The sequence below is a fragment of the Lasioglossum baleicum genome, chromosome 17 (assembly GCF_051020765.1).
Source record: "Lasioglossum baleicum chromosome 17, iyLasBale1, whole genome shotgun sequence".
NCBI lineage: Eukaryota > Metazoa > Arthropoda > Insecta > Hymenoptera > Halictidae > Lasioglossum > Lasioglossum baleicum.
In genome coordinates, this window is record NC_134945.1 from 4,625,352 (window position 1) to 4,697,440 (window position 72,089).

Consider the following 72,089-nt stretch of genomic DNA (forward strand, 5'->3'; position numbering starts at 1 on the left):
GGGGCAGCTCTCCCTTGATGGGGCGAGACGACGTCAGGGTGTTCCGTCAGTCCGTATCGGACGAGATGTTCGCAAGCTGCTGTCCTGGCGGCGCCTCCGGTTTGCTTGCCGAGTGTCCTCGCACCAAGCTCTAATTTCTCGAAACGGCCATTCGCTTTTCCGTCGGGCGCTTCCTGACCTTGGGGCGATTGTTCATTTCCCGTGACAATTCGGACGGTCGGTGGTTCCTTCTGCGCGTTCCATATACGGCCCTGAAACTTGCCGTTCTCGGCACGCGCGACAGATGTCATTAGGAGGTCCTCGATAATATCGGGATCTCTTAAAGGAGCGCTCTCGAATCCTGTCTCGGTACGTGTCCCGTTAGAGGGCGGTCCGGTCCTTTATCGCTCTCGAAAATATGCCCGGAACAAACGGAGAAGGGACGTCGCAAACGTTGCAACGTCACAACCTCTAAAGGAAAATCATCGTCACCGTATTTAAAGACGCGAACATTCGCAACAACTATTTCACTTCAAAATTGCCGAATCTGCAAATCAACTGATCATAATCATTTGCTTGTCCGAAATTCACAAATATGCCGATCAATGAACGATGGACAACTATACGAAATGCCAAATTATGCCCGAATTGTCTTCAATCCGATCATACAATCGAGGCATGCCAGGCTGGTCGATGTCGCGTATGTAAAGGAAAACATAATACTAAACTGCATCAAGACACGAAACTACCAATTAACAAATCTGAAAAATGACTAGTACAGACTATCACCAACCGACAGACGCTACAACACCATACCCTTTTTTCAAACGGTCTAATAAACGGTCTATTGACGACAGCAACACTTTACGTGTTAGATCGTAATCAACAACCACAATTATGTCGTGCATTAATTGACACTTGTTCCAACGCCAATCTTATAACAGAAGAATTAGCAAGTCCTTTACAATTACCTACGACTCAACAAATTGCTAAAATCGAAGCGTTGAATCAATTAAATACGATGACGAACAAACTTGTTACGGCAACTATTAAATCACGATTATCGAATTTCACACGCACATTAACTTTTTGTACGATACAACAAATAACAGGTCTGGTACCTGATTGCCAGATAGATCGAACAACGTTTCACATTCCGGCAAATTTACGCTTAGCAGATCCAGAATTTCATCGCCCCAACAATATCGATATGCTTCTCGGATCCGGTATAGCATTGTCTTGTCTAAGTATTGGTCAAATTAATCTTTCAAAACAACGTGATATCGATTTAATTTTACAAAAAAGTCAATTTGGATGGATTTTGGGAGGCGGTATTCAAACAACGCCACGACTAACTCACAAGAGCTTTACTACGACCGTGCACTTTGATATACAGAAATTTTGGGAGGTTGAGGAAGGTCCAGAAAAACAATTTCGTTCTTCCGAAGATCAGACATGTGAAAATTATTTTGCCACAACCGTGCAACGTGACAAATCTGGACGATATATTGTAGCATTGCCATTTAATGAAAAGAAAGATCAACTCGGTGAATCGCGATCACGTGCTCTGAATCGGTTATTTTCTCTCGAACGAAAAATGGAACGCGATCCAGAATTAAAACAACGATATACAGAGGTATTGAATGAATATATCACGCTCGGACATATGAATCAAGTAGAGAACACCGAAACGCCAGGTTTCTATTTACCGCATCATGCAGTCATAAAACTATCAAGTTCGACTACGAAGGTCCGTGTTGTCCTTGACGGTTCCGCGAAATCAAGCTCAAACATATCATTGAATGACACTTTAATGACCGGCCCAACAATACAGGATGATTTATTCGCGCTTCTATTACGTTTTAGAATGCACACTTATGTTATCACCGGAGATATTGAGAAAATGTATCGTCAATTTCTTGTTCGACCCGAAGATCGTGCTTATCAAAGAATTTTGTGGCGAGTTTCCAACGGTCAGATAGCTACTTTCGAATTAAATACGATTACTTTCGGACTTTCGTCAGCACCGTATCTAGCCATACGATGCCTGCATCAACTCGCAAACGATGAACAATTTGATATGCCTGAGGTTTCCGCGCTTCTTAAAAGAGATTTATACGTAGACGATCTACTTACTGGCGCTGAGTCAATCACAGAGCTAAAAATTATACAACGTCAAATGTCTGCATTATTGAAAAGAGGTGGTCTTAACATCCGACAATGGGCATCGAATGAACCAACTCTTCTCGCTGAAATACACAAAGATCTAATACATCCAAAAATCTTTGGGGATTTGGGATCGATGAAAACTCTGGGAATATCATGGGACATACGAAACGATACCATTCGATATTCAGTTCAGCCCGTGACATCTAATAAAATCACCAAACGGAATATTCTTTCGACTATTGCCAAGATATTTGATCCATTAGGTTTACTCGGACCTATTACCATCGTCGCAAAAATCTTGATGCAACAGCTCTGGGCACTAAAGATTGATTGGGATGAATCACTCCCAGCCAATCTTCATACTGAATGGATCACCTTCAAAAATGATTTACAGTTATTAAATGATATCGAATTTAATCGCCACACAAAACTCAAAGACGCACAACGTATCGAACTCCACGGTTTCTGCGATGCAAGCGAACGAGCATATGGCGCTTGTCTATACATACGATCAGTGACATCTTCGAATTCCATCGACACCAATTTACTTTGTGCAAAATCGCGCGTTGCACCATTAAGTCAAATCACCCTTGCACGTTTGGAATTATGCGGTGCCGCGTTATTGGCTACCTTATATCAAACAGTTCAAGCTGCCTTTATACATCACATAGATGAAACATTTTTCTGGACCGATTCTACCATCGTATTGAATTGGATTTCCAAACAACCTTCTACGCTAAAAACTTTCGTTGCGAATCGCGTGGCCGAAATACAACGAAAAACTGATATAAACTCATGGCGTCATATTAAATCTTCTGAAAACCCAGCCGATCTCATTTCACGAGGAATGATATCTGCAGAATTCACACACAGCTATATTTGGCGTCATGGACCAAGGTGGTTCGCCAGAGAACAATCGACGTGGCCGATCTCTCGATTCGTCATTTGTAACGATATACCGGAATTGCGAAATATGACTTGTTTAATCAGTAAAAACGCACAAAACGATGAAATTCTTTTGCGCTATTCATGCATTCAAAAACTCAGGCGAATTATCGCATATTGTTTGCGTTTCCAACCGAAACATCGTTGCACGGGACATTTATCTATCCAAGAGATCCACGAAGCAAATCGTCGCATAATAAAACTTTTACAATCCACTTCTTTCGCAATTGACATTCAAGAAATAAAATCAGGAACACTATCGAATAAAAATAAACTCCAACCACTGCGTCCATTCCTCGATCAACAAGGAATCCTCCGTGTTGGAGGACGATTACAAAATTCTATGTTACCATATGACCAGAAACATCCAATTTTAGTACCTCGAGGACACCACATTACAAAACTTATTATTCGCGACTCCCATTTAAAAAACCATCACACTGGAATCACAGCCACTTTATATGATGTGCGACAAATATATTGGCCTATAGATGGGAAGAACACAACACGTCAAGTTGTTCGCCAATGTGTACGATGTTTTCGAACCAATCCACCAGAAGTTAAATATGTCATGGGAAATTTACCTGCGGCGCGCGTTACCGAAAGTCGACCATTTATCAATTGTGGCGTAGATTACTGCGGTCCCTTTTTTATCAAAGAACGTCGTTACAGAAATAGAACACGAATCAAGGTTTATGTTGCGGTTTTTACCTGTTTCGCGACTAAGGCCGTACATTTAGAACTGGCCACTGATCTATCAACTGAAGCTTTTCTTGCTACTTTCAAACGATTTATCGCTCGACGAGGACTTTGTCGAAATATCTATTCCGACAATGGCTCAAATTTCATTGGAGCAGATAACGAATTAATAGAATTATACAAAACATTACCAACGGATGCGAAAATACAACAATTTCTCTTACCTAAGGGTATTACTTGGCATTTCACTCCAGCGTTATCACCTCATTTCGGCGGTTTGTGGGAAGCGGCCGTCAAATCTTTTAAACATCATATCAAACGAGTAGTTGGTGAAGAATTATTTACTTACGACCAATTTAATACATTTGTAATTGAAATAGAAGCGATTTTAAATTCTCGTCCTCTCACTCCCCTGTCGTCTGATCCAAATGATATTTCTGTTTTAACACCGGGCCATTTCTTAATTGGTGATTCTTTGACGTGTTTGGCCGAGACTGATTTCAGCAATACACCATTGAATCATTTGTCGACATGGCAACACATCCAAAAAGTCAAGCGAGATTTCTGGACAAGGTGGCATAAAGAATATATTCACCATCTTACTATCCGTCATAAGTGGACCAAAGGATCTCACAATATTTCCACGGGAACAATTGTATTGTTGAGAGATGACAAACTTCCACCATTATGTTGGTTGTTGGGTCGTGTCGAACAAGTACATCCAGGAACCGATGACATCATTCGAGCAGTAACCGTTCGAACTGCTACCGGAGTTTATAAACGCAACGTAAAAAAACTCGCACCTTTACCAAACTTTGAATGATCACCGCATGATGATACGCACCCAGTTTAAAACAATAAGTAAGTCTTTTCTAATTTTTCATTTTTTAAAATTGATCGATCGAATCGATCAACGGGGGGAGCATGTCTCGATCACAAGAGACCGTTTACTGGAGTAATATCGATTACTTCATTCTTTGACTCTCTCCTTTCACCTGAAGGCTGCTCAAGTCGGCCGTGGAGGATGACGAGTCATCAAGGGTGTGTTTGAATGGATTTTGCAAACATTCGGCAATGCCCAATCAACACATCGCCTTGCATTTTCATGAAACATCATTAAAATCAGCCATAAACTGATTAGAAACCTTCTTCACGATGAAGAAGGTTTCAGCACAAATCAAAAACAAATAACAAATGTTTCCCCCCATAAAAAACAGTTACGATCGATTTAACAAAACGAATCGTGTCGCTTTCGTAATCAAGCATTCATAACGAACAGAACGAATAATCTTTTCCACGACACAAAAAAAGGTAAACGTCACGTATTACCAAGCGTACAAATTTTCTATTAGAATTAATCATCTAAAATTAATTTAGCAGATGATAATCTGAACGAAACAGATTACTTAAGTGAACGTCGTACATATATAATTAGGTTTACGTGAATGCATTAAACAATCTACGAATTAAAAATATCGAAACATTAAAAAATTTTATATTTACATAAACAATTAAAAACATTAAAAAGATTTTTTAACAAGTCAACGAATAATTAGATAATCGTTTAATAAAATTATTAACGAATGAAAATTCTATACTTTAAATTAAGGAGCAATATGACTCTGAATTTCGACAGCTCCGGAAAGCAGACAAGAAACCGCTGAAACGCTTTCGATGCGGGCAGGCGAGCATCGACGGTTACTGTACGAATATAATCCGGCAACATTGCACTTTTAAAGCTGACAACGCTGTAAAATCTAGCGTCCTGAGCCAAACACCTTTCGCGTTGTAACGTCATGTAGTTCACTAGCTGACCGTTCCATTTCGATAGAGTCCGCTGTCGTGCTAGGGCATTTTCTACAGGGTCGGTAATTCAGGATCCCGGCACGACTGAACAATAGCATGCACAGTCTGTACAAATCTTAAGTCTGTGCTATTAAAGACTGCCAGCCCCTGTGTTATTCCGCGGGACCAGTAAGTGGGCGCGAGTGGGCGCGGGGATAACGTGAAAGTTACAGTGATCTGATATACCACATCGCTAAAAGTTCTAAATAGTGCTAAAGTAGTGCCAAAACATCGTCTGAAATATGGCGGAGAAAGTAACATTTAATAATAATCGATATGGTTTCATGATAATTCGCATTCACACCGATGCATCGCGACGAGAATCTCCTCAGTGGTCTTCTTTACCGACAAAATGCCGTCGTTGGCCTTCTGTTTCTCTGGATGGAGCTAAAATATATCCTAGAGGGCGTAAGAAATACCGAAAAATTCGAGTCCCGCCAACTCCCATAAGGCTGGCAGTCTTTAATAGTATCTCGTCGGTGCTGCCAGCCTTACGGGAGTTGGCGGGACTCGAATTTTTCGGTGTTCTCTTGCGCCCTCTAGGATATATTCTGACTGGAGTGAGAAACAGGAGGCCACCGACGGCCCTTCGTCGGTGCAGAAGACACTGTATTGGTATCGTGTTAGCAACGCGCCCGCGCGCTACACTCACCAGCGTACCTTTACTATATCCGTGTGCGCTGCTTGTGCGCTTGTGCCGGCCGCAATCTATTTTTAGCACTTGCCATGTTGCCATGTTGTATTGCTTTACGGCTTACGGAAACGAAACTGAAATTCGACTGTCGAGCCGTCGAGCGTATGAATCTCAATCTGGAGCTAGCCTTCGAGTCCCCGTGCAGCGAGGATTTATTTTTATTTTTATTTTTCATTACTTTTTTAATTACATTTTTTAACCTTCCAAAAAATTAAAAATGTTAAAACTATGTTCAAAATATGTATTCATTATAAATAGAAACATTTTGTTACTGTCATAATTGCATTAATAAAAATTGGTATATGAGAACACGTTGATGGTATTTATTTGGACTGATTGGAGAATACGAAAATGCAGGAAGTATTTTTTAGTTTATGAAACAATTTGTAGATTTATTAGTTGTCAAACAAATAATAAAATAAATTGTATAATATATATAATTGATTTTATACACACAATTTGATCTTCTGTCTTCCTATAATAAAAAAATACAGTCATAACTATAATTATAATAGAATTTCATAAAATATTGAGGTTATTGCAAACTCATCTTTTTTCGCGATGATGCTCTAATTTTATTGCTTCTCTCGAATGTCCATTTCCTTCCGAGACAGTGGCGTTTCTAGGTGTAAATAAAAAATGTTGATATAAAATGTATCATAATTAGACTACAATTATTCTAATAACGTGGAATGTAGTACGTATTAAGTTTTAATTACCAGGATTTTCTTCTTCGACGTTAAGCACCCTTTACTGTTTCTCGTAATTTACGTACGTATATGTACATTAGGGTGGACCTTATTTTTCGACCATGAAATTTTTTGGCCCCGTAAACCAGAATTGTAACAAATGTTGGGAAAATGATCTGGAAAAATTTTGGGGCCGATTGGATCATGGGAAAATGAGGCGCAGCAAATTTGAAAATTTTGAATATTTTAAATCTTGACATAAATAGACGTTATGATATATCGTTGAATTTGTCTTTTTTCTCTCTAAGAATCCATATATAGCATAAACAGTTGTTGATAGAAAAAACATCCGTGACCTTGAAAGCTTGAAATAATGACTTTGAAAAAATTTTTTTCTCTGATACTATATCCACCTCCTTATATGTATACTACAACTTTTGTTTGAAGAGTTTTTTCATATATACATGACTGACAGACATACGGAAGCATACAACTGCGCATATAGCTATTTTCATAGCTACACATGCTGCCGAATAATGCAAATTACGCTTCGTAAACGAAAAAATAGGACTTTTGAGGCAGATAGCGCCTTAGATCCATGTTTTATCTGGTGTTTTTTTTTGACTAGTGAAAAACCCCGTGTTTGTATTATCGAGAAATGAGTAAATGAATATCTTGCAATCCTGGAAGTCTCTCTACTCCCTTATACAGGGTGAGTCACCAAACGTTACCACCTCAAATATCTTTGTTGTTTCTAAAGATACGTAAAATATGGTAAGGACAATGTTGAATGGTACAATGGTGCTGACACGATGCAAAAAAAAAATTTTGTTTTTATGTCATTTTTTCAGAGATATGAAGGTGACCTTCATTTTTTTAAATGGAATGAGGTATTTTTTAATACATCAATCGATGCAGCTGGACATTCGTTATAATAAAGTACTAACCTATGTATGTCGAAAAGTTATTAGTTCAGGAGATATTTCAATTTAAATAACTCTAAAACACCATTACTGTCGTGATAAGACGTTACATAAGTAAGTAAACACTGACGTCGTAGTACGACAGTAATGGTATTTTAGAGATATTTAAATTGAAATATCTCCTGAACTAATAACTTTTCGACATACATAGGTTAGTACTTTATTATAACGAATGTCCAGCTGCATCGATTGATGTATTAAAAAATACCTCATTCCATTAAAAAAAATGAAGGTCACCTTCATATCTCTGGAAAAATGACATAAAAACAAAATTTTTTTTTTTGCATCGTGTCAGCCCCATTGTACCATTCAACTTTGTCCTTACCATATTTTACGTATCTTTAGAAACAACAAAGATATTTGAGGTGGTAACGTTTGGTGACTCACCCTGTATATGTATATATAAATAAATTCATTAATACGCTCCAATCTACAAAAGAAAAACAGTTATAATATCGGAAAAAGAAGTTATTATGAATAATAAGTAGTCTGACTGAAACATAGACTGAAGGTGGTCAATGATACCGCTGAACGGGGCGTTAAAGTAATGGAGGATCATAATAAAATTTTATATAGAAACAAAGAGGAGAAAAAATATATACTATACAAACTGTGATGGAATATCGACAGCAGTATCCTGACGCCACAAAACAGATTTGTCAAAGGATTTTTAAATATTTTTTAATATAGAGAGAAACACCTGATCAATCCCTGCATGATTAATTGCTTTTTTAAGAGGCATTGAAGACTGCTTATTAACTGAGAGTTATTAAATTTTTCATTTTCCTCAGAGTCAGTAAGTTCTTTATTTTTCTCGGAGTCATTAAGTTTTCCATTTTTCTCGGAGTTATTCAATTTTTCATTTTCCTCAGTGTCGTCAAGTTTTTTCATATAGTCCAGTCGGCAGGTCGAAAAAAAGGCGTCTACCTGGAAAGTATTCCGAACTTAATGAAATTTTGACACGTCATTTAGAGGTACTCTGGGGTGTCGAATCTCAGTTTTCGACCTCGAGGACCCTGTGCTAACTTGGGGAGGGGGAAAAACCACGATTTTTATTACCTTGTTTTGGTTTTTCGCCTATTACTCAAAAACTGTGGGTCCTCAGAACTTTCGTTTTTCATTTTTGGAAAGAGCATTAAATTTCCTTCAAATTTCACTGTTCAATCTTTTTTTTGACCCAACAGGCACCGATAGACAGGCGTTAAAAATTAGGAAATGTTTGTCAAAATGACATTTTGAGCCACGCATTGTGACATTTAGCAGGCAATTTCAAGTTTTTGGCTCATAACCTTAGTTTTTCAACATATCTATATATAATCTTCATACTACGGATACCCCTTACATTTTCACTATTAACTGGGGAGGATAGCACAATTTATTTACTTCAACCGAGTGGATTCAAGCCTTTTTATATTTTTGTTGGTGTTATGTTTAATAGCAATATAGATATTAATAATAAAAAAAAACATCCCCGATCGGACCCCGCCGTCGTTTTTTTCAGTTTTTGAGTAATAGGCGAAAAACCAAAACAAGGTAATAAGAATCGTGGTTTTTCTCCCAAGTAAGCACAGGGTCCTCGAGGTTGAAAACTCAGATTCGACACCCCAGAGTACCCCTAAATGACGTGTCAAAATTTCATTAAGTTGGAAATACTTTCCAGATAAAAGTACCTGGCGACTGGACTATACGCGCTGCCGTAAAAAAAGTTCTGGTATGTTGATAGTCTAAAAATATGATCACAATGCTATTTTTCAATTTCTCTAAAAAACCTGCATTTGTCGAATTTTTGCGTGTTTTTCACTTTGTGTAATTAACATTTTGAACCAAAAAATCGGGAAAAAATCTCAAATATCAAATTCAATTAAATGCAATTATATGATTAAATTAATGCAAGTAAATGGGGAAAATTGACCGAAAATTGAATGGCATAACGGCTGTTTAAATAATTCGAAGGACTACCTCGTCCGGCTGGGCCCTTCATTCCAAATTGTAATATTCCAATATCATTTTAAATATATTCAAGTACTATTTAAAACTATTAATGAGTTTTAACAACAAAATATTTTAAATAAAAAACTAAATTTTGACATATAAGATAAGATTATAGCAAGCTTGCTATAAATGTCGAAAACTCGAGTCTGGCCAGAGACATTCAATTTTCAGGAAACACTATTCTATGATGACGAACGGAGAAAAGGGAAGTGAAGCTCGGGGGCTTCGGTCGCCGTGGAGTGGAGTGAAACATTGTAACATGATACGGGTCGGGTCGGGTATATCGGTGTGAGACTACTAATCAAACAACAAAGCTTAATTATTTATCATTACTTTTTTATAGGATTTTCCTTAACATATTTGGTGAATTTTGTTTCTTCTTATGAAAATGGTACCAAAATTATATAATTCCGATGATATTTGCTTATGCAATGAGCGACGGTACGCAAGTTTCCGACACAAAGAAGGACAGCGTCGGGAAAAAAGAGACGCGGAGAGTCCTTATTCTTTTAAGATTTCGACTTCGACTTCGTCTGCTAGCTCTTCGCCTCGTCGCACAATGTACTCATAAATGAATCATGTTTCAGGAAGTGCTTCAGTTCAGAATGAAATAGAATAATGTTACACGCACTTTTTAAATAGCGTCATATATGGTGCAAGAAATATTCGTATATATGAGTCAAATAGAATTATTTTTTTAGATATCTTCGTACGAAATATTGCCTCTAAATAACATTGTATGGATAGGAGCCGTCGGAAATTAGTTAATACTTTTATCTTGTTACTACCTGTACTTTAACAATTGCAGTCAATAATGCTGTCGAGCATTACAAATATGGGTTAAATAAGTGTGGGTTTGAATTTGGAAAAGAAACAATCGTATGATCGATGTGTACGATCCGCGGAAGGTGATCGGCGTCCGTTACGTGTTTCGGCCGCGGAACCGTCGATCGCGAGTTGTCACCTAACGGTCGAAACAAAGAGCGGTGACAACAACCTAAGCTAAAGTGTGTTGTTAAACGTATGTGTATGTATGTTTGGATGTGTAAGTGAGAGAGTATCGAGAGCGTGAGCGAGTTTATTCAAAAGTAGAGCGATTGCGACCATTGCGAGCGAAAGTGCGACGAGAGCGGTTTAATTTGTCTAGAGCGATTGTAATTTTGTCAGTGTTACGTTTTTGTTCTTCTTCCGTGTCGTGTTCTTATTTGTAATTATACAATAAATTTCACCATTTATCCCACAAAATTGGGGGCTCGTCCGGGATATTAATACAATCAGAACACTGTTCGCGGGTGAAGGCTCTAACATTCGAGCACGTGAAGTTTGTGAAGTGAGAAAAGCGAACTCAGGTGTAGAAAAGGTCATCATGTCGGCAATTAAAACTTTGAACGATTTTTCGATTGTCGAATTGAAGGAAATGCTGCGTGAACGAGGCTTATCCACATCGGGAGTAAAAGTGGACTTATACAATAGGTTGCTGGACGCAGATCCATCCAGCGTCGAGGAGAGAACGACGGATCCCCTCGACGTCTTGGAGACGGGAATGCCCTTGGGGAAAACGGATGATCCCAATGCACTGCGCGAGGAAATTAACCAAAATGCGCTACTACAAGCTCAGTTACAACTCATGGAACATGAGAAGAGGATTGCAGAACGAGAGAGAATATTACTGGAACGTGAGCTCGCGATCGCACAACGTGAAATTGAAGTTCTAAGACTTTCCCAGCGGCAGGGCGGCAATCCCCAAACCTCAGGAACGGCTACCAACGGACAATCGAATCACCACGTGACCTCTACTAGAGGTTTAACGGTCAAACAAATAATCGAACTGTTAGACTATTTCGATGGGAGTGATGATGTATGCGAAGATTGGATAGCAAAAATTAGATACCTGCGAGGCGCCCACCAGTTAACCGACGAGATGGTGCGAGTAATGATGGTCCAGCGGATGAAGGGAAAAGCAGCAGATTGGTTCCACTCGAAAAAGGAAAACCTGTTCACTCCCATAGACCAGCTGCTTATTCATATAGAGAAAATGTTCCAATATCATACGAGCAAACTGGAACGGCGAAAACAGTTCGAGGAACGGCAGTGGAAACGAGACGAAAAATTCGCAGACTACCTGCATCACAAGGTGATCCTTGCGAATCGAATAAAAATCGACGAGGACGAGCTTATCGATTATATCATTGCGGGGATTCCGGATCCATCTTTGAGGGACCAGGCTAGGATACATGGGCATGCAACGAAGGAGTCATTACTGACAGCATTCGAGAAAGTAACCCTGCGAGGAAAACCATCGACGATCGGGAGCGGCCTTACCGAGAGACCTGGGATGAGCAGAAAAATTGCAGGCGATACAACGGAGGTAACGAAACAGCGTAGTAGTTGTTACTTCTGCGGCGGACGCGGGCACGCAAGCTCTGAATGCCGTAACAAAAGCAGAGGTAGGAAATGTTTCGAATGCCAAAATTTCGGTCATATTTCTGCGGAATGTCCCACTAAGAGCGACGGTGGTACCAAAAGGGCCAATTGTATTTCTAGAAACGGTGCGAATAAATATTATAAAGCAGTCCGAGTCGGCGATCGTACTATTTCGGCCTTGATCGACACAGGTAGCGACATTACGTTGATGCCAATTAGGCAGTATCGGGCGATCGGATCGCCAAAATTAGAACATACTGAAACCAGATTTCGCGGAATTGGTTCTCCGGAGAATGAAACGTTCGGCAGACTCGCGACCGAGATAGAATTGGACGGAAATCTTTATCCGATTACAGTTTACATGGTCAAGGATGAGTTAATTCAGTGGAACCTTTTGATCGGTATCGATTTCTTAAATACGGTTTGCGTGCGAATTGATCAGGGTCGCGTTTCAATTAGTCCTCCTGTAAAAGTTGCATACGCGGGGAAAGACGACAAGTCTGAGGCACCCGAAGTTTTTAATATCGACTGTATCTCCAGTCCCGACGAAATCGATCTCTCGACCATTACTTCTCCGCAATATCGATCATCGGTTGAGCAGTTAATTAGCGATTACAAACCGAACAGAATACATGATTCACCAATAACTATGAAGACCGTTCTTAAAGATTGTGAACCGGTTTATCAGCGAGCGCGGCGTTTGTCTCCCTTCGATCGAGAAAGGGTTAACCAGCACATTAGCAATTGGTTGAGCGACGGTGTTATACGGTCGTCCCTATCAGACTACGCCAGTCCAGTTGTTCTTGTGAAGAAAAAAGATGGAGATACTAGGCTGTGCGTAGACTATCGAAAATTAAACGAAAAAATTGTGAAAGACCGGTATCCATTACCGCTGATCGAGGATCAAATCGACGCGTTACAAACCGCCACGATCTTTACCACGCTCGATTTAAAAAATGGGTTCTTCCACGTACCGTTGGACCCCGAGAGTCGAAAATACACGGCATTTATCGTTCCCGATGGTCAATACGAATTCTTGGACACCCCCTTCGGTTTATGCAATTCGCCCGCGGTGTTCCAAAAGTTTATCAATGGTATTTTTAGACCGTTAATTGATGAAAAAATAGTCTTGACATATATGGATGATTTAGTAGTGCCTGCAACAACTTATGAAGCAGCTATCGAACGACTAGAACGGGTCTTGCGAACTAGTGAAAAGCACGGTTTGAACATTAATTGGCGAAAATGTAGTTTTTTGCAAACGCGGATTGAGTTTCTAGGGCATATTGTAGAGGGGGGAACAGTGCGTCCGAGGGAGAGAAAAACCGATGCAGTTATAAAATTCCCGCGGCCTCGAAATACTAGAGACGTGCAGAGTTTTCTTGGGCTGACGGGGTATTTTCGAAAATTCGTTTGCGGCTATTCTCAGATTGCGCGACAGAGAGCGGTTTAATTTGTCTAGAGCGATTGTAATTTTGTCAGTGTTACGTTTTTGTTCTTCTTCCGTGCCGTGTTCTTATTTGTAATTATACAATAAATTTCACCTCCTTTAAAAATACCTCCTTTAATTTAATAAATTTCACCATTTATCCCACATAAGTAAAAAAATTAATTTTCTGTTTCCTACTAAGGATCTTAATAAGAACGATTGAATTTTGTCATTACATAACATAACAGAATATTTTTTAAGAATCATTATTTTATATATAACGCAATAATGTTCAAATTACTATTTAAATTCCAATATACATTTGTAGAATATTACGTAGTAATTACTTTCATTTTTCCTTCATCTATAAACTATCGATTATATTGTAAACAATTATTACAATGGTGATAATAACGGAAATAAGAATACAATAAGAGAATTATACATATACATATAGTATTATAAGGCAATTACAGAATGGGTAATGTCAGCAATCTACTATATCATTCTTCTTCCACTTGACGAATATCTCGTCGATTGTGGAACTTTTACCGCTGTGGTATATCAGATCACAGTAACTTTCACGTTATCCCCGCGCCCACTCGCGCCCACTTACCGGTCCCGCTGAATAACACAGGGGCTGGCAGTCTTTAATAGTATCTCGTCGGTGCCTCTACTATATCCGTGTGCGCTGCTTGTGCGCTTGCGCCAGCCACAATCTATTTTTAGCACTTTCCGTATTGTATTGCTTTACCGAAACGAAACTGAAATTCGGCTGTCGAGCCGTCGCACAGTGGTCCCAAATCCCCAAAAGCTGGCCAAAACCCCTAAACGTACTTCAATTTCTCAAAAATTGGTATCCCATGGTTTTCGGGTCCGCTGATTACAAATCTGAACTTAAAATTCGAAACAACAAAATGGCGGATCCAATATGGTGAACGCATACATTAAAAAATTGTTAGATCTGTTCAAAAATTAGTATACTATGGTTTTCGAACTATACGAACTATACGACGGGTATAGTTTACAGTAATTCTCTTTACTAAGTTTTCTTAATTCTAAATAATCATTTTTTGTCAGCTTTTGTTGGACAATAAGCCCTACTGCCGCATCACCAGATATCGTTCTTTCATGTTGGTATGTTTTAGACTTTATATATTCGTCAGCTTTCAATGAAGTTGCTGATATATCTTTTAAAACTTTTGATGCAGCCAAATTTCCGGATGCTCGGAAACTCATTTGAGTTGCATACGATAATGCATCACCTGAAAAAATTTGTCCGAATATCTGCTGTCTTTCTTCGCTTTGACCTTTCGCTGGAGGTTTCAAATTCGAAAGAAGGACGGCCAATGTTGTTCGCATGATTGTCGCTGTCTGCAGGTATACGGAATGCAACAGATACATTAAGCCACGTAGCAAACTTTCTAAAAAACAAAACTTCCGTTCTCTTTACACTTTGCCATTTTGTCTTAATTTTAGAAATTAAAATCCCTAATGCTTTCTTTGTTTCATGATTTACATCAATTAATTTCCCGTGCTGTTCGCATATCTGGTCCTGAAAGTATTCAGATATTATAGTAATATTACTATTCAAATAACACCTAATTATTTGAAAAATCTGTTTCCTCGTCAATCGGATTTCGCTATCACGAGACCCTGAAAGTAAATAATAGAAATCAATATTTGAAACATTTTGTATAAGAATTAATTAAAAAGCTAATTAATTACTTCTATAAATTAATTTACTTAGACCTGTCTGTCTCTTGAAGGTCGCTTCCTCTCTAGCTCTCTTATTAAAACGTTTATATCTCGGTAACAAATTAACGCAAAATAATGTTGAAACAGGTGTGTTTCGTCGTCGTTCGGCTTCCTCGCGCCCGGGCTCCTTGATGTTGAACAGCTCGCCGATCCAGGGTCCTAAACGACAAATGGAGTAACGACGCGAGGAACGGAGTCGGTACGGGTGAAATAACTGAGACGAGTCGGTTGCGGGCAAATAAATTATGCTCGTTGCCTTTCAGACGCGTAAGCTACGGTGCCTCAGGATACAGTGCGCGATGGTAATGCTACGGTGCCCGTGAGTTTAGAACGTGTGACCGTGAGAGTGCTACCTGTAAGTGGCGTAGGACGCAGGCAGGATGGACAGGAGTAGAGTTAGATCACGACTGCCGTCGTGATCTCCCTACCTAGGCCGGGTTGTCGTGGTCCTTCGATGTCCGTGACGCACGGGTCATCGAAGTTCCTCCGGACAGTCGTTCAGGGAGTTCGGTCAAGGTGACGCACCTTGTCTGGCTCGACTGGCCTTGTGGGCGACTCGCCTCACGAGGGTGGCTTTCTAGGCGGTTCTTAGGCGACGTCGAAGGGTGACGCACCACTTCTTGTTCGTCGGCTCTCGGAGGCGACGCGCCTATCGAAAGTGTCCGGTGACTCACCGGGTATGTTCGAGGTGGAGTACAACTCGCACCAGCGGAGTGACAGGATAACTGGACAGGTGGTTCTCCGACGAAGTCAAAGGGCGACGCACCACTTCTTGTTCGTCGGCTCTCGGAGGCGACGCGCCTATCGAAAGTGTCCGGTGACGCACCGGGTGTTTCGAGATGGAGCACAGCTCGCACCAGCGGAAGTACAGGATAACTGGACAGGAGGTTCTCCGACGAAGTCAAAGGGTGACGCACCGCTGCTTGTTCGTCGGCTCTCGGAGGCGACGCGCCTAGCGAAAGTGACCGGTGACGCACCGGTTGTTTCGAGGTAGAGCACGGCTCGTTCCAGCGGAACCAGGATGCCGATAACGGCGGAGACGTGGACAACGGTTACAGGTAGTATACTCGGAGCACTGGAATATCGCACGAGGTGATTCCCGGATGGCTACTGGTAGACTCAGGTGATTCTAGTCTGTTCGCGACGACTTTTATAGGGATGGTTTGGTGGTAAGGGATGGTGGTGCGGTGCGGTATTTTGATGGTGACGTATACCTTCTTCTGAACAGTATTTTGGAAGTTTGATTTGGATTCCCGTTGGAATACGGGCCTGGGTGCGGGGTACGTGCGGTACAGGCGGTGTTGTTGTTGTGACAGGAGGCCGGTGGTACGTTACTAGACTCGCGTCGTCGTGTATAACCGGTGGAGGTGTGACAGGGGTTTGTTCGTAACAGGCCTACGTTATGCAGGTCTGTTACAATGTTATTATATGGTTTTGAAATTGTCTGAATGTCAGCTTTAAGAATATATGAAAAAAAACCTTTTTTTTCAAAAATTTACCCGTGACCTTCGCAGGACGTTTCAAGGTCACTAATAAGTCAAACGCATACCATCGTCAAATGTGTTCCTTCAAACCGTAAAATTTTTATTTGAAACATTTTTTAGTATCATTCATACTTTCCGAGATATTTTGGTGAAAGCTAATAAAATGCTCACACTGAGTTAAATAAAATGGTGGTACGTGAGAAATGGCAGTTCTCGGCAGTTAAGATTTTAGATTTTGCAAGATAATAGTATAATCTAAGACCCTAAGTAAGTTATTTGCTGGAGGTGTGTGGAGGTTTTAACTTATCACTACATCTTTAAAATGTATGCGTCAAATTTTACGTTCCCCTTCCGTATAACTTTTAACCGGTTAACATTAACAATTCAGCACTAAAAACGATTGAACTTACCTCCACAAACTGTATCCATTATGTAGTATAAAAATCAGTAGCTTCCAATATAACTTATACACTTTGCACTTATATTTCGTACGTACGCTCACGCGCGTGAAAAATGCCTGTCTAACGAAAGCGAAGTTTCGACTACGACTGCAACTCAGGTAAAAAAATGCAAGCATTTTCCCGTTTACCCCACTACGGAGTCACTATTAGAGTACCCATCCCAATGGGTAAAAACGTCCTAGCTCATAATTCATTTTTGGGGTTTTGGCTACGTTTCCGGGCTTTGGGACCACTGTGCGTCGAGCGTATGAATCGCAATCTGGAGCTAGCCTTCGAGTTTTTTATTTTTTTATTTTTATTTTTCATTACTTTTTTAATTACATTTTTTAACCTTCCAAAAAATTAAAAATGTAAAAACTATGTTCAAAATATGTATTCATATTAAATAGAAACGTTTTGTTACTGACATAATTGCATTAATAAAAATTAGTATATGAGAACAGATTGATGGTATTTATTTTGACTGATTGGAGAATACGAAAATGCAGGAAGTATTTTTTAGTTTATGAAACAATTTGTCGATTTATTAGTTGTCAAACAAATAATAAAATAAATTGTATAATATATATAAATTGATTTTACTAGCATACACAAGTTTATTTATTAAAAAATACAGTCATAACTATAATTATAATAGAATTTCATAAAATATTGAGGTTATTGCAAACTCATCTTCTTTCGCAATGATGCTCTAATTTCATTGCTTCTCTCGAATGTCCATTTCCTTCCAAGACAGTGGCGTTTCTAGGTGTAAATAAAAAATGTTGATATAAAATGTATCATAATTAAACTACAATTATTCTAATAACGTGGAATGTAGTACATAGTACATACGTGATATATCTGTAGAAACAGTTGACGAGCGGTCGCATCATGCTAACGCATGCGCACAGTACGAGCGTGCACGTATAGGCAAAATTTAATGTAGTAGTATCTGCAGTTTTTCGCAAATATCTCAAAAACTAAGGCTGAGCGGTGGTTACATGTATATGAAAAAGTTGTTGAATGTTGAAGAATGTTGAGTTTTACAGCATATTAAAAAATCATCGAAATCGGTGAGGTGGGACCTTTTATGCATCTTTTTGTTACCTGTAAACCGAAAATATGTTTTCGCAACATCGTTGAATCGATGATCAAAATGTATTAGCGCACGACAGTCGTTGTTCACGCTCACGCCTTAAGTAACACAGGCGTTACTCAAATACGTTCTCTGTTTACATATATTTTGTATCGCTCTCTATTTCGCAATAAACGCATCGCTCTTCTAGTATCTTTTTTATTTCGCGCGCTATATTCGCTAATTTATTCAGTATCTCTTTCCTTTTGCGCTACCCGCTTCCAGAATCAAATCTAATAGACGTCCCTATTTTAAGTGCAATGAACGAATCCGAATTTTTTTCCATGTAATACTATTAAATACACGGGTATCCCGCGACTTTATTATTGTCTCACTTCTAACATCAACAGTCGAAAAGAATTCGATCGAAAAATAATAACGTCTTACAATCAGTTGTCGGACTCGAACGTGCCGAACGGATCCGTACCCAGGGAACCTTAAATTTTTAATATACGGTTCACGTACCGCGTATATTTATATACACGTGAAATAGGAATCTCTAAATGTATAACAGAATCATACCAGTGACTACAATTAATTGAAATCCAATATACGGGGTGTTTCTTTTATCTCGAAAAATTTAAATATCCCTCATGAAGATGAAAAACGTCACAACTCAAAATTTAATTTTCGTTTTATTGCATTAAAATACTCGCCAGATGAATAAATACATTTTTCGGAGGAAATTTAACTATGGAATGGAAAATAAAAGAAAGCCAAAACAAAACAATTAAGCGAAAATCAAAAAATCATTTATTACACACAGTCACACACATAAAAACAAATATTATAATACATAAACAATATAATACAATGCCAATAAATACATAACAATTAACTAGGACTAGATGAAAGCCGGTGGAGGAAGTTTTGAACTTTTTGGCACACAGTGATGACAGTGATGACGGCGATGACAATGATAACGGCGACGACGGCGATGACAGCGATGACGACGATTACAGAGATGACGGCGATGTCGGCGATGACAGCGATGACTCTGCAAATAATAAAACGCATTTGATTATATTATTTGACGACTTTTTTTACTCTATTTAAATATAATCTATTTAAATTTATTTAAAGAATAATACAGATTATTTATATGTTTAAACAATTTTATTTACTCAGAAAATTCTGTTTATAAAGAGATGTTTTTTACAAAAATAGTTTGGGAAATGTATACTTTGGCTAAAAAATTATTTTTATTTAATTAATTTGTTTAAATAATTTTACTGTTTTGCAAGATTCTGTTTAAAAACGGTGTTCCCTAACAAAAAATTATTTGTTTAAAACTTAATTTGTTTAAAAACGATTGTTACAAAATTTAACACATTCAAAGACTGTACTTGTTTAAATAGTAGATGCATAGTCGGTAAAAATTGAATGTATAAAATATTTGATTATGTAATACATTCATTCGAAAAATACATTGTAGTATTTGATTGAGTTGTAAATGAGTAATTAAACTTACATTAGCGAATCTCGATCATTTCCATCGTTGACTCAGCTTCTCCTGACTCGCGTTTCAGCTACTCGGTCCACCGAAACGCGAGCTCGGAGAGGCGTGGAAATTTGGCGACGACGGTGGAGGACCAGGTGATTTTCTTGGTGGAGGCAGCAGATTTTGATGATTTCCATTGCTGACTTCGCTTCTCCTGATTCGCGTTTCAGCTACTCGGTCCACCGAAACGCGAGCTCGGAGAGCTTGGGTGTAGCTTACTTATGTAGAATGTTCTTCAGCTTTTGAGATTTCGTCGGTTTATGTAGAGACTTTTCTTCTTCATTCCTTTTCCTGGCTTGGTCATGCAGTTTGACTTTGTACAAATGCTTCAAAGCTGCTACTCTATGGGCGTAGCAGCTGTTGTCTTCATTAAACCAACCCGGATGTTCAATTTTGCTCCTCTGAATGGCCGTCCTGCATAATTTTTCAAGTACATTTTCCTGGTGTCAAAACTCCCCCCAGTAGTTTTGGAATATTTTTAACTGCGTTGTAATTATCTTTACAAACGCCTCCGTGGGTCGTGAGAGTTTTCTCACGTCAGGGGCATATTCGTCGTCGTCGTCGTCGTCGTCATCTGAATATTCCCTGGTTGCAATATACTTCTCTGCAGGTTCCATCACGTCCAATGGCGTTTTTAACATACTATTGCGACATTCGGTACAATCATATTTTCGCATTATATGGTGTACAATATAACCTGTGAAATAGGTGATGGACGTTTCTTCGTAGAATGACGGTCCATCGTTCCTCTCAGTAGAAGTCGCCGCCTCTATACAGTTTTCGTTCAAATGTCTTGCGCATTGTAACGCTCCGTCGCACAGTGGTCCCAAAGCCCGGAAACGTAGCCAAAACCCCAAAAATGAATTATGAGCTAGGACGTTTTTACCCATTGGGATGGGTACTCTAATAGTGACTCCGTAGTGGGGTAAACGGGAAAATGCTTGCATTTTTTTACCTGAGTTGCAGTCGTAGTCGAAATTTCGCTTTCGTTAGACAGGCATTTTTCACGCGCGTGAGCGTACGTACGAAATATAAGTGCAAAGTGTATAAGTTATATTGGAAGCTACTGATTTTTATACTACATAATGGATACAATTTGTGGAGGTAAGTTCAATCGTTTTTAGTGCTGAATTGTTAATGTTAACCGGTTAAAAGTTACACGGAAGGGGAACGTAAAATTTGACGCATACATTTTAAAGATGTAGTGATAAGTTAAAACCTCCACACACCTCCAGCAAATAACTTACATAGGGTCTTAGATTATACTATTATCTTGCAAAATCTAAAATCTTAACTGCCGAGAACTGCCATTTCTCACGTACCACCATTTTATTTAACTCAGTGTGAGCATTTTATTAGCTTTCACCAAAATATCTCGAAAAGTATGAATGATACTAAAAAATGTTTCAAATAAAAATTTTACGGTTTGAAGGAACACATTTGACGATGGTATGCGTTTGACTTATTAGTGACCTTGAAACGTCCTGCGAAGGTCACGGGTCAATTTTTGAAAAAAAAGGTTATTTTTTCATATATTCTTATAGCTGACATTCAGACAATTTCAAAACAAAATATAATAACATTATTTTGCGTTAATTTGTTACCGAGATATAAACGTTTTAATAAGAGAGCTAGAGAGGAAGCGACCTTCAAGAGACAGACAGGTCTAAGTAAATTAATTTATAGAAGTAATTAATTAGCTTTTTAATTAATTCTTATACAAAATGTTTCAAATATTGATTTCTATTATTTACTTTCAGGGTCTCGTGATAGCGAAATCCGATTGACGAGGAAACAGATTTTTCAAATAATTAGGTGTTATTTGAATAGTAATATTACTATAATATCTGAATACTTTCAGGACCAGATATGCGAACAGCACGGGAAATTAATTGATGTAAATCATGAAACAAAGAAAGCATTAGGGATTTTAATTTCTAAAATTAAGACAAAATGGCAAAGTGTAAAGAGAACGGAAGTTTTGTTTTTTAGAAAGTTTGCTACGTGGCTTAATGTATCTGTTGCATTCCGTATACCTGCAGACAGCGACAATCATGCGAACAACATTGGCCGTCCTTCTTTCGAATTTGAAACCTCCAGCGAAAGGTCAAAGCGAAGAAAGACAGCAGATATTCGGACAAATTTTTTCAGGTGATGCATTATCGTATGCAACTCAAATGAGTTTCCGAGCATCCGGAAATTTGGCTGCATCAAAAGTTTTAAAAGATATATCAGCAACTTCATTGAAAGCTGACGAATATATAAAGTCTAAAACATACCAACATGAAAGAACGATATCTGGTGATGCGGCAGTAGGGCTTATTGTCCAACAAAAGCTGACAAAAAATGATTATTTAGAATTAAGAAAACTTAGTAAAGAGAATTACTGTAAACTATACCCGTCGTATAGTTCGTATAGTTCGAAAACCATAGTATACTAATTTTTGAACAGAACTAACAATTTTTTAACGTATGCGTTCACCATATTGGATCCGCCATTTTGTTGTTTCGAATTTTAAGTTCAGATTTGTAATCAGCGGATCCGAAAACCATGGGATACCAATTTTTGAGAAATTGAAGTACGTTTAGGGGTTTTGGCCAGCTTTTGGGGATTTGGGACCACTGTGCGTCGCTTCTTCGTCTGCCGGTAAATTCTCACTTGGTGTGAAATTACATTGGGCAGGTATGTAGGTTTCACCTCCAATTAGTGCTGAAGATTCTTCGTCCTCTTCTCGTGTATTGGTTCGCTCTCCAATTTTGATTAATTACGAGCACATAATGTGCCGCAAATTCAACCGGACCATACGCGGCAATGGGTTGAAATTGAATCCTCCTCGTTGTCGGACCTTTGAGAACAAATGTTCCACTGAATCTTGGTTTACCAAACCTATGGCAAACTTGAAATTACGTGTGTTTTCGTCATCGGTGATCGATTCATACACTTGAAAAAAAGCCCCGAGAGATTGCGTGAAACCCTTAAAGCAGGGCGGTCTCTTCATTAAACTTGCATTTTGTCCATATGGGCTAATACTCCACTTTTTCGTCCACCCCATCGCATCTTGTACCGTCTGGTGGACGACGTCATTCCGGCTGCAAATGGGCTTCTTCTTTCTGCAATTGCTGTTGACATCATAGCAATTGCAGTAATCTATTAACTTATCCATTTTTCTGATAAACTCTGCCGTATTTTTCCAGGTTGTGCTGCGGTCTTTCAGCCCTTTCGGATCGTTCCCGCAACTTCGATTGCTGCAGCGAATCTTCTTCCAAACATTTGGAATGCACGCTTAACGTTCATACTTTGGAACGCATTTGGGTGCAAATGGGTCTCGGTTATGTGAGGCAGCAATCGTGACGAGTTCATAGCCCTGTCGTAATTCCACGTTTCATCCATGTCGGAAAACGAAATGATACTTTCGTTTCCAACGTATATATTTCCGTGTTTTCGTAGTTGTGCCACTAACCGTTTAATTAGATGAGGGAAATCGAATGCCGCATAATATTTTGTTCCCTCATAATGTAAGAACGGTGGTCCTCTGTTACTTTCAATACTCTGTACACTTTTTGGTTCGTGGTGCACTGATCACATGTCAAAATCTTTACATGTGCTCCACTCTCTTTCAGTCGTCGCAAGCATGTGTATAAAAGGTGTATGAGGTTCTTCTGTCCATTGATACTGTCGACACAAAAGACGAACACGTAGAGTGCTACCCTAACATTCCCAGATCGACAAGTCCTTCCACTTTATCTAGGGAAGCTGAATATTCTTCCCATGTCCTAATGGACGTCTCATCCCACTTCAGTGCGCACAATCTCTGATCCAATGGCAACTCAGATAAACGTCTTTTTATGTTATCAAAGACGTGGTCTTCAAATCCAGTGTCCAGATTGTTAATTGCAATCCATCTTCGCACTGTGCTTTCTGCAGGTAGATGACATCCATTTTTCCTAAGTTTGTTGTAAGCGGACGGAGAATAATAAAATATAATTTTCGACAAATCTTGTTCCTCCGTCATGTACGGCACGTTGTCTTTCTTTAGCTGCAATTTAACCATTGTTCGTGAAACTTTGTTCAGACATTTTTGTCTATCTAAAAATTCATCCACCGTTTCTGCTGCTTTAGGAACACGAACTTTGGCTGCCACAGCTCTTTGAAGTTTTTGCTCATGGCATTTTAATGTCAGCTTCAAATCTGCTATCTCCCTTCGCAATGTGCGATTTATCTTCTCCAATCGAGTTGCGTGGGAGATTTTTTTAGTTTTTGTCCTTCGTGCTGGGTAGCTTGTGTAACTGGGTAGCGGTTCAGTTGCTACCCATTCCATCCTATCGTCCTCAGTTTCTGAGAAATATAATTGCGTCTTTGCATAAACCCGCGACGGCATGTTAATAGAATAATCCTCTTGAGGTATCGCGATATCTTCCGTCCCGCTCGCGTTTCCATTCTCTTGCTCCGCGGCGTATCCCTCGATGGTTTCATTCTCCTCTTCTTCGACGGTATATCCCTCGATGATTTGATTCTCCTCTTCTTCGACGGTATATCTCTCGGTGATTTGATTCTCCCCTTCTTCGACGGTATATCCCTCGATGGTTTCATTCTCCTCTTCTTCGACGGTATATCCCTCGATGATTTGATTCTCCTCTTCTTCGACAGTATATTCCTCGATGATTTGATGAAGTTCCGCGATGTCTTGATGGAATTCCTCTTTTTCTCGACATTGTCCCTCATTTTCCCATGGTTTGGGTAGAGAACTCGCTTTTAGTCTGCGTCGTGCATTTGGGCACAATCTATTGTCGGGCTTGAACATTTCGGGCGAGAAATGTTCAGCACATATACCTGTAATGTAAAATTGTTTAACCTTTGCCAACCGGATACATGGTCCAAACGAATAAAAAATCTATGAGTTCAAAGAATTGCATTGATGACGAAGAAATATTTTTTGTACCCTACACATGCTTTAATTTATTCTTAATCAATAAAAAAATGTATTCTTAATAAAAAAATTTATTCGGAAAACTCACTTTTAATGACAAGAATACTAACTTCTACTAATCCGCCGTGCGACGATTTATAATGGACATGAATGTGGCAAAGTGCAAATCTATTAATTTTTAAATAAGAATGTGTAAATCTGTAATTTGTACTTACCCAAACGTCTTATCGTTGATGCGGCATACGATTTTAAATTTGGATTACCTATAAAAAGAGTAATCACAGTTGAAGCATATTTATTTTTATTATATGTAAAGGATCTCGATCCTTGGTGTTCGGCTTCCTCGCAGCGGTGCTCCTCGGTGCTGAATTGCTCGCCGATCCAGGGTTCTAGACGGCGAGGAGAGTAAACGGTGCGAGGAACGGAATCGGTACAGGGTTAAATAATTAACGAGTCAAATGTTCGGAATACAGTTGTACTCGCTGCCTTTACGCCGCGTCGTGTACGGTGCCTCAGGATGCAGTGCCTCAGGGTACGGTGCGCGGTTTTAGTGATACGGCGCCCGTGATATCAAACGTTCGACCGCGGCAGTGCTACCTGTAAACGCTGTAGGACGAACTCGGAAAGGACAGGAGTAGAGTTAGAGGAGTAGAGTTAGAGTCCCTACCTAGGCCGGGTTTTCGCGGATCTTTGATGTCGGTGACGCACCGATCATCACAGTCCTTCCGGTCAGCCGTTTGGAGAGTCCGATCAAGGTGACTCACCTTGTCTCGCTCAACCGGCCTCGTGGACGACACGTCTCACCGTGCTTTGCGACTTTCTAGGCGGTTCTTAGGCGACGTCGAGGGGTGACGCACCACGTCTAGTTCGGCCGATTTCGTGGACGACGCGTCTCACGGAATTTACCGGTGACGCACCGGGTGTGTTCGAGGTGGAGCACGGTTCGCACCAGCGGAGATACAGGATGACTGGACAGGTGGTTCTCCGACGAAGTCACAGGGTGACGCACCACTTCTTGTTCGTCGGCTCTCGGAGGCGACGCGCCTAGCGAAAGTGACCGGTGACGCACCGGGTGTTTCGAGGTAGAGCACGGCTCTCACCAGCGGAACCAGGATGCCGGTAACCAGGAGGTTCGTTCGGCGAACGACTCGAAGTCGACTGCGGAGACGTGGACAACGGTTACAGGTAGTAGACTCACAGCACTGGAATATCGCACGTTGTGGTTCCTGGATGACTACTGGTAGACTCAGGTGGTTGTGATCTGTTCGCGGCGGCTTTTATAGGGATGGTTTGGTGGTAAGGGGTGGTGGTGCGGTGCGGTATTTTGGTGATGACGTATAACTTCTTATACTCGTTATTTTGGAAATTTGATTTCGGATTCCCGTTGGAATACGGATCTAGGTGCGGGGTACGTGCGGTACAGGCGGTGTTGTTGTGTTGACAGGAAGCCGGTCGTACGTTACTCGATTCGCGTCGTCGTGTATAACCGGTGGAGGTTTGACAGGGGTTTGTTCGTAACAGTTCTACTTTACGTAGGTCTGTTATATACAGGGTGTTTACCTACAGGTGGGAGAAAATTTAAGGGGTGGTTCTCGACGATAATATAAGACGAAAATGAAGAATAAAAAAATTGCGATTTCGGCTTCGTTATTTAATTATTAACAATTAAAGATCCGCCTAAAATGCTGCAACACTTCTAACAAAAGTATACGTTGCGTACGTCAGACAGGCGCGCGACAGTCTCGTATCAAGTGACAAACGCATGCATACCTTGGTTCTCATTTGGGGCCCCAGCGAGGTGAAAATGTTTAAAAAATCGGTGGACGACATTGAACCTACCTACTCGTTAAAATCCACAAGGGCATTTCTAATATCCGCCCTATGGAATTATCGAGTAGAAGGGGTCAATGCCCTTTCACTTTTAAATTCTTCTCACACATATTCATAAATCCTTATCCTGCACTATAATTGTTCATAACACCGTACCTAATATACTGGAATAAACGCTCTAGCACTATTTACAATATCATACACACGCACTACAAGTTTACAGAGTCATGCGATTTCTGCGAACGGAAATCTTCGACGCGTGCGAGAAGAATCGTCCGTACAAGCTAGTATCCGTATGCACACTGATTCAAGACAGCTAATGTGGTCAATGTACACACATGAGATATTTCGCGGTCACAGACAGAATGAGAAAGAATCACGAAATTCGTGAAAACAGGATAGACAATGTATTGGTATAGCAACGCGCGATGTTTGGACGGTAGTTTGCTGTAGACCTTCATTTGTTTTATCGATCTGGCATCGACCTCATCAGCTGTCTTGAATCAGTGTGCATACAGATGCTAGCTTGTACGGACGATTCTTCTCGCACGCGTCGAAGATTTCCGTTCGCAGAAATCGCATGACTCTGTAAACTTGTAGTGCGTGTGTATGATATTGTAAATAGTGCTAGAGCGTTTATTCCAGTATATTAGGTACGGTGTTATGAACAATTATAGTGCAGGATAAGGATTTATGAATATGTGTGAGAAGAATTTAAAAGTGAAAGGGCATTGACCCCTTCTACTCGATAATTCCATAGGGCGGATATTAGAAATGCCCTTGTGGATTTTAACGAGTAGGTAGGTTCAATGTCGTCCACCGATTTTTTAAACATTTTCACCTCGCTGGGGCCCCAAATGAGAACCAAGGTATGCATGCGTTTGTCACTTGATACGAGACTGTCGCGCGCCTGTCTGAAGTACGCAACGTATACTTTTGTTAGAAGTGTTGCAGCATTTTAGGCGGATTTTTAATTGTTAATAACTAAACAACGAAGCCGAAATCGCAATTTTTTTATTCTTCATTTTCGTCTTATATTATCGTCGAGAACCACCCCTTAAATTTTCTCCCACCTGTAGGTAAACACCCTGTATATGTATATACGATCACTTAACAAAATATGAATATTTTAAACATACAACGATCAAACAATATTTCCAGTAAATATTAAAACCAGGGACTTAATACTAAAATGAATGCCATACTATTCTAATTGTAAGCATAACACCGTATTTTTTTAAGCGATACAATCTCAAAGGAAAGAAAACTCTCGTAACAAAATTTTAAACATCTTGTTTTACATAATACAAAAAATGTGACAAATGTATTGATAAAGGTTGTATATGAAGAAAGTTGTCAATAAAAATGTTAGCATTCAAAATCTGACCGAGGAATCCATCTCTGAGTAACAGCCCTCTAGCTTGCCCGTGAGGATAGTTACAGGGCAAATTAGATTTTACGCTTTTCTACGCATTTTCCGCTCTCAAATGCGTTCTACAATTCTGAAAAAAATGTGACATATTTTGGATCCAAATGCCCATTTTAGAGAATTTTTCCAGATTTTTTTGTTGCAAACTATGGTCGTAAAAAATGAAAAACCTCAAAAGAATTGGAAATATGCAAATTTTCTCGAAAATATGAATTCATGCTATTCTACTGTTTGGTTCCTTGGTAAAGTACTATAACAGGCAGTGCCGCGGGTGTATATTACGTAATTTTTATCGTTATTACATTGAAAAAAGCAATTGTTTGTCCTAAGAAATGCGATTTAAGAGGAAGAAAAATTGTATTGCAATTGCACCATTTGTAATAAAAATGAATTTATATCTATCATTAATGAGTACAGTGATGAAAATTAAGCTGCTACTTTTTTCTATTCTACCTGTATTTACAAATTATGAAAGGCTTAGAATCTAGATTAATGAATTTTAATATGGTAGGGATGCAAAACTGTTAAGCGCGATCAACGGTTAGTATGTCCCGAGAGGCAAAAACGCCATTCGTTTTTACCGAGTAGGACACCCGCGGATCGCCAAAACAATAAACAGCTAACCTGTGAATGCCCTAGCGCAGGCATGGTCAATTCGTAGCTCGATCGTAGGCATTCTCAACGCATACTCCCACTTCTCCCGCCCCACCGTGGTGCGGATCGAGAAATTCAGTGACTTTTTGTCCAAAAACGAACTTTCTTGTATCGATATCTAATCAATAAACATTGCTTCCCAAATGTAAATAGACCTCGGAAATGAAGAATGAAATGAAGAAATAAAATTGTAATAAACAGTTTTGGGCAAATTTTATTTTGAATAACGAATAAATCGCAGGATTTATTCGAGAATAACGAATAACGATTTTCTTCATTATAGTTACTATAATACTTTAGAAAGCTTTATTCATCTCTACTCATAATTTCATCTATTTTTATAATTATGTAAGTATTGATTTCATGAAATTTCTTTTTTAAGTAGAATAATATGAAGCGTTACTGCCACATATTGTAATTAAATTTATATAAACAACTGCCTTTGGCAACGGTCCCTAGATTTCGATCACATTTTATTTGCAATAAAAAATAAGAAAAATTACATAAAATATGAGGATTTATTCGTGAATGTAATAATGATGTTATTCGGTAAACTGTAAACTGCTCGATGGTTGGTAGGTGGATTTCAATGAAAACAACGTAATAGGATCAACCGAAATTTTATTTGTCCATCCGTGACGAGTACTGATTCAAGACTGACTCCCCAAGACCTCCTCCAAAGTCCTGTCCCTTCTCGGGGTTTTGTTTTTGTTTTCAATCGCGATACCAACTCTCTCGATTTCGCCGGCAGCCCGTCGGCTCTGGAAGACCTTGTGTCTTCCTGTGAATGATGCCACCATCGTTATCTCAGGTACCTAGCCCTGCGTGGTTGGGCGGCCGCGGCCTAGGAAAGACCCTGTGTCTTCCCTTCCACTTTATGACCCTCATATACTCAGGTACCTGGCCCTGCTTGGTCTAGCGGCCGCGGCCTAGGGATGACCTTGTGTCTTCCCCCGCACAATGGGCTACACCGTTAAGAGTTGGTGCGCATTATTATTCCAATAGCTCAATAACCTTCTTCTTCCACCTCGAACCAGCCTTCGCCGCTCTTCTTACACACATATCTCTCACATAAATTTACTTTTACGGAGAATTACAAACAATTTTACAACATATGGTACCTCGCCACAATAATCTCGCATACATCCATTTATCGCCGCCTTAGCGCTACAAAATAGTAATACGCTCCCAATCCTATCCGCAACAGTAAACAATTATTCAGTAGTAGGATCGAAAAAATCTGTAACGTTATTCATTATTCGATATAATTTCGGGACACACACATATTTACTGCCACGATTCTTGGCTACACTCTTGTCAAATTGCGCGTCTTCGAAGTTTGAAACGTACGAGAAAAAACTGTAAGCAGGCCATGGGCCGAGTTCGGCGAAGACGCTTTGTTTGCGTTTTTTTCCGCGAGAACGAATCCGGCGTTTGAGCCTGAGTGTGTGTGTTGTGTTTGCGGCCCAGTGCTGCCAGCTGAGGGGAATCACGCCAATATGAGGTACCCCCTCTCTGATGACCAGAGTAATATGTGACACGTTGCGCATGTGCGACGGGGATTGAAGTAGGATATATAGGCGGGTTCTAAGCCACTTCCCAATTCAGGCGGTTCTGAGGAACTTTCCAATTCACGGGAGAGCGGTACCGCATTGCACAAGCATTACGTCATCTAGGCCAAGGACAAAGCTGTTAGACACCGCCCCCTTCTTTCTGACGTCATCTAGGCCAAGGACAAAGCTGTTAGGCACCGCCCCCTTCTTTCTGACGTCATCTAGGCCAAGGACAGAGCTGCTGAGTCATCACTTAATGGCATTGCACAAGCATTACGTCATCTAGGCCAAGGACAAAGCTGTTAGGCACCGCCCCCTTCTTTCTGACGTCATCTAGGCCAAGGACAGAGCTGCTGAGTCATCACGTAATGGCATTGCACAAGCATTACGTCATCTAGGCCAAGGACAAAGCTGTTAGGCACCGCCCCCTTCTTTCTGACGTCATCTAGGCCAAGGACAGAGCTGCTGAGTCATCACTTAATGGTATTGCACAAGCATTACGTCATCTAGGCCAAGGACAAAGCTGTTAGGCACCGCCCCATTCTTTCTGACGTCATCTAGGCCAAGGACAGAGCTGCTGAGTCATCACTTAATGGTATTGCACAAGCATTACGTCATCTAGGCCAAGGACAAAGCTGTTAGGCACCGCCCCCTTTCTAAGAAAATGTAAAAAGGTGGGGGCCAATGCATCCTATAAGAACATTGTATTCCAAGCGTTGCGCGTCAGATCGAGACAATCAACACGAAAAAAGCATGATGTATTACAACAATCATCCGCTCACTGAATGTGATCATTCAAGCATCGAGGAGTCACACAAAAAGAGGAGACTAAATAATATGTAAGTAGAAAGATGAAAAACTTGTGAAAAAAAAAATTTTGAAAAACATCTAATTCTTTAAAAAAAAAAAATCTGTTGCAGGAGTTTTGACAACAGCGACTCCATTTCACAATCATCGAGTAGTTTGCACAGAATCTTGAGTCGAAGATATTCCATAGCTGGCAATTATTTTAAATATCTCGAAATTGGTGTACACGTTGGCGATGATATTTGTGTGGAACTAACTATGGGGGATAACCGTGGTAACGAGATCACATTTTCCCTGGATGCATGGACAGAGTTGTTGCGCACGAAGGAGTGTATTTCCAATTTACTTTCTATGCAGAAACAGTGTAAAAAAATGAGTGATGATTTAACATTGCAAATAGTTTATCTCAATGGTATGAATCTAGTGAAATTGTCGAATCAGTTCACAGCTCTATACATCACGGAAAAAACTATGCGTAACTTATACAATCTCGAATTCTGCATACACAACATGTATTCATGGCTGATCGGCAATGTTCCCACGATTACCGATAAATTTATGAATTTTGTCATTGTGGTGAGGGATACCAACGCGAAGAATATCGTGAAAGCGATTGTTGAGAGCGAATTTTTTGATCAAAGTTCATTGATTGATTGTGAACTGGTGGCTTCATGCACTAATATCATTGCAGTCGAGGCACAAAAAACGGATAGGTTAAAATATTAATGTTGTGTGAAAATTGTCTTTTGTAACAATACATTATTTTAAAAATAAAATTATTCAAGAATACCTCTTTTATATTTTTTTTATTACAACATTACATACAATTCCTACAGAGAAATGAAGCAGAATTATCGCAATATAATAAGTATAGTCGTTTTACAAAAATTAATTATCATAACTAAAAAATACAAGTAGAAAAAATATAATTAAAGTATATTCGTTTTAGATATCCACGAATTATGTGACGCATCCATTCCCAGCCATTTCACATATACTTTATTTCCTTTTCTGCGTAATATTTTTTCAACTAAGTATATGTCAGGATATTTTGCCGCACGTATCTCATGTTCATAAAATCCTCCGGCGATAGGTTTGTTCGTAGAGTCGACTAAGAGATAGGTGACAGGATTCGTTCGTTTTACCGCGATAATCTTGAATATTTCAGTTGACCAGTTTGGCGTGTATCCTTTGTTGAATAAGGTTTTAAACTTGCTGACACGCACACGATCATCGACCTTGAATTTGGCAGGACCAGCAATCTTCACGTTGCTGTACACGGTGGACAGAAGGTGTCCAGCATTTTTACGGCTCACGTCGACAGGTCGCATGCGGATTGTACGATGTTTTCGATTATAGTAGCCCTCAGTCAATGTGGGAAGCGCATCGATCCAGCGATATTTTCCACTCAACGAGAAAAATTTCCACATGCTATTCTTCAGCGTGCGATTGAAACGTTCCACGACGGAAGCTTTCATAGTGCTAAATGTAGAATAATGATGTATGTTACGACTCTTTAGATAATCTTGAAACGTTGTATTGTAGAATTCTTTCCCCATGTCGGTCTGCAAGTTATTCGGGACTCTACCATCTTTCTTCAACGCTGACGCGAAAGCTTTGCACACGTCGCTCGCATTTTTACTCTTCAAAGGAACCGTCCATGCATATTTGCTAAATACATCGATTATCGTGAGAATATATCGATGCCCTCCATTGTCTCGTGCATATTTTTGAACTTCAACGATATCGGCTTGCCAAAGATCATCGAATCCTCGCACGATTACACGTCTACGCGGGTAAAAACGTCTCGCCGGAGCATGCAGTTCTTCCACCACGTTTTCTTTACTCATCATCGTTCTTGTAGCGCTCTCTCATTAACCGATTATTCACTTTTCAATCCAACTATTGAAGCGATGACTGATTCAGCTATCCAACTCGTTGAAAGCTACGCGTATCGTCTCTTGCTGTCGCTACTCAACTCGCTTTTCAATAGAGTCTTTACCTCATATATACTTTTCTTAAAAATCTTCAGTTATATTTCCATCCCCTCATTTTTTCTCTCAAGGTTGATGATTTTTATGATAACTTGATGACTCGATAAATGCTACTTAATATTGATAATACAGGTACAGGTACAGACAGGTACAGATACAGCTACAGACAGGTACAGACAGGTACAGACAGGTACAGGAACAGCTACAGACAGGTATAGGAACAGCTACAGACAGGTATAGACAGGTACATGAACAGCTACAGACAGGTACAGGAACAGCTACAGACAGGTACATGAACAGCTACAGACAGGTATAGGCGGGTACAGGAACAGCTACAGACAGGTATAGACAGGTACATGAACAGCTACAGACAGGTACAGGAACAGCTACAGACAGGTATGGACAGGTACAGACAGGTACAGGAACAACTACAGACAGGTATAGGAACAGCTACAGACAGGTACAGGAACAGCTACAGACAGGTACAGGAACAGGTACAGATACATCTTGTACAGTATGTTCATGTATGATGATTGCTATCCATGGATTCCCCTCAAGGACCGTCGACACGTTTCTTGTCAATATTTCAAACTCGTCTTCTTTTTACTTTCTCCTTCAAGGTGTCATTGATATCAGTTGATTTCATATTTTCATTTACATCATATCGAATGCCTTGTATCATAGCCAGTATTTCAGACTTTATCGTTTCTTTAATGGTTTTCAGGTCTTTGATCAATTTTTCATTCTGTTCAGCTAATATTTCAGACTTTATCGTCTCTTTAGCGGTTTTCAGTTCTTTGACCAGTTTCTTCACAATCTCGGACTCAAGCTTCACGTTAAGCGTGTCCACGTATACTTTGGTTGCAACATGATCGTTTGCTTCAGGATTCGCCACGCGTCCGATCCTCATACCTTTCGCATTATATAATTTAGCGTCATCATTTAAACATATAGCATTATCATGCACATAACTTTTAAAAACGCCGGGATAGAAAATCGAAGAAACATTTGACTCGGGTTTGTTCGCTTCGCGAAACACCATACCAAATTTGTCGATAGACATTGTTTCAAGCTAGTCTTTTTCTTCACTTATCGTCAACTCATACAACTGTTTGACCTGCTCTTCAATCCACAATATTCGTTGAAATATCTCATCCAGTTTTATCCATAGACTTTGAAATCTCAAGTTCCAGCTTTCACCGTTGTCCTCCCCCGAGGATATTGTTTGATTCGTTTTAAAACAATTAAGACGAATGCGCATTCTATCGAGCTGTACCAATTGACATTTCATTCATCACTAACTCAATGAATGCACGCGCTTTAATTTATAATTATACCGGCTTCACGAAGTTCTTCGATTATTGACATTATTTCATTGTTATGGTTGGAATGTCCGGCATTCTTCGAAGCGGTTAACAATTTCACACGATCGACGAGTTCGTTTGGATCATCCCAATGCACGTAATCAATCGGATTGTTAGTCACACGCATAGAAGTTGGAAGTTGTATCCCCTTCCCACCACGTGACGAAAACATCGGTCCTATAATTTTCTTATACTTATAACCTTTGTTTCCCTTTAGCTGATTCCCACGTCGATGCGCTTGCGTGAGAATGAGAATTCTTTTGTACACATTCTTATCATTCTCGGTGTACAACTGCTTGTCGGGTACTCTGTTGAATATTAATTCATAAAGACCATGAGTCCCCTCATACCTTACTCCGTTAATGATGATATCGTCATTGCTGTTCACTTCAAACGCTGAATTTCCCAACATCAGTTTATTGTCCTGGAAATATACCCCGAACACGTTGTCGGAATTTTTCATTGATCCGGTAAAAAATTTTTCTAAATATTCACGCGCCAAAGGTCCGAAATTCTCGGTTAGATGTTGATTTTCCTCTCGATGAGTTTCTGGATTTTCAAAAATATTACGCATTGAAGATTCCAAAGATACCGTGCTCGGTGATTCGAAAGTATCCTGTTGCGACATCGTTGACTCGATCTCATCGTCAGCGAGCGTTACTTCAACATTCTTTTTCTTCTTTATTCTTCTTCTTTTTTTCATAGATGATGATGGCGTCGTTCCCCTAATATCTGAGAATCTTCTTTTTTTTTGTATGGGAGACGGTGGCGGTGTTTCCTTAATATCCGAGAACGTGGTGTCACTATCCGGTTCAACAGTACATGTATTTTGAACTAGCTGTTTCAACGGTTCGACGATCGGCTGTAAAGTTGTTCGCAAATTCGTCTCGGCCATCATTTTCCCAACTTTCAACGCTAAATACTTTTTACGTATGGTATCACTGGTCTTCGCTATTTCATTCACGACTGAAGCTCGCAGCTTTTCGTTCTTTTCCTTTTGAGCTGACATATTGGAAGCGCAAGAGAGATTTACAGCCCACGATACAGCACCAACCACCCTTACCGAGCAACTGTACTCGTTACAGTATGACAAACTCGTTAAATCCACGTCTGTAACGACCGCGATTTGTAGGACTGTCTTTATCGATTACGAGAAATCCATACTTCTTTCGCCAACAATTTACACATAACGCGCTAAACGTTTCAAACGACATATCGGTATTTACATGATCCTGATGAATGTGACGCAAGTTCATGGTATCCTGTTTGAACAAAACCAGTAGATTGGCATTGTCACGAATTAAATGTTTAGGTATTCTCGCATACGACTGACCCAAGTAGAAGCAATCGACGTGTGAATGTCTACCCATCGCAAAATACTCTCTCATGATATCCTGCTCGTCACACGCCACATCGTCGAAGATAAATATCGAATCGGGCCGTACCTCTGCGGGGGGTATTACGTCAGCGTTGTCTGCGAACGCGAAGTAGCCTACATCCTTCCCCACGGATGAGAACAGTTTGCTCAAGTATTGATATTTTGGCTGATTCAGCGATTTTGAGTATACATAAACGTTTGCAAATCGTAGTCCGTTCGCACTCTCCAGCAGGCTGATCATAACGTTTGTTTTACCGCATCCTGACGGACCGCTTATGACACATCGTACATTGCCTGGTAACAATGATCCATGTTTTCGCATCGTCTCGTCACAATCGTCGAACGCGCGACACGTTCCAAACACGAATATCCAAAGATTGCCTTACAAAATGCATGATTTGATTGATTCGATGAGGGAGGGGAGGTAGTATTTATATGAGAGCTCGAACACCGTAGGTATCAGTTACTCCCCTCCCCCGAACGTGTTCTTTTTAAAAGAGATAGTAGGCAAAATAGCTTATGAATCATCATTCACTTGGTTCGCATACGGGCAAGGGGTTTTTAAACAGAGCTATAAACGCGCTACCGTTTGAATTGCATATACCTGGATATCAATTCTGCGGTCCTGGTACGAAACTGACTGCGCGATTAGCTCGTGGGGATCGAGGAATCAATCCGTTGGATACAGCCTGTCGAGAGCACGATATAGCGTATTCGCGATACAAAGATCTTGAAAATCGTCACAAGGCCGATCACGTTTTGGCTGATCGAGCACTGCATCGGATAACGTCCGGAGACGCAACTTTGGGAGAGAAGGTGTCCGCGACTGCAGTGTTGGCAGCCATGAAAGCTAAAACGAAATTGGGCATGGGTTTGATAAAGAAAAAAGGTGAAAAGAAAAAAAAAACAACTAAACGAATTCTCCCGATCGCCAAACGTGGTGGTTTTCTACCGTTGCTGTTACCCGCTTTGTCGGCTATAGGCGCATTGACGGGTGGTGCCGCGGGGGTAGTCAAAGCTATAAACGCTGCAAAAGCTGCTAAGAAACAATTACAAGAAGCGGAACGACACAATCGAGCCATGGAGGGTCGTGGGATACATCTCGCACGGTATAAGCATGGAAAAGGTTTGAAGGAAAAAAAACAACGAAGAAGGACAACACGACGACAGATATCGAATTGATGGTCATGTGTAAAGGATTACCGTATTTTCGTGGAGTTTTTATGCGTGACGATTTACCGCTGCGTGCGTGGGTAAACGAGCGAGGTATAGTCAATCTAGATAATAGTCGTGGACCGGGAACGCACTGGGTCGCCTATATAAAACACGGCTCGCGTGTCAAATACTTTGATAGTTTTGGAAATCTTCAACCGCCGATTGAGTTGATTCACTATTTCGGCGCGAACGTGGCGATCTTATATAACCACGAACGTTTTCAAAACTACGACGAAAGCGTGTGTGGTCAATTGTGTGCGAAATTTCTCCGAGAATAAAAGACCCTGGAAAGAGTCTCTCTACACGATGTATGCGAAAAAGTCATTTACGTTTACATTGTCGGGAAGAAGCAGCATACTATCATCAAAGTACTTTCCCCCCATAGATCTGAGCAATGGCGAATATGAGCTGGGATTGCTCGATTTGCAAACTTTGTAACGGATATAGGTCGGGAGATAATGCCGGCTCAGTCGGTCGTCGAGAGTTCTTCGGCCACGAATGAGATACACCAGGTGTGGTCAAATAAACAATGTTTATTATCGTCCTCCTTACTTCTAACAACCAAGGGGCCCACGCTGGGCTATCGTACAGTTAACGCGGCGAGATTCGGATGACCCGAAGGTCCGACGCTCGGAACTTACTTCTAGTGAACACGCTGGCCCACGCTGGGCTATCGTACAGTTAACGCGGCGAGATTCGGATGACCCGAAGGTCCGACGCTCGGAACTTACTTCTAGTGAACACGCTGGCCCACGCTGGGCTATCGTACAGTTAACGCGGCGAGATTCGGATGACCCGAAGGTCCGACGCTCGGAACTTTCTTCTAGTGAAAACGCTGGCCCACGCTGGGCTATCGTACAGTTAACGCGGCGGCAACGCGGACGGTGGTCGCGGTGACCCTAAGCTAATCGCGGCGGCTGGTCCGGTGACCCTATTCCAGATACGGCTCCGCGGAGCAGAGAGAGAGCGACGATGCTGGTGACGGTAATCGGAAGATCGAGAGGGATGGATCTACCTCTAGTCAAAGGCGTCAGCCACAAGCCTCGAGGTAGCGGGAGGTGCGCTCCAAGGGCGTCGGCCACGAGGAGAGTACACCCTGCGAGGGCGTCAGCCACAAGAGGGGTACTAGCGGTGAGGGAGGTCCCTGGGCGTCAGCCACGGGGACTGGCGGTGTGAGCGTGAAAAGGCGTCGGCCACAGACACGGTTCACTCGGTCGGAGGATATCCAAGGGCGTCAGCCACGAGGATCGGAGTGCAAGAGTATAGGGGCGTCGGCCACGAATACGTCTCGCCAGGTCGGAAGGATTCCCAAGGGCGTCGGCCACAAGGGATCTCGGAACGGAGTCGGCGGTAAGCGGACAGGAAGCCTGATTCTCGGTCGCTGTGTCAGAAAGCGTTCGTGGAGTAGCCACTAGTAGCGATCGTTCCACTAGATCGGAGAACCCGACTGATCCTCTCTGGGTCCGCGGCGCGTATTTATATCCCCGCGCGTACAGTTTCTCCCGCGAGAAAGCGCGAGTCCGCGGTGGCCATCTCGCGGCCGTCGCCGCGGTTCTCGCTAGAGCCCGCGGGTGCTCGCGGTGGCCCTCTCGCGGTCGCGGCTGCGGGTTCCCTGGTCGGCGTTGCGGTACTTGCGAGAAGCCGCGTGCGCTCGCGGCGGCCATCTCGCGGGATTCGCGGGCCGGAGAGAGAAGAGTCTCGCGCCTCTGTTATATTCGTTACAACTTATTATACGATACCGAACATCAGCGCCAACATTGGAAACAATAGATTCTACTTCGGTGAAAAAGATGAGGAGATCATCATCCCCGACGGTTCATACGAATTGGATGCAATCAACGCGTACTTGAGGCGTGAAATATGCGCGCGATATCCTCCAAAAAATGTCGATGAGACTGCCGCCTCAGAATATCCGCTGGTCTTACGGGCGAACAACAACACCATGAAAAGTGAAATTAAAAGCAACTATCAAATAAACTTTGCAAAGCCTGGCAACGTGGGATCCATCCTAGGATTTTCCATAGATCGTGTTTTACCACCAAACGTGTGGCATACATCGAACACACCAGTGAATATCATCAGCGTGAATATCGTACGAGTGGAATGTAACATAACCACCGGATCGTACGACAATGGTAAACTCGTTCACACGATACATGAGTTCGCGCCTCAGGTACCACCAGGATATAAATTGTCGGAAACGCCTGCGCGAGTCATTTACCTTCCAATCGTTGCACGAGTAATTGACGATTTAACCATTCGCATAGTTGATCAATCCGGACGTTTGATTGATTTTCGAGGTGAAGAAATCACGGTGCGACTACACGCGCGACGAAGCAATGCTAATTCATAATACGGTATTCCATACATTGAACAACAGCATCGGTAACAACAGCAAGAAACTAACCGCAGAAAAAAGGTTGACGATTCGTAAGAAATTAACTGTGAAAAACGCAAAGTATCTACAATCTTTGGGCTTTATTGTTAAAAAGTGAAAGATCATGTTTGATGACATTTTGAACATCTCCGAAGCGCCAATCTTCGACAATCGCATAACGAAGATTGAGCTGCACACATACAATCCGTATGCTAACACAACGTTTGAAAACAGCGATGAGATAAGGATACCCATTCAACAACAAGACCTATACACGCTCCCATGTAAAAGCTTCCTGTACGTTGAGGGAAAACTTAGTTTACCAGGAAAACTCGAATTACCGGTTGAAGGAGAATCCCACATCGATACGGTAACTCTCGAGAACAATACTGTTGCGTTTATGTTTGAGGAAATACGCTATGAATTGAATGGAGTGGAAATTGATCGGTCCAGAAATCCTGGCGCGACTACAACTTTGAAGAATTATGTGAGTCTGTCTAGAACGAGAAGCAGCGCATTGTCCAACGCTGGTTGGCTGTATGGTGATGATGGACAGAAGCAGACTGCAACGGCCACGGCTGCAATATATTTCAACTTTTGCGTACCTATGAGTGTTTTATTAGGCTTCTGCGAAGACTACAAACGCATCGTGATAAATGCTCGGCACGAATTAATTTTGATTCGCTCGCGTACCGACGCGAATGCGTTGTACAGTCCTTCCAACAACGCGAAACCTATTCTGAATCTATACAAAATTCAATGGCGAATGCCTCACGTCACATTGGATGAAGTACATAAGCTGTCCATGCTACAGATTTTAGACAGCGACAGACCAATCGACATGACCTTTCGATCGTGGGATCTGTACGAATATCCTCTACTACACACAACTACGAAGCATACATGGGCGATAAAAACGGCTCTACAAATGGAAAAACCGCGATACGTGATATTCGCTTTGCAAACCAATCGAAAGAACAACTTAATGAAAACGGCTACACGATTCGATCATTGCGCATTGACAAATATTCGACTTTACTTGAACTCGGAAACCTATCCATACGATGATCTAAATATCGATTTCGAGAAAGGTAAATACGCGTTGCTCTATGACATGTATGCAAAATTCCAAGAATCATACTATGGAAACGGTGAAGCGCTACTCGATGTCACGGATTTCTTGCAATACGGTCCACTCGTCGTTCTCGATTGTTCTCGACAAAACGAAGTGTTAAAAAATGCTACGGTTGACGTGCGAATTGAATTTGAATGTCGAACCGACGTCCCCCCATCGACAACAGCCTACTGCTTAATAATACATGACCGTATCATGGAATACAATCCACTAACGAACATTGTTCAAAAAATTACTTAAAAAACGCTTGTACAAAAAATATATACTTTATCAAATAAAAAATTATGTGAATGATTTTTTATTTTTTAAACAATCCTCATCCTTGCAATAGCGCTGTACCACCCCTCGAGAGAGTTTCTACTCCACTTTTTCAGAGTGGTATAGAGTTTCCCCCTTATCTTTTTACCGCATGTAGGATTGTACCCTCGAACGTGCTTCATGATTCTTATTCATATCATTGCAAGAGGTGCGTTTCATAATCTGTAACAGCATTATTTCGCTGCTGATGCCGAGTTGTCAAGCTGGGGAAACATCTGAACACAATCCTACATCACCGAGAGAATTTCTACTTCACTTTTTTTTTCAGAGTGGTATAGAGTTTCCCCCTTATCTTTTTGCCGCATGTGGAATTGTGCCCCAGATGTTTTACGGTTCTTATCCATATCATTGTAAGAGGAGCGTTTTATAATCTGTAACAGCATCCTTTCGCGGTTGATGTTGACTTGTAAAGTCTGAGGAATTTTGTCTTTCCTCTATGAGACTTTTCTAATCTAGCAAGCTGTAGTAGTGGCGTTCTTTAACGGTTTGGAGTTACCAGGCCAAAACATTTGGTCACATCAGTTCTCTCGATTAGCACTGATTGAATTTCGCGAGTTCAGATTTCATTATCTACTGCAACGAAACGTCTTTTCTAATCTCACGAGATTTCATTGCATCTTTTCCGGAGGGGGTACTTGTATAAAACAATGGGTGTTGGCAATGTCCAAGCACATTTCAAGATGTTATACCTAATTATTGAGGCTGAAGTTTCACTCAGTGGGTATTTGGAGTTGATGGTAAGTACAAAGAAATAAATAATATTTTATTAAAGATATTTTAATTAATAAATATTATTACAGATTTTCAACACGGAGGAGGAGCGAACAGCGTTCATCAGGGGATGGCAGTATGCCGTGAGGCATAGTGCTGATGAATGGGACGCGTTTGCCACAATTGATATTCCATTAGATATGGTGCGTAAGTTACCAATTTTTATATTTATTAATAATTAACACTTAAAAATAATTTTTATATTTATTAATAAAAAAAAAATGATTAATATTAAAAAACTTTTTTTCTTTTCAGGACATCAATGAGCAATAATTTGTATCATAAAAAAAGGAATCCCTCAACCCAGTCAATATTTTGAAGTAATGTTTTAAAACTTTCAAAAATGTAAAAAATTTTTTATAATAAAAATCATTTTTTTTTTTTAATTATGATTTATTTAAAAACAATCCCTCATACTTCTCAATCTACTACTCAATCCTACTTAATGTAATAAAATTTTTTTTATAATAAAAAGCATTTTGAATTAAGATGTATTTTTTTATTTACAAAACAATCCTCCTACTTCCCAATCTGAAGCGCATAGAATATAATGTTTTCATAGGATGCGTCTCCATACTTTTTTTCTTTTTATAGATAAAATTTCTCAATCGATACTGTAATGCCCCCAAGGAAGAGTATTGATCAAATTATTACAAATATATCGCTTATCGTCGTACGGGCTCAATGCTAATTTTATTTCCGACATCGAATACACCTGATGTCGTACAGACGCTATACAATTACTGCTAACACTCTTTTCGGTATGATTATTAAGACATTCGACATAGTCTTCGAAACTTATATCTCGAGCGGTAACGTTTGTCCTAATGCCTTTGATCTTTTTGGTTTCGCAATCATCATGCACGCGAATCGCATACATTTTCGAACGAAGTCCTACGAACTCTGTCATGATTTTACCGCCATTCTCATCCTTCATCAATCCGAGCTGTTTCTTGTTTGCAATCGGAACACCGTAAACGTTGTTCACTGTATAATTACTGGTGTCATATCGATGGATATCACGTTTCAGCAGCGTCTCGTACGCGTCATCGCAAGTGATTTCATATATCAGACTATCCGTGTCCGTGTATAAAATCTTACAATTTTGCTGGAATTTTGGATACATGTACTCGTAATGAAAAGTGTATAAATGAAATTTTGATATATCCAATATGGACATGCCTACGTAGATGGGCTTGTAAAATTTAACGAGCAGCTTTTTCATCTGAATTGCGACGAAGTCTTTAGAAAACACTGTATAACTGTGAAAATTTGGTCTAGCTATCAATCGTTCAACTCCGTGTCTACCATTCCATCGAGAAAGTAATTTCACGATCGCATGATTTCGAACGTTCTCCATCGTTTTTCCAAACACAGCATTCTTCATTAATTTGAACAAATTCTTTGAAAAATCGTTGGTTGCGTTAGTGCGTAATTTTGTATTCAAGTCGATATATTCGTGCAACCATCGCGACTGTTGAAACTCTAGAATTCGATGAATTTTCTTCAATTTCAGATTATGTTTTAAACTTTGCTGGAGGTATCGATAATGTATAACGTATCGCTCCTTATTGCGAAGTGTTGCCAGCAACTTTCTTTGACTCGAGCTGGTTGCTGCATCGTGACTTGGACAAAATGGAAGATCTGCGTGAGCATCGTGAATTTCGCGTGGATACTCTAAATCAACCTCCAAAATGTATCCTACAGGGCTATCGATTGGAATGGATTCAACGTTGAAATTATCAATATCCTCCACCCATCGAAAGTCTCTGTGCGGTAGAGGTTGCGACATGGCCCAACCATACAAATTATTCACGTCAAAATACATTAAGTAGGTGGATGGTTTACTCGAATCGTGCGTAGACAAATATTTGTTGTTTGCATATGCATATCTGTGAGAACATTGGCTCAATCCACCACGTATTCCTCGCTCCACGAACAAAAGCATATCGACGTCGGTGAAAAACTCCAATTCAATCTTCGTCATTTTCAACATCACATCCCACGCGAAACCGGGGAGCGTGAAATAATGTGCTGGATCAAGCTTATAATTCTCGAGACAGTCATCGCGAAAATTTTCGAAAACATCTGCCAACAACAATACATCCAATTTTAGATATAAATCACTGTACTCTCCTAGCGTTTGTATAGTGAAACGCGACCAAACAGTATTTGCATGAAGGTAATCGACGTCGGATATCTCGCTACCATTTAACCGATTGTAAAATGCTTCGCGCGGCGGTAAACATGTATCATTTAATTTATCGTACGATGCCAGATAGTCGTATGGAAACACGCCTTTTCTGGTCAACAGGTTGAAATCATCGTTAGAAAGATGTGTAAATTCACCTCGTACGATGCATAATTTATTTTTGTCTAAATACGATGACAGCTTGTCCAGACTTGAGTTCAAGAACTTGAATGAGTCGATGAAGCGAAATTTTAAGAACTTTACATACTTTCGTTCTTCACCCGGCTGTCTCCCGATGGAAACGTTTTTCGTGAATGAGATATACTTCTCTTTCGTCAATGGTAATACGTCTATCCGTCCCTCAAACGAATTTGCTAATTCTTTTATGATGAAATGTGCATCGTAGCCTGATAAATTATGGAAAACCACTGGTATCACGTACGAAGATTGATAGCTTAAATTGCATTCGGTATCAGCTGGACCACGATATGCGCCCGTGAAATGACAATGATCACGCACTCGTATATCGTTTTCCTCAAACGTTTTCTCACAGACATGACAATGTGTGGCTGTACGAAAATTTAATTTTTCTGCTTCAGTTAGTGGATTCATTGGCACCGTTTTATCAAATAGCGGCTGTAATTTCTGACTCAGCTCGTACAACCTGTTTGCAAACCATGCAGCGCATCCCGCTTTATCACGATAAACCTGATACTCGCACAGCGATTCATCGTAGCGACAATGTATATAGTATCCTATACTAAACGCGTGGTGTTGTTGATATTGTACGCGTGCTGCACGGTCTTCTCCCTCCTGTTCCTCAGGCAGCAGCAGACACTCCAAGTCAGCATAGATAATGAATGGTGTCTGTTCTTTGTTTACAAAATTTTTAAAGTGCAACCACTTATCTTCGCTCGTTGGAAGCGTCAGAGCACAATCATTCATTCGTTCACAGTCGATTGTATGAATGTTTAATCTCTCCAGCGTAGGGAAATATTGTAGGCACCTGTGGGAAGAAAACTTTTCTTGCTTCAAAGAATTTAAAAAAACAAAAAACCGTGCAACTTACCGATCACAAATATGTTTATGATTTTTCTTCTTGCTAAGCTGTGATGAAACCAATCTTGACAAATTTCGTATACATGTGAAATGGCCGTGCGTCTTTGCAGCATTCTGGATAAACAGCAAATTGACATGTCTTCTCCGTTTCTTCTCAGTCAAATGAAGTGTTACACATTTCTTGCGCACCCATTCGAACACGTTTATGGAAACATCGTTTTTTCGTTCAAATTTTCGAATGTCTTTGAACAGCATAGGCGATTGAAAACCTTCGGTTTGAAGCACTGTTTTGTAGTGTGGATATGATGATGAACGCGATGGATGTGCCTTGGCCGGATAGAGACCCACCACGACCGCCCAAAAAAAGCATGCCTCATCCTTGTTATTCACGTCCACGACCGCTCTTTTCAGTTGTATCGTTCGAGGCAAGTAGGTTTCAGTGGTGCAGCCGGCTTGCAATGGCTGATATTTGCTAAAGTTCACAATCAAATGGAGTATCTTCGACAGTGCCCACCCGCTGTCTCGCTCTTGAAACTCTTCCAACGATGTCAAAATCGTTGGCACAACGTCTCTCTGATACCACTGTCGTAGATTGCTTGTCCGAAACAATGCAACGTTTCGCGTGCCGAAACTTTTCACGGAAACCTCGTTGGTGTGCTGCATGAATTCCGCCTCCAACGTCACGCTAGCTTTCAGCGATGAATGTACGTTTAAAAATTCTGTAACGCGCCCTGTAACCATTCGTTTCGCATGTTGTAAAAATTGTTTAGGATCGATATGTTCCACGTTGATAACGATGCCAGTCGATATGCGACTTTTAAACGCCGACTCGACATTTTCCCAACGGAGCGTCGAGGCTCTCGCACCGCCGCGATCATATAAACCTCTACCGGTGTGTGGTGAGGAAATACGTTTGTGCAATGAAACGTTCAAAGTTTTCATACGACACATAGTTGATGTTAAACTAGATTTCATGCTCCCCGACAATTCATCCTTTGCACTGGATAGATAATTGATGCAGCATTGCAGAGACTCGATGTACGAGCGATGCCATTCGTGATACTCGTCCATAGTTTTCAGCAGCATTGACATGCTTGTCAAACACCTCAACATTTTTTTCCACGTTTCAATCATCTTGCTACCGCACAGTTGTCGACAAAAATAATCTTTTCAACTTTAATTTGCTAATTTCCAGTTCTCAAAATATAATTGCACTTTGCAATGTAACGGTGGCACCGTTTTTAACTATGAATATTAAATAACTTTTTTTGTCACGGCAAACGTTTGCAACGATGGAACGTTTGCAAAGACTACAATTCACATTCCATCGTGTCCTATTTATTCATTGCTACCCTTAGAGATAAGGGTGATGTCTAGATGACGTAAGAAAGAAGGGGGCGGTGCCTAACAGCTTTGTCCTTGGCCTAGATGACGTTAGAAAGAAGGGGGGTATGACTCAGCAGCTCTGTCCTTGGCCTAGATGACGTAAGAAAGAAGGGGGCGGTGCCTAACAGCTCTGTCCTTGGCCTAGATGATGTAACGCTTGTGCAATACCAAAGGAGTATCACCTTTCAGAGGGATTGTCCCCCCTCCACGCGAAAAAATATGATGCAATAAAATATGATGTAATATATGCTTGCGCAATACCGCTCTGCGGTACCACCCCTTAAGTGATGACTCAGCAGCTCTGTCCTTGGTCTAGATGACGTAAGAAAGAAGGGGGCGGTGCCTAACAGCTTTGTCCTTGGCCTAGATGACGTAATGCTTGTGCAATACCATTAAGTGATGACTCAGCAGCTCTGTCCTTGGCCTAGATGACGTCAGAAAGAATGGGGCGGTGCCTAACAGCTTTGTCCTTGGCCTAGATGACGTAATGCTTGTGCAATACCATTAAGTGATGACTCAGCAGCTCTGTCCTTGGCCTAGATGACGTCAGAAAGAAGGGGGCGGTGCCTAACAGCTTTGTCCTTGGCCTAGATGACGTAATGCTTGTGCAATGCCATTAAGTGATGACTCAGCAGCTCTGTCCTTGGCCTAGATGACGTCAGAAAGAAGGGGGCGGTGCCTAACAGCTTTGTCCTTGGCCTAGATGACGTAATGCTTGTGCAATGCGGTACCGCTCTCCCGTGAATTGGAAAGTTCCTCAGAACCGCCTGAATTGGGAAGTGGCTTAGAACCCGCCAATATATCCTACTGATTGAGTGAGGCAAATGGGAGACACGTTGCGCGTGCGCGATGAGGATGCAACAATGACATGACATTTCGCAGGTTTTAGGTTATTGCCGTGTAAAATTCACCCATTTACTTATTTCACATACTATGTAATTATTGATCCCTTTATGTCTATGTTGTGAGTTGTATTTCTTTAAAATGTAACGTTACAAATAAAACATAATTTGTCAATTTATCGTGTAGAAGAAAAATGAGTGAATTTATTATCCCAGTCTCTTTTATGCAACTATTTTTGAGGAGCGTATGAGGGTTAACAGTGTTCAAATACATACAGGGTGTTTACCTACAGGTGGGAGAAAATTTAAGGGATGGTTCTCGACGATAATATAAGACGAAAATGAAGAATAAAACTAGAGGGTTATTGTTGCTCGCTCGCTTCGCGAGCTCGCGGATAGGACTGCTCTTGCGAAAGGGTTAGTGGTCCGCATGGCTAGTAGTACCTATAGCTATTAATATTTTTTTTTATTTGGTGTGTGACTCTTCACGAGCCACACAAAGAACTTCCCGATTCGGTAGTTGCAGTATATTATTATCATTATTAAGTGTACGTTTTAAGAAGATTATACGTTTTCAGGGAAATTCAATAGTTTTCTACTTATCAAAATATTTGCTATATGGCGTCGCATTAAACCAACATGGTATGCTCGTTGCTCGCTTGGTTCCTTATTAATACTAATGTTGCAAAATAAATTGTCTTAATTAGTTTTTCGCAAACGATACAACTCCTCATTATCCGGGTTTGCAGTATTGATCTTGGTTTTCTTCGATACTGTTAATTTAAATTGTCCCAAAATATACAGGGTGAGTCACCAAACGTTACCACCTCAAATATCTTTGTTGTTTCTAAAGATACGTAAAATATGGTAAGGACAAAGTTGAATGGTACAATGGTGCTGACACGATGCAAAAAAAAAATTTTGTTTTTATGTAATTTTTTCTAGAGATATGAAGGTGACCTTCATTTTCTTAAATGGAATGAGGTATTTTTTAATACATCAATCGATGCAGCTGGACATTCGTTATAATAAAGTACTAACCTATGTATGTCGAAAAGTTATTAGTTCAGGAGATATTTCAATTTAAATAACTCTAAAATACCATTACTGTCGTACTACGACGTCAGTGTTTACTTACTTATGTAACGTCTTATCACGACAGTAATGGTGTTTTAGAGTTATTTAAATTGAAATATCTCCTGAACTAATAACTTTTCGACATACATAGGTTAGTACTTTATTATAACGAATGTCCAGCTGCATCGATTGATGTATTAAAAAATACCTCATTCCATTTAAAAAAATGAAGGTCACCTTCATATCTCTAGAAAAAATTACATAAAAACAAAATTTTTTTTTTTGCATCGTGTCAGCACCATTGTACCATTCAACTTTGTCCTTACCATATTTTACGTATCTTTAGAAACAACAAAGATATTTGAGGTGGTAACGTTTGGTGACTCACCCTGTATAAACCGCGCTCAATTTTGAAACTCTGCTCAGTGCTACATACAACATTTGTAAAGTTCGCCTTTCTGATTTTTTAAAATTCAAACATACTTTCTCGTATGTTTGTCCCTGACTTTTATGAATCGTAATCGCTTCAGCAGGAACCACTGGAAATTGACTACGTGTGATTTGATATTTTTCCTCACTCGACATATTTACATGATTCGAGATTTTTAGTATTAGTGTTAAATTTTGATGAATATTTGCATTTTTTATATAATCACGATAACGAGTTCTTACTTTCACTCCTACTCTGGCCAATTGAAAATCTAACCACAATATAGACGGAATTTTAGTATTTTCTTGAAAAGTAATAAATTTTAATATTCCGCATGTGTGTGCTCCATTAACCAATCCGTTTTCAACATCAATGTTATTAATAATTATCATATAGTTTATATTAATTTTCAATTTAATCTCAGTTAATAATTCGTTTTGAACTGATTGTTTTTTTAAAGATTGTAATATAAATTTTTTTTTGTACTTTCATCGATATTCTTTGAAAATGTATTCTCGGGAGTAGAGATGATTAACTCACTCTTGCATTGGGATAATTTTCGATTATTGTAAGCGGAAACATTAGCGTAAGGTACAAAAAAAAAATTTTTTTTAAATTAAAAAAATTTTTTTAAATTTTGTGACGTTGCAACCTTTGCGACGTCCCTTCTCCGTTAATTCCGCGCATATTTGAGAGCGATAAGGGACCGGACCGCCCTCTAACGGGACACGTTACCGATACAGGATTCGAGAGCGCTCCTCTAAGAGATTCCGATATTATCGAGGACCTCCTAATGACATCTGTCGCGCGTGCCGAGAACGGCAAGTTTCAGGGCCGTATATGGAACGCGCAGAAGGAACCACCGATCGTCCGAATTGTCACGGGAAATGAACAATCGCCCCAAGGCCAGGAAGCTCCCGACGGAAAAGCGAATGGCCGTTTCGAGAAATTAGAGCTTGGTGCGAGGACACTCGGCCAACAAACCGGAGGCGCCGCCAGGACAGAAGCTCTCTTAAACATCTCGTCCAAGGTGACGCACTGGAAGACCTGACGCCGTCTCGCCCCGGCAAGGGAGAGCTACCCCGGGGTCGGTGCCCTCGTAGCCAAGAAGAGGAAGCCCCTCCGCTGGTCAAGTCGAGCGATAGGCTCCTTGACCAATTTCGTGATTGCCCGGGGCCCTAGGGCGCGAAGAGGGAACGCTCCTGTGCCGCAGAGTTACGCCGTGGAAACACGCCATAGGCAATTCGGAAAAGCGGTCGAGTGGGGGGAACCGAGTTCGATCCGCTAGATTGCCGAAAATCGATGGATCACTGTCGCGCTGGCTCTCGTTATCGCATGTCGTGCGTTCTGCACTCGCGTTGCGAACTAATTGTAACTTAGCGTCGGGAAACCGAGAAGTGCCCGTTGGAGGTTTTCGCGGTGTCTAGGATGAAGTCCACCTACGCTCCGGCCGTGCCTCACGCTCTATCGAGAGCAGTTCCGAAAAAGGGCATCGAAAACGAGAAACGGTAAGCCGCACTTGTGATCCATTCGGTATTTCGTTGCGCGACGGCTCGACCTTCGTCGCGAGAGGACGAATGCTTCCCATTCCGTCCTCGATAATTCGCTCGCGTTCGTTTCGGGAATGCTTTGAGATTTCGAGATTATTTTGAGAGTTTTCGTCTCTAAATTACGTGCGAAAGAGTGTCCTAAGAGGAGTCGCGTTTCGTGAGAGTAAATCTTTTCGGTCTCTTCGTGTTTCTCGAATCCTGTGTCTCTCGCCGAACATCGTAGGGTTTTCGTCGGCGTTCGATCCCGTAATTGTTAGCGTACGCGTCGGGGCGAATCACGGGCGGAAGTCACCGCGACAGTCTCGCAGTTCGCCGGTCATCTGCGCCTCGCGTTTCCGAAGTTCGTTGCGAACGAAATCACGGTAATTGTCAGCGGTATCGTGCGAGCAAAATCGGTAAGACAACCGCGCGGCGAACGACCATCTTCTCGCTATCTTGTATGAAGAGCGCGGGCTCTCGGGTCGCGGTCACGTGGCCGCAGATTTTGTAATTTAACGACTGCTACAATAAATAGCTCGAGACCATATCGTAGTCGAATTACTCGATTCCCTGTGAGATCCGTCCTGCCGAGAGGGCTGTCCTAGTCATCCCGTGCTCGAGCCATCTGGCCCAGTCGCGACGTCGTTTTCGATCCGCGTATCTCGAAGATTCGACTCTCGACCTCGGCTTCTCCGAGCTCGAGCCTTGTTCCGCGTTTCGTGTGGCATCCTTGCGGTGCCTGGCGCCCGAACCTTTCGTTTGTCGTGAGGAAATCGTCGAATCCTCGAGTCTCGTTTGTCTCGGGCGGACCGCGTGTACTCGGCTTGCACGCGGCCTGGTCTCAGCGCCTGCAAGGCCCGAAGTTGACCGGCTTCCGCGAGTCAAACCGCTCGTCGGAAAAAGGTTAACGTGACAAATTGGCGCCCGAACAGGGACCTCTCTCTCGAAAGGGTTTTCCCTGAACACGGAGAGAGGCACGGGTTGACGAAAGACTCTCACAGGGCCGATCGCGGTTCGATCTTCCGGCACGCCGTGATCGCTCGAGCGGGATTATAAAAATCGACGGGAATTGCGAGACACAGGATAAGCGATTAAGGGAAAATTAAAACGAAGCGCGAGATTGCTCTCACGAACGTAGCGAACGGAGGCCACGGACAACCACGTTCCGTTGCTTTGTGTGCTTTCCGTGCGTTCTTCGTAAAAGAGGAAGATTCCGGCGAGCCAGCATGATAGTAGCGGTTGTGGTGTTGTATTGTTTGAGATTATCTAAGATGGTAGAATTGGTTATATTCAATTCAGGAAGTACGTCTTCCGGTTTCGGAAACATTTTCTCGGGAATTTCAAACGTTGGTGACCGTTGGTAATTTCAACCGAGTAATCGTTACCCTGTTCCTCATCGGAAGGTCAGATTGATTTTGGAAATATTTTTTTTCGGAGGTAATTCCGTTTGTGTTCGAACGGGAGCGCGATCGCTCTCCGAAATGGTAGCCGTATTGTTGGCATTCCTCGACTTCTGTATTGTATGGTACGAATCAAAGTCGCGAACGATAAATACCGCGTAGGTAAAATATTTACGGTTGACAACGACGGTTTGGCCTTTCCAGTAACAGTTTTCGTACAGTAGCGAAACATTGGGGGGAAGGTAGCGCTCGGACGCCCGGCGTAAACACCGCGCGGTCGAGAGACCTTGGGGTCGAGAAGTCTCGTAGTAACGTCTCGTTAGCGAAGACAAATTCGAAATTCAGGCCGACATAACGGGTGTCGCAGAAATTGATAAGTCGACGCAGTCGGAGGAGGACGGGTCGAATAACAGCGCCTACGAAACGGACCCGGGGGTGGAGGACGATGGATCCGGCCTAACAACCGACCCTGACCCCTCCTACCGATCCAAACGTAGAGACCTTGCAAGTATCGACGGGACTAACACCCCCGAAATTAAGAAGACCAGATACGGTAACGACGGAAAACGATCCTCCTCCGGACTATTATTTCGGACCAACATCGGCGTACCAGGGCATGCGGAAATGGCGTGCGTTTTCGGCCACTTGGTCAATCAGGTGTTACGGCGCATTTCGTTGCGCATACAATACCGCGTACCATACAATACTGCAAGCTTCGCTCGCGTTTTGAACTTCGGACGAGAACCGAGCCCGGCACGGGGCCGCTATGCGAATCGAGACCCGCCAGTTGACCTTACGGTAACACCTCTCGGGGGGTGAAAAACGAAACGGTACGACCTCCGTCAAAAGGAGACACGCTTATTAGAGGGGGATTTCGTTCTTAGGCGGCAAAGCGTAGTAAATCCGCCGCACGAAAAACCGCGGCGGGAAAAGTGTCGTCGATCGGATACCAGTCGAGTGCCCCGGAGGGGAAGGACGTCGAAGGTAACTGTCACCGATACCGCCGCAGAAGGTGACGACCGATTGCTAAACCCCGCTACCACCAAGGGGGGAGACAGGGTAGGAACCAGCGGAGCTGCCCGTCGACCGCCTAACCCCGCTTCCGCCGCAGGAGAGGACGGCTGACCAGCCGACTCGCTATCGCCGCGAGAAGAACCGGCAAGCGACCCCCGACGAGGGCAGTGACGCTCAGGGTCTATCGTAGACCCTTGACGAGTACACCCTCGTGACCGGAATACACGAGCATTCGAGTCCCGTTTGCGAGAACTGAAAAGGTCAACTGACGCTCGCGCCTCTCGTCCGAAACCCAGACCGGGTCTGAACAATTTGATTTTTCGATTGCAGGAGTTGGGTATTTGTAGGGCGTGTTTGTCACTTCGTGGTGAAGGCTCCGTTTTGTAAAGGACATCTCTTAGGGAGGAACGCTCTCTCACCTGTCGAGCCGCGGATCACGGGGGCGACGAAACCGTGTCGGTCCGGTCCATTTTAAGGGGGGGGGGAGTTGTGACGTTGCAACCTTTGCGACGTCCCTTCTCCGTTAATTCCGCGCATATTTGAGAGCGATAAGGGACCGGACCGCCCTCTAACGGTACACGTTACCGATACAGGATTCGAGAGCGCTCCTCTAAGAGATTCCGATATTATCGAGGACCTCCTAATGACATCTGTCGCGCGTGCCGAGAACGGCAAGTTTCAGGGCCGTATATGGAACGCGCAGAAGGAACCACCGATCGTCCGAATTGTCACGGGAAATGAACAATCGCCCCAAGGCCAGGAAGCTCCCGACGGAAAAGCGAATGGCCGTTTCGAGAAATTAGAGCTTGGTGCGAGGACACTCGGCCAACAAACCGGAGGCGCCGCCAGGACAGAAGCTCTCTTAAACATCTCGTCCAAGGTGACGCACTGGAAGACCTGACGCCGTCTCGCCCCGGCAAGGGAGAGCTACCCCGGGGTCGGTGCCCTCGTAGCCAAGAAGAGGAAGCCCCTCCGCTGGTCAAGTCGAGCGATAGGCTCCTTGACCAATTTCGTGATTGCCCGGGGCCCTAGGGCGCGAAGAGGGAACGCTCCTGTGCCGCAGAGTTACGCCGTGGAAACACGCCATAGGCAATTCGGAAAAGCGGTCGAGTGGGGGGAACCGAGTTCGATCCGCTAGATTGCCGAAAATCGATGGATCACTGTCGCGCTGGCTCTCGTTATCGCATGTCGTGCGTTCTGCACTCGCGTTGCGAACTAATTGTAACTTAGCGTCGGGAAACCGAGAAGTGCCCGTTGGAGGTTTTCGCGGTGTCTAGGATGAAGTCCACCTACGCTCCGGCCGTGCCTCACGCTCTATCGAGAGCAGTTCCGAAAAAGGGCATCGAAAACGAGAAACGGTAAGCCGCACTTGTGATCCATTCGGTATTTCGTTGCGCGACGGCTCGACCTTCGTCGCGAGAGGACGAATGCTTCCCATTCCGTCCTCGATAATTCGCTCGCGTTCGTTTCGGGAATGCTTTGAGATTTCGAGATTATTTTGAGAGTTTTCGTCTCTAAATTACGTGCGAAAGAGTGTCCTAAGAGGAGTCGCGTTTCGTGAGAGTAAATCTTTTCGGTCTCTTCGTGTTTCTCGAATCCTGTGTCTCTCGCCGAACATCGTAGGGTTTTCGTCGGCGTTCGATCCCGTAATTGTTAGCGTACGCGTCGGGGCGAATCACGGGCGGAAGTCACCGCGACAGTCTCGCAGTTCGCCGGTCATCTGCGCCTCGCGTTTCCGAAGTTCGTTGCGAACGAAATCACGGTAATTGTCAGCGGTATCGTGCGAGCAAAATCGGTAAGACAACCGCGCGGCGAACGACCATCTTCTCGCTATCTTGTATGAAGAGCGCGGGCTCTCGGGTCGCGGTCACGTGGCCGCAGATTTTGTAATTTAACGACTGCTACAATAAATAGCTCGAGACCATATCGTAGTCGAATTACTCGATTCCCTGTGAGATCCGTCCTGCCGAGAGGGCTGTCCTAGTCATCCCGTGCTCGAGCCATCTGGCCCAGTCGCGACGTCGTTTTCGATCCGCGTATCTCGAAGATTCGACTCTCGACCTCGGCTTCTCCGAGCTCGAGCCTTGTTCCGCGTTTCGTGTGGCATCCTTGCGGTGCCTGGCGCCCGAACCTTTCGTTTGTCGTGAGGAAATCGTCGAATCCTCGAGTCTCGTTTGTCTCGGGCGGACCGCGTGTACTCGGCTTGCACGCGGCCTGGTCTCAGCGCCTGCAAGGCCCGAAGTTGACCGGCTTCCGCGAGTCAAACCGCTCGTCGGAAAAAGGTTAACGTGACAAATTGCGGTTGAAAAGAAAGATGAAAAAAAAAATTTTTTGTGTAATTACGTTTGTTTCTTCGGTGGAAACTTTCCGTTCTCTCCTATAAATTGCATTGTAGAATCAACTCCTTTCGAAAAAAACTATGTTTGAGATCAGACGGGACAATAAACTTCACCGAATTTGGACGAGCACACTTTATTCCGTCTGGCGGTAGTCTCAACAAAACTTTATACAAATTATGTACAACGTTCAGCACAATTGTATGATTGACTGAAGCAATAAAGAATCGAATAAAGTAGTTCCGAAAGAACGTGATTGTTCACAGCGGCGGTGCTGAGAACGTAGTTAGAAACGAATGCCGTTAACCGAAAAAGACTGGTCTGACGACGCGCGACTTTCGTACCGAAGCTAATCAGCGATTGATTCGACGATCGATCAGAAGAGCGGATTCTTCTCTCCGTCGGAACGATGACTTGCGTATCGAACTGCTCGACCAATGGAGTTCACTCAACCAAGTCGATAATCGATCCGACGGTGACAGCCTATAGCGTGGCGCGCTGCTGATCGATCCTCGATCTCGCGACGACGAGCGGAGCAGCCAATCACTGGGCTGCGCGGTGGATCGTGCGTCACGATCTTGCGACACTCGCAGCCAATCCCAAACATTCCGCCCGCCTCGTCATTCATTGACGAAATTGAGAAGAATGAATGGGTTGGCAACGTGCGACGTAGTAAATGGACGATGAGACGCGAGTGAAAAAATGGAAATTTACAGTGCTCATGATTGCCGAGATGGAGACAATTAAAATGAAGTGAATAATGAGGTGAGTGAAACTACCCTAAGTAAATGATATCGCTAGTTAATTGGTGACGCGAATTGTACAATGCTTAACCTAAAAATGGAAACGCGCTCGAAATTTCACAGAAGCGAAGTGGAAGAATCACGTGATACACCTGCCTCGGGTTGCCTTCCAGCATCTGTCTCAGCATCGTCCGGCGCTAGTAAGGGAATTAGCTTGTGCACAGGCCTAAGAAATTGCGACTTGGCAGTACGAACAGTTGCGATTCGAATAGAAGCGTCTGGTCCCGGGTGTACGTCTACTACGCGAGCGAGAGGCGTTTGAGTAGGAGGAAGAAGTTCACTTTTTATAAGGCAGAGGATTCCGGCCTTGATTAGTGCCTTGTCACTTTGCCATTTGCCTCGAGTTTGCAGTGAATTTAAGTACTCCCGTGACCAGCGCTTCCAGAAATGTTGTTGCATTTGTTGCAATAATTGCCAACGAGACAAGCGTGCTGCTGGAATGTCCTCGAGGCTGGGCTCCGGGATTGCGGTGAGAGGTTCTCCGATCAAGAAGTGACCAGGCGTTAGAGCAACTGGATCCTCAGGGTCGTCTGAAAGAGGCAACAAAGGTCTGGAATTGAGACAAGCTTCGATACCCGTCAGAAGCGTGGTCAGCTCCTCGAAGGTCAATCTCTGCTCGCCAATGATTCTGCGGAGGTGATACTTAACGGACTTAACAGCTGCCTCCCAGAGTCCGCCGAAGTGAGGAGCGGAAGGAGGATTGAATCTCCAGATAATTCCTTCTCTGGAAGCTGCGGCGAATGGGCCTCCTCCCTGTTTCTCCGATTCGCGTAGAAGGGCACGCAGTTCGTGGTTAGCGCCTACAAAGTTCCGTCCACAATCGCTGTAAAGTTCGGAGCAGCGACCACGCCGTGCCATGAAGCGTCGTAGAGCGGCCAAGAAGGTATCGGTGGACCCATCCGATGCAGCCTCCAGATGTACGGCTTTAGTGACGAGGTAAATGAATACGGCGATGTATCCCTTCGAGGTGAGCTGACCACGGCCCCTATTGGATCTGAGCAGTATTGGTCCAGCGTAGTCAATTCCAGATCTGTAAAAAGGACGACAAGGAGTTAGATTTCCCATTTTTGGTTGTGCAGTTTGACCCTTCCAACGTCTACAAGTGGTGCAATGTCTGATACAGGACTTGACCATATGACGACCCTTGAGGACCCAGCACTCTTGACGCAGAGTAGAGAGAGTCAGTTGAGTTCCCCCGTGGAGGCACCGCTTGTGCGCAGCGTCTACCCACAGCCTTGCCAAGGCAGAGTCGTCTGGAAGTATAGCGGGATGCTTCCTGTCGTAGGTGAGGTTGGTGACCTGGAGGCGGCCGCCAACGCGCAGTACTCCTTCAGGATCTAGGAAAGGACTGAGCTTTGCTAGCCGGCTCTTGGATGGCACCGGTTGGTTTTTCCGGAGAGCCCTGATGTCCTCCATGAAGTGTGCAGCTTGCTCCAGCTGCAATAGAGTGAGTTTACAAGCTTGTATCTCGGAGGCAGTGAGAATTGATTCCGTTTTTCGTTGTCCAGGTCTCCAACGACGACACCAAGCCAGAACTCGTAGTAGGCGAGTCAGGTTAGAAAACCGCTCGATCAAGGAGCATACAGATCCCTCTGGTCGGCGAGCCACGTGATGAATGAGTGGTTCAGTGACTTCGTGGTGAACTTCACTGCCCACAGCCTCCGGAAGGTGTCCGGATGAAGAAAGCCACTCGGGTCCTCGCCACCAAAGCTCGAAGTTTACCATCTCGGTTGGATACAGGCCCCTGGATGCACAGTCTGCAGGGTTCTCGGCACTTCGTACATGATGCCACTTGGCTAGAGGCACCATCCTCTGGATTTCGGCGACTCGGTTGGCCACGTACGTCGGCCAACGAGATGGATGCCCCTGAATCCAGCTGAGTGTCACCGAGGAGTCGGACCAAAGATGTAGGCCGATATCCCGCAAGTCGAGCACCTTGGTGATGTGGTAGACGAGTTTGGCCAACAAGAACGCTGCACAGAGCTCAAGTCTCGGTAGTGAGACCCTCTTCAACGGAGCCACCTTGGATTTGGCGGCGATGAGTGAGACGGTAGCAACTCCTATTTCACCGAGGACTCGAGAGTACACCACAGCCGCATATGCTCGCTCGGAAGCATCAGCAAATCCGTGGATCTCGATAGTTTGCTTGGAGCCACTGACACCCAGCCAGCGTGGGACTCGAATAGGTTGGAGCGTGGGCAGCTGCTGTTGGAACTTCTGCCAGATGAGTTCCTCCCTTTCTGGTAGAGGTGCGTCCCAGTCAATCTTGAGGAGCCACAGAGACTGCATGAGAACCTTTGCGACTATAGTGACGGGAGCCAACCAGCCAAGGGGATCGAAGAGTTGTGCCGTCCCGCTGAGCACCGCTCGCTTAGTGTAGCCAGTGTTCCGGATCGAAGTGGCAGCGGAGACCTGAAAACAGTCAGAGGACGGGAGCCATTGTATACCTAGGACGCTGTGCAATGTGGGAGAGTCCCATTCGACGATTCCCTTCCGCTCGTCGATGGAGAGTCGTTCCAGAAGTTCCCGAGAGTTGGAGGCCCACTTCCTGAGTGGGAATCCACCCGCCATGAGAAGCTCTCGGACCTCAAGTAGTTTCAGACGAGCCTCTAGAAGGGAGTCAGCTCCGGTGAGGACATCGTCCATGTATATGTCCCTCAGTACGGTGTGGGAGCCTCGTGGATACCGTAGCTCTTCCAGTTGGGCGAGTTGATGAAGACATCGGATTGCCAGGTAAGGTGCACAAGCAAGTCCGTAGGTAACAGTGTTGAGCTCGTAATCTAGTATGTTTTCCCTCTTTTCAGATCTCCACACGATCTGCTGCCACCTTCGGTCTTCAGGATGGACGAGAATCTGCCGATACATTTTCTCGATATCGGCTGAGAACACGAATCGGTGTCGCCGCCATCTCAGAAGTACGTCAGCAAGATTAGGCAGTAGATTAGGACCCCGAAGAAGGAAGTCATTGAGTGACTTCCCATTAGCAGAAGGCATTGAGCCGTTGAAGACTACTCGAAGTTTGGTAGTCTTGCTGCTCTCCCGCAGCACTCCGTGATGAGGAAGGTAATAGGAGTTACTGCCGGAAGAAGGTAGAGTCGACGAAATGTGCCCTAGTGCCTCGTAGGTGGTCAAGAAGTCTTGGTAAGCGAGCCTGAACTCCTCAGAGCGTCGGAACCTGGAGCTTAGACCATCAAGAGTTTTCACGGCGGTGTGTCGTGAGTCTCCCAACTCTGGAGTGTCCTTGAACGGCAGCCGCACCATGAAGCGACCATCAGGTAGACGGGCGTAAGTGGTGGAGAAGTGTTCCTCCGCTCGGATGTCGTCTTCCATGCCAGGAATCGTTGCCTCGATTTCCTCCTGCTCCCAGAACCTCGATAAGGAAGCCATGAGTTCCTGGTCTACCCTGCTGTGAAGTACTGGAGCCTCAGCGCGATCAGGCGAACAGTTGGAATTCGACGGTCCAGATCCTCCGGTCAGAATCCAGCCGAAGTGGGTCTCCTGAGCGACTGGAGTGTGTGTCGGCCCTTTCTTGACACCTTCCAAGAGAATGAGGTCGTAGGACTCGGCTCCTAGGAGAATGTCTACAGGATCGGAATGGTGATAAACAGGATCGGCGAGTTTCAACCCCTGAACGTGGGGCCAGGAGCTGGGAGAGGGTAGATTTCGAGGTTGGTACTTGGAGAGTTCTGGAAGAATGTAGGCAGGATCCTCGAAGATTCTCTTTTGCTCGTGATGAGGAGCAATGGCTAGCACAGTCTTCCCCCGAGTGAACTGCGCTCTGGATTTTCCAACGCCACGAAGCGGAATCCTAGCCTGACTTCTTTGGAGGCCGAGTCGTTGAGCAAGAGCTTCTGAGACTAGTGAAACCTCACTGCCGGGATCGATGAGTACGCGGGCGAGGCTGCTTTGTCCGAGTGGGCCTAGAACTAAAACACGAGCGGTACCGAGGATCACCGAAGAGTTACTCACGTGAGTAGATACCTGCTGCACGCAAGCTCCAGATGCATTATTCTCCAGTTTAGATGGAGCTGCTTCGTGTATCAGCGTGTGATGCTTGCCTTCACATCGCTGACATCGCTTCGGGGACTTTCAATCATTAACTTGGTGGTTGCCAAGGCAGTTGAAGCAGATGTTTAATGCACGAACAGCGTCCTTTCGCTCAGAAGGTTCGCTCAGACTTATCCCGGAATTGCTGGCAGTGCTGAATGTAGTGTTGATCCTGGCAAAGGCTGCAGGATCTTCCCGAGGAGCTGGCCTTGGAAACTTGATGGACCTTGAAGCTTTTGGTTGCAGTCTTCTTGATCGTTGCTGACTCTCTTTCACGCGGAGCTTCCAGTTCTTCGCAGGTTTGTATGCGCCCGAGCATAAACTCCCTCAGCTGCTCCATAGTGGGAATGTCCGTTGATAGCTTGACTAAATCCTCCCACTCACGTCGTGACTGTTGATCCAACCTTTGGGTGGTTAATTCCACGATCCAGTCTTCGGCGTTGTTCACAGGTCTGTCAAGGTTTATGAGGGCATCGACGGCATCAAACGTTTCGTCGAAAAGTCGCTGCAATTCGACGGCGGATTCCTTGCGAACTGGAGATAGCTTCGAAAGGAGTCTGATCTGTGCTTGGACCAGCTTTCGACGATTCTCATAGCGGTTTTCAAGTTTCTCCCACGCGACCTGGAAGTTTCCGGTAGTCGTCTTGACATTTTTAAGTAAGGCTGCGGCGCTACCCTTCATGCAAGTTTTGAGATAATGCAGGCGTTCTACAGGCGAAAGAGTAGGGTCCTTAATTATCAGCGATGTAAACAAATCGCGAAAGGACGGCCAGTCCTTGTATTGTCCGTCGAAAGATGGGAGAGGCATTTTTGGCAACACGGCGCGCGACCTCTGAGTGCCCGTTTCGACGACCGTTGCGTTGGAATTCGGAGATTCTCTAACGGTCGCTGATGTCCTGAGGTCCGAAATCATGTCTCTCAGCAATCCAGTCTGTTCCATGTGGACCAGTTGCACTTTTTCGTACTCGTCGTCCTGGATGTATGCATTTTCCTTTAATTTAGGATCCTTTTCAGCGGCGGCTCTGATGGCGGAATCTCCCCTTCGATAATCGGACCATAGCTCTTGGAGGGTAGTCAGGCCAGATTGCAGTAATCCCAGCGAAATGTTGGCCTTTCCCCGTTTTTTGATGTTTGAAACGAGTCGGGAAATCCGTTGGCTGATGAGTTGCTGATTACTGACAAGGTCAGCCATTGTTTGTATTCACGATTTCAAACGCACAGCGGTTAAAAATCACTTGTAAATTTTCAGTGAACTGCAGCACTGAATCCGGCTCGAAGGACCAAATGTTTGAGATCAGACGGGACAATAAACTTCACCGAATTTGGACGAGCACACTTTATTCCGTCTGGCGGTAGTCTCAACAAAACTTTATACAAATTATGTACAACGTTCAGCACAATTGTATGATTGACTGAAGCAATAAAGAATCGAATAAAGTAGTTCCGAAAGAACGTGAGTGTTCACAGCAGCGGTGCTGAGAACGTAGTTAGAAACGAATGATGTTAACCGAAAAAGACTGGTCTGACGACGCGCGACTTTCGTACCGAAGCTAATCAGCGATTGATTCGACGATCGATCAGAAGAGCGGATTCTTCTCTCCGTCGGAACGATGACTTGCGTATCGAACTGCTCGACCAATGGAGTTCACTCAACCAAGTCGATAATCGATCCGACGGTGACAGCCTATAGCGTGGCGCGCTGCTGATCGATCCTCGATCTCGCGACGACGAGCGGAGCAGCCAATCACTGGGCTGCGCGGTGGATCGTGCGTCACGATCTTGCGACACTCGCAGCCAATCCCAAACAAACTAAAAATCTAAAAAACTACACACACACACACACACACACACACACACACACATACGAACATTTTGCTGAAAATAGTCTAAAATGACTGCAATGACCATGAAACGTGAAGATCTGCTAAAAAATCGATTTTCGATTTTCGGGGTCATTACAATAACTTCCCTATAAAATCGGGAAGTTAAAAATTGCGATTTCGACTTTGTTATTTAGTTATTAACAATTAAAAATCCGCCTAAAATGCTGCAACACTTCTAACAAAAGTATACGTTGCGTACGTCAGACATGGCGCGCGACAGTCTCGTATCAAGTGACAAACACATGCATACCTTGGTTCTCATTTGGGGCCCCAGCGAGGTGAAAATGTTTAAAAAATCGGTGGACGACATTGAACCTACCTACTCGTTAAAATCCACAAGGGCATTTTTAATATTCGCCCTATGGAATTATCGAGTAGAAGGGGTCAATGCCCTTTCACTTTTAAATTCTTCTCACACATATCCACAAATCCTTATCCTGCACTATAATTGTTCATAACACCGTACCTAATATACTGGAATAAACGCTCTAGCACTATTTACAATATCATACACACGCACTACGAGTTTACAGAGAGTATAAGTTTACTGAGGGGAATGAGGAAAATGTAAAGAACTGGTAATCCTTTAATGTTGAAACACTGCACTTTATTGAACTTGATCTACGTCGCGAGATACTCGCTCACAGACGAAACGGACATCTTGAGGTCGTGTGTGATTTCTGCGAACGGATATCTCCGACGCGTGCGAGAAGAATCGTCCGTACAAGCTAGCATCCGTATGCACACCACTGATGCCAAGGCTGTGGTACTGTGGTACTAAACCATACCCCCACCATAGCCTAGTATTGCCCCTACGTATCCTTCCCAACACGCGGGCGCGTTGGAAAACAACGTAGGGGCAATAGTAGGCTATGGTGGGGGTATGGTTTAGTACCACAGTACCACAGCCTTGGCATCAGTGGTGTGCATACGGATGCTAGCTTGTACGGACGATTCTTCTCGCACGCGTCGGAGATATCCGTTCGCAGAAATCACACACGACCTCAAGATGTCCGTTTCGTCTGTGAGCGAGTATCTCGCGACGTAGATCAAGTTCAATAAAGTGCAGTGTTTCAACATTAAAGGATTACCAGTTCTTTACATTTTCCTCATTCCCCTCAGTAAACTTATACTCTCTGTAAACTCGTAGTGCGTGTGTATGATATTGTAAATAGTGCTAGAGCGTTTATTCCAGTATATTAGGTACGGTGTTATGAACAATTATAGTGCAGGATAAGGATTTGTGGATATGTGTGAGAAGAATTTAAAAGTGAAAGGGCATTGACCCCTTCTACTCGATAATTCCATAGGGCGAATATTAAAAATGCCCTTGTGGATTTTAACGAGTAGGTAGGTTCAATGTCGTCCACCGATTTTTTAAACATTTTCACCTCGCTGGGGCCCCAAATGAGAACCAAGGTATGCATGTGTTTGTCACTTGATACGAGACTGTCGCGCGCCATGTCTGACGTACGCAACGTATACTTTTGTTAGAAGTGTTGCAGCATTTTAGGCGGATTTTTAATTGTTAATAACTAAATAACAAAGTCGAAATCGCAATTTTTAACTTCCCGATTTTATAGGGAAGTTATTGTAATGACCCCGAAAATCGAAAATCGATTTTTTAGCAGATCTTCACGTTTCATGGTCATTGCAGTCATTTTAGACTATTTTCAGCAAAATGTTCGTATGTGTGTGTGTGTGTGTGTGTGTGTGTGTGTGTAGTTTTTTAGATTTTTAGTTTGTTTGGGATTGGCTGCGAGTGTCGCAAGATCGTGACGCACGATCCACCGCGCAGCCCAGTGATTGGCTGCTCCGCTCGTCGTCGCGAGATCGAGGATCGATCAGCAGCGCGCCACGCTATAGGCTGTCACCGTCGGATCGATTATCGACTTGGTTGAGTGAACTCCATTGGTCGAGCAGTTCGATACGCAAGTCATCGTTCCGACGGAGAGAAGAATCCGCTCTTCTGATCGATCGTCGAATCAATCGCTGATTAGCTTCGGTACGAAAGTCGCGCGTCGTCAGACCAGTCTTTTTCGGTTAACATCATTCGTTTCTAACTACGTTCTTAGCACCGCTGCTGTGAACACTCACGTTCTTTCGGAACTACTTTATTCGATTCTTTATTGCTTCAGTCAATCATACAATTGTGCTGAACGTTGTACATAATTTGTATAAAGTTTTGTTGAGACTACCGCCAGACGGAATAAAGTGTGCTCGTCCAAATTCGGTGAAGTTTATTGTCCCGTCTGATCTCAAACATTTGGTCCTTCGAGCCGGATTCAGTGCTGCAGTTCACTGAAAATTTACAAGTGATTTTTAACCGCTGTGCGTTTGAAATCGTGAATACAAACAATGGCTGACCTTGTCAGTAATCAGCAACTCATCAGCCAACGGATTTCCCGACTCGTTTCAAACATCAAAAAACGGGGAAAGGCCAACATTTCGCTGGGATTACTGCAATCTGGCCTGACTACCCTCCAAGAGCTATGGTCCGATTATCGAAGGGGAGATTCCGCCATCAGAGCCGCCGCTGAAAAGGATCCTAAATTAAAGGAAAATGCATACATCCAGGACGACGAGTACGAAAAAGTGCAACTGGTCCACATGGAACAGACTGGATTGCTGAGAGACATGATTTCGGACCTCAGGACATCAGCGACCGTTAGAGAATCTCCGAATTCCAACGCAACGGTCGTCGAAACGGGCACTCAGAGGTCGCGCGCCGTGTTGCCAAAAATGCCTCTCCCATCTTTCGACGGACAATACAAGGACTGGCCGTCCTTTCGCGATTTGTTTACATCGCTGATAATTAAGGACCCTACTCTTTCGCCTGTAGAACGCCTGCATTATCTCAAAACTTGCATGAAGGGTAGCGCCGCAGCCTTACTTAAAAATGTCAAGACGACTACCGGAAACTTCCAGGTCGCGTGGGAGAAACTTGAAAACCGCTATGAGAATCGTCGAAAGCTGGTCCAAGCACAGATCAGACTCCTTTCGAAGCTATCTCCAGTTCGCAAGGAATCCGCCGTCGAATTGCAGCGACTTTTCGACGAAACGTTTGATGCCGTCGATGCCCTCATAAACCTTGACAGACCTGTGAACAACGCCGAAGACTGGATCGTGGAATTAACCACCCAAAGGTTGGATCAACAGTCACGACGTGAGTGGGAGGATTTAGTCAAGCTATCAACGGACATTCCCACTATGGAGCAGCTGAGGGAGTTTATGCTCGGGCGCATACAAACCTGCGAAGAACTGGAAGCTCCGCGTGAAAGAGAGTCAGCAACGATCAAGAAGACTGCAACCAAAAGCTTCAAGGTCCATCAAGTTTCCAAGGCCAGCTCCTCGGGAAGATCCTGCAGCCTTTGCCAGGATCAACACTACATTCAGCACTGCCAGCAATTCCGGGATAAGTCTGAGCGAACCTTCTGAGCGAAAGGACGCTGTTCGTGCATTAAACATCTGCTTCAACTGCCTTGGCAACCACCAAGTTAATGATTGAAAGTCCCCGAAGCGATGTCAGCGATGTGAAGGCAAGCATCACACGCTGATACACGAAGCAGCTCCATCTAAACTGGAGAATAATGCATCTGGAGCTTGCGTGCAGCAGGTATCTACTCACGTGAGTAACTCTTCGGTGATCCTCGGTACCGCTCGTGTTTTAGTTCTAGGCCCACTCGGACAAAGCAGCCTCGCCCGCGTACTCATCGATCCCGGCAGTGAGGTTTCACTAGTCTCAGAAGCTCTTGCTCAACGACTCGGCCTCCAAAGAAGTCAGGCTAGGATTCCGCTTCGTGGCGTTGGAAAATCCAGAGCGCAGTTCACTCGGGGGAAGACTGTGCTAGCCATTGCTCCTCATCACGAGCAAAAGAGAATCTTCGAGGATCCTGCCTACATTCTTCCAGAACTCTCCAAGTACCAACCTCGAAATCTACCCTCTCCCAGCTCCTGGCCCCACGTTCAGGGGTTGAAACTCGCCGATCCTGTTTATCACCATTCCGATCCTGTAGACATTCTCCTAGGAGCCGAGTCCTACGACCTCATTCTCTTGGAAGGTGTCAAGAAAGGGCCGACACACACTCCAGTCGCTCAGGAGACCCACTTCGGCTGGATTCTGACCGGAGGATCTGGACCGTCGAATTCCAACTGTTCGCCTGATCGCGCTGAGGCTCCAGTACTTCACAGCAGGGTAGACCAGGAACTCATGGCTTCCTTATCGAGGTTCTGGGAGCAGGAGGAAATCGAGGCAACGATTCCTGGCATGGAAGACGACATCCGAGCGGAGGAACACTTCTCCACCACTTACGCCCGTCTACCTGATGGTCGCTTCATGGTGCGGCTGCCGTTCAAGGACACTCCAGAGTTGGGAGACTCACGACACACCGCCGTGAAAACTCTTGATGGTCTAAGCTCCAGGTTCCGACGCTCTGAGGAGTTCAGGCTCGCTTACCAAGACTTCTTGACCACCTACGAGGCACTAGGGCACATTTCGTCGACTCTACCTTCTTCCGGCAGTAACTCCTATTACCTTCCTCATCACGGAGTGCTGCGGGAGAGCAGCAAGACTACCAAACTTCGAGTAGTCTTCAACGGCTCAATGCCTTCTGCTAATGGGAAGTCACTCAATGACTTCCTTCTTCGGGGTCCTAATCTACTGCCTAATCTTGCTGACGTACTTCTGAGATGGCGGCGACACCGATTCGTGTTCTCAGCCGATATCGAGAAAATGTATCGGCAGATTCTCGTCCATCCTGAAGACCGAAGGTGGCAGCAGATCGTGTGGAGATCTGAAAAGAGGGAAAACATACTAGATTACGAGCTCAACACTGTTACCTACGGACTTGCTTGTGCACCTTACCTGGCAATCCGATGTCTTCATCAACTCGCCCAACTGGAAGAGCTACGGTATCCACGAGGCTCCCACACCGTACTGAGGGACATATACATGGACGATGTCCTCACCGGAGCTGACTCCCTTCTAGAGGCTCGTCTGAAACTACTTGAGGTCCGAGAGCTTCTCATGGCGGGTGGATTCCCACTCAGGAAGTGGGCCTCCAACTCTCGGGAACTTCTGGAACGACTCTCCATCGACGAGCGGAAGGGAATCGTCGAATGGGACTCTCCCACATTGCACAGCGTCCTAGGTATACAATGGCTCCCGTCCTCTGACTGTTTTCAGGTCTCCGCTGCCACTTCGATCCGGAACACTGGCTACACTAAGCGAGCGGTGCTCAGCGGGACGGCACAACTCTTCGATCCCCTTGGCTGGTTGGCTCCCGTCACTATAGTCGCAAAGGTTCTCATGCAGTCTCTGTGGCTCCTCAAGATTGACTGGGACGCACCTCTACCAGAAAGGGAGGAACTCATCTGGCAGAAGTTCCAACAGCAGCTGCCCACGCTCCAACCTATTCGAGTCCCACGCTGGCTGGGTGTCAGTGGCTCCAAGCAAACTATCGAGATCCACGGATTTGCTGATGCTTCCGAGCGAGCATATGCGGCTGTGGTGTACTCTCGAGTCCTCGGTGAAATAGGAGTTGCTACCGTCTCACTCATCGCCGCCAAATCCAAGGTGGCTCCGTTGAAGAGGGTCTCACTACCGAGACTTGAGCTCTGTGCAGCGTTCTTGTTGGCCAAACTCGTCTACCACATCACCAAGGTGCTCGACTTGCGGGATATCGGCCTACATCTTTGGTCCGACTCCTCGGTGACACTCAGCTGGATTCAGGGGCATCCATCTCGTTGGCCGACGTACGTGGCCAACCGAGTCGCCGAAATCCAGAGGATGGTGCCTCTAGCCAAGTGGCATCATGTACGAAGTGCCGAGAACCCTGCAGACTGTGCATCCAGGGGCCTGTATCCAACCGAGATGGTAAACTTCGAGCTTTGGTGGCGAGGACCCGAGTGGCTTTCTTCATCCGGACACCTTCCGGAGGCTGTGGGCAGTGAAGTTCACCACGAAGTCACTGAACCACTCATTCATCACGTGGCTCGCCGACCAGAGGGATCTGTATGCTCCTTGATCGAGCGGTTTTCTAACCTGACTCGCCTACTACGAGTTCTGGCTTGGTGTCGTCGTTGGAGACCTGGACAACGAAAAACGGAATCAATTCTCACTGCCTCCGAGATACAAGCTTGTAAACTCACTCTATTGCAGCTGGAGCAAGCTGCACACTTCATGGAGGACATCAGGGCTCTCCGGAAAAACCAACCGGTGCCATCCAAGAGCCGGCTAGCAAAGCTCAGTCCTTTCCTAGATCCTGAAGGAGTACTGCGCGTTGGCGGCCGCCTCCAGGTCACCAACCTCACCTACGACAGGAAGCATCCCGCTATACTTCCAGACGACTCTGCCTTGGCAAGGCTGTGGGTAGACGCTGCGCACAAGCGGTGCCTCCACGGGGGAACTCAACTGACTCTCTCTACTCTGCGTCAAGAGTGCTGGGTCCTCAAGGGTCGTCATATGGTCAAGTCCTGTATCAGACATTGCACCACTTGTAGACGTTGGAAGGGTCAAACTGCACAACCAAAAATGGGAAATCTAACTCCTTGTCGTCCTTTTTACAGATCTGGAATTGACTACGCTGGACCAATACTGCTCAGATCCAATAGGGGCCGTGGTCAGCTCACCTCGAAGGGATACATCGCCGTATTCATTTACCTCGTCACTAAAGCCGTACATCTGGAGGCTGCATCGGATGGGTCCACCGATACCTTCTTGGCCGCTCTACGACGCTTCATGGCACGGCGTGGTCGCTGCTCCGAACTTTACAGCGATTGTGGACGGAACTTTGTAGGCGCTAACCACGAACTGCGTGCCCTTCTACGCGAATCGGAGAAACAGGGAGGAGGCCCATTCGCCGCAGCTTCCAGAGAAGGAATTATCTGGAGATTCAATCCTCCTTCCGCTCCTCACTTCGGCGGACTCTGGGAGGCAGCTGTTAAGTCCGTTAAGTATCACCTCCGCAGACTTTGTTATTTAGTTATTAACAATTAAAAATCCGCCTAAAATGCTGCAACACTTCTAACAAAAGTATACGTTGCGTACGTCAGACATGGCGCGCGACAGTCTCGTATCAAGTGACAAACACATGCATACCTTGGTTCTCATTTGGGGCCCCAGCGAGGTGAAAATGTTTAAAAAATCGGTGGACGACATTGAACCTACCTACTCGTTAAAATCCACAAGGGCATTTTTAATATTCGCCCTATGGAATTATCGAGTAGAAGGGGTCAATGCCCTTTCACTTTTAAATTCTTCTCACACATATCCACAAATCCTTATCCTGCACTATAATTGTTCATAACACCGTACCTAATATACTGGAATAAACGCTCTAGCACTATTTACAATATCATACACACGCACTACGAGTTTACAGAGAGTATAAGTTTACTGAGGGGAATGAGGAAAATGTAAAGAACTGGTAATCCTTTAATGTTGAAACACTGCACTTTATTGAACTTGATCTACGTCGCGAGATACTCGCTCACAGACGAAACGGACATCTTGAGGTCGTGTGTGATTTCTGCGAACGGATATCTCCGACGCGTGCGAGAAGAATCGTCCGTACAAGCTAGCATCCGTATGCACACCACTGATGCCAAGGCTGTGGTACTGTGGTACTAAACCATACCCCCACCATAGCCTACTATTGCCCCTACGTTGTTTTCCAACGCGCCCGCGTGTTGGGAAGGATACGTAGGGGCAATACTAGGCTATGGTGGGGGTATGGTTTAGTACCACAGTACCACAGCCTTGGCATCACTGATGCACACTGATTCGAGACAGCTGATGAGGTCGATGCCAGATCGATAAAACAAATGAAGATCTACAGCAAACTACCGCCCAAACATCGCGCGTTGCTATACCAATACATTGTCTATCCTGTTTTCACGAATTTCGTGATTCTTTCTCATTCTGTCTGTGACCGCGAAATATCTCATGTGTGTGCATTGACCACATTAGCTGTCTTGAATCAGTGTGCATACGGATACTAGCTCGTACGGACGATTCTTCTCGCACGCGTCGAAGATTTCCGTTCGCAGAAATCGCACGACTCTGTAAACTTGTAGTGCGTGTGTATGATATTGTAAATAGTGCTAGAGCGTTTATTCCAGTATATTAGGTACGGTGTTATGAACAATTATAGTGCAGGATAAGGATTTGTGGATATGTGTGAGAAGAATTTAAAAGTGAAAGGGCATTGACCCCTTCTACTCGATAATTCCATAGGGCGGATATTAAAAATTCCCTTGTGGATTTTAACGAGTAGGTAGGTTCAATGTCGTCCACCGATTTTTTAAACATTTTCACCTCGCTGGGGCCCCAAATGAGAACCAAGGTATGCATGCGTTTGTCACTTGATACGAGACAGTCGCGCGCCTGTCTGACGTACGCAACGTATACTTTTGTTAGAAGTGTTGCAGCATTTTAGGCGGATTTTTAATTGTTAATAACTAAATAACAAAGTCGAAATCGCAATTTTTCTATTCTTCATTTTCGTCTTATATTATCGTCGAGAACCACCCCTTAAATTTTCTCCCACCTGTAGGTAAACACCCTGTATATTATGATTTATTGATTTTACTAGAATGTAACTCAGGACCACCGACGAGATATAGGAATAGACCTGACACCTTATGGGACTTGGTGTCCATAGGAATCTGAAGTACCGACACCTTAAAATGCCAGTGATAGCAATAATTTTCTTTAAATTATATCCATAATTTGCTATTAACCCGGCTATAAATATTGTGCCCCTAGAAATAAGAATAATACATCTCTCTAATTCTATGTATAGAGGTGTTGACAGGTGTTGACACTGAATGGTAACGGGGTGTTAGCACAGACGAGATATAGGAAATGGGGTGCTAGGAACCCAATACCGACGGACACCAAAATGCATTGGGTGTCAGATCTATTCCTATATCTCGTCGGTGTCAGTACTACATAAATACATACAGATTTCAAGATTTTTCAATTGAACATATAGTAAGCATTCATACTTCGCTTCACGACTGAAACTCCCACATGTTACAATTAATTTTATTTATAATAAAGAATGTTTACAGTCTCTATTTAGAACGATCCACATGATTCATTTCATTAAGTAGGTACATGTACATAATAGGTACGATACGATACGCGGCAATAACCTAAAACCTGCGAAATTTTAGTCGTTGTTGCGTCTCCATCGCGCACGCGCAACGTGTCTCCCATTCGCCCCATTCAATCCTCGGTTAGATAGCGATGGAATAGGATAGTGGAAGGGGAAAAGGAGGAGAGTACCTCGTCTCCGTCTGGAGACGATCTGGCAGCACTGTTGCGGCCGCAGGTGTTCGGTCGAGGCGTCCGAAACGCGTATTGGTCGGTCGAAGTCGGTCGTCGTCGGTCGTAGCCGGTGGGAGTCAGTAGTCTGTCGTTGGCCGAACTAGGCAACAGTATCGTCAAATAAAGATTGTTCTTTCACAATTCCTCTACGAATTCCTTCCAGTGTTTTATTTACGTAATCCAGTTATTTATAGGTTCATATTGAACATTTGGCGACCGTGACAGGACTGGATTACATCAGTGCAATGCATAAAGTGAAAAGGAAGAGGGCTATACAGCGCACCGGCTTCACGAAGGCGCTGAACGCTGTCAAAGATACTCTCGGGGCAACCTCCGACCACAAGGCCACGAGAGTTGCGTTTCAGATGCTCGAACTAAAGATGAAGGATTTAGAAGAAACAGACATTCAAGTGAGGGATTTGATGTTCGAGTTGCCGGATGCAACTGATGAGATGATCGAACATGAATGTAAAGAAGCGGACGATTATAAAAATAAATTCCTCGGCGCGAGGATAGAAATGGATGAGTTTTCGTCGACGTTATATGACGCACCGGTAATATTCAGTGCGCCAAGTGAACATAACGAAAAGAAGAAATTTCTCAAATTGCCGAGGATAGAATTGCGCAAATTTGATGGCAATGTACGCGAATGGTTGCCATTCTGGAGTGTATTTAAAAAGATTCACGACGACATGTGACAAGGCAATTGTGAAGGAAGACAAGTTCCAATATTTGCTGCAAGCTGTGGTTCCGAATTCGCGCGCTGACGAACTCGTGAGTAGTTTCCCTCCGACGGACAGCAACTATGATAAAGCGATAGCTGGTCTACGAAATCG

General features: G+C 43.5%; 5 protein-coding genes across 5 annotated transcripts in view; 2 read left to right on the forward strand and 3 right to left on the reverse strand.

The window, feature by feature from the left end:
* Positions 1–23,873: 23,873 nt before the first annotated feature.
* LOC143217528 (uncharacterized) lies at positions 23,874–25,682 on the reverse strand. The gene is made up of 2 exons (XM_076441912.1): positions 25,313–25,682; positions 23,874–25,000 (listed from the first exon to the last, which is right to left on the reverse strand). Exon 2 carries the CDS (start codon positions 24,969–24,971, stop codon positions 23,874–23,876), a length of 1,098 nt encoding a protein of 365 aa, XP_076298027.1. The 5' UTR covers positions 24,972–25,000; positions 25,313–25,682.
* A 13,978-nt stretch (positions 25,683–39,660) lies between these two features.
* On the forward strand, positions 39,661–41,633 carry LOC143217529 (uncharacterized). Its single transcript, XM_076441913.1, has 4 exons — positions 39,661–39,779; positions 39,933–40,347; positions 40,513–40,789; positions 41,608–41,633. The coding sequence occupies exons 1-4, from the start codon at positions 39,661–39,663 to the stop codon at positions 41,631–41,633; spliced, it is 837 nt and encodes a 278-aa protein (XP_076298028.1).
* An 893-nt stretch (positions 41,634–42,526) lies between these two features.
* LOC143217530 (uncharacterized) lies at positions 42,527–46,264 on the reverse strand. The gene is made up of 3 exons (XM_076441914.1): positions 45,183–46,264; positions 43,515–45,119; positions 42,527–43,226 (listed from the first exon to the last, which is right to left on the reverse strand). The coding sequence occupies exons 1-3, from the start codon at positions 46,262–46,264 to the stop codon at positions 42,527–42,529; spliced, it is 3,387 nt and encodes a 1,128-aa protein (XP_076298029.1).
* Positions 46,265–55,176: 8,912 nt separating this feature from the next.
* LOC143217531 (uncharacterized) lies at positions 55,177–60,086 on the reverse strand. Its single transcript, XM_076441915.1, has 2 exons — positions 60,048–60,086; positions 55,177–59,970 (listed from the first exon to the last, which is right to left on the reverse strand). The coding sequence occupies exons 1-2, from the start codon at positions 60,084–60,086 to the stop codon at positions 56,047–56,049; spliced, it is 3,963 nt and encodes a 1,320-aa protein (XP_076298030.1). The 3' UTR covers positions 55,177–56,046.
* Positions 60,087–65,419: 5,333 nt separating this feature from the next.
* LOC143217532 (uncharacterized) overlaps positions 65,420–72,089 on the forward strand; it is a 7,145-nt gene continuing 475 nt past the window's right edge. Inside the window, exons 1-5 of the mRNA XM_076441916.1 lie at positions 65,420–65,458; positions 65,536–68,873; positions 71,182–71,299; positions 71,448–71,807; positions 71,956–72,089. The exon at positions 71,956–72,089 is cut by the window's right edge and continues 133 nt beyond it. Of these exons, the coding sequence (XP_076298031.1) occupies positions 65,420–65,458; positions 65,536–68,873; positions 71,182–71,299; positions 71,448–71,807; positions 71,956–72,089 (3,989 nt within the window). The remainder of the gene's footprint in view (positions 65,459–65,535; positions 68,874–71,181; positions 71,300–71,447; positions 71,808–71,955) is intronic.

Excerpts from the sequence above, each read along its gene's own strand:
- LOC143217531 (XM_076441915.1), bottom strand. The coding sequence starts at position 60,086 with ATGATTGAAAGTCCCCGAAGCGATGTCAGCGATGTGAAG. Across the intron at positions 59,971-60,047 it reads GCGATGTCAGCGATGTGAAG|GTATCTACTCACGTGAGTAA; the intron begins GCAAGCATCACA and ends TGCGTGCAGCAG.
- LOC143217530 (XM_076441914.1), bottom strand. The coding sequence starts at position 46,264 with ATGTCAATGCTGCTGAAAACTATGGACGAGTATCACGAATGGCATCGC. Across the intron at positions 45,120-45,182 it reads CATAAACATATTTGTGATCG|GTGCCTACAATATTTCCCTA; the intron begins GTAAGTTGCACG and ends TTCTTCCCACAG. Across the intron at positions 43,227-43,514 it reads ACCAGCTCGAGTCAAAGAAA|ACACGGAGTTGAACGATTGA; the intron begins GTTGCTGGCAAC and ends ATGGAATGGTAG.
- LOC143217528 (XM_076441912.1), bottom strand. The coding sequence starts at position 24,971 with ATGTTCAAGCCCGACAATAGATTGTGCCCAAATGCACGACGCAGACTA.
- LOC143217529 (XM_076441913.1), top strand. The coding sequence starts at position 39,661 with ATGCTAATTCATAATACGGTATTCCATACATTGAACAACAGCATCGGT. Across the intron at positions 39,780-39,932 it reads TTAACTGTGAAAAACGCAAA|CGATGAGATAAGGATACCCA; the intron begins GTATCTACAATC and ends GTTTGAAAACAG. Across the intron at positions 40,348-40,512 it reads GCGAAGACTACAAACGCATC|ATTTTAGACAGCGACAGACC; the intron begins GTGATAAATGCT and ends TCCATGCTACAG.